The sequence below is a fragment of the Camarhynchus parvulus genome, chromosome 4 (genome assembly GCF_901933205.1).
Source record: "Camarhynchus parvulus chromosome 4, STF_HiC, whole genome shotgun sequence".
In the NCBI taxonomy this organism is placed as follows: domain Eukaryota; kingdom Metazoa; phylum Chordata; class Aves; order Passeriformes; family Thraupidae; genus Camarhynchus; species Camarhynchus parvulus.
In genome coordinates, this window is record NC_044574.1 from 32136186 (window position 1) to 32202108 (window position 65923).

General features: G+C 39.5%; 2 protein-coding genes across 2 annotated transcripts; one reads left to right on the forward strand and one right to left on the reverse strand.

Moving 5' to 3' along the window:
- The first annotated feature begins 238 nt into the window (after nucleotides 1–238).
- Nucleotides 239–29178, forward strand: CFAP97 (cilia and flagella associated protein 97). Its single transcript, XM_030948033.1, has 6 exons — nucleotides 239–351; nucleotides 8571–9443; nucleotides 9533–9604; nucleotides 18123–18385; nucleotides 26436–26586; nucleotides 27273–29178. Exons 2-6 carry the CDS (start codon nucleotides 8591–8593, stop codon nucleotides 27398–27400), a joined length of 1467 nt encoding a protein of 488 aa, XP_030803893.1. The 5' UTR covers nucleotides 239–351; nucleotides 8571–8590; the 3' UTR covers nucleotides 27401–29178.
- Nucleotides 29179–31324: 2146 nt separating this feature from the next.
- SLC25A4 (solute carrier family 25 member 4) lies at nucleotides 31325–33860 on the reverse strand. The gene is made up of 4 exons (XM_030947316.1): nucleotides 33659–33860; nucleotides 32927–33413; nucleotides 32494–32634; nucleotides 31325–32156 (listed from the first exon to the last, which is right to left on the reverse strand). Exons 1-4 carry the CDS (start codon nucleotides 33767–33769, stop codon nucleotides 31999–32001), a joined length of 897 nt encoding a protein of 298 aa, XP_030803176.1. The 5' UTR covers nucleotides 33770–33860; the 3' UTR covers nucleotides 31325–31998.
- Nucleotides 33861–65923: the final 32063 nt, after the last annotated feature.

Consider the following 65923-nt stretch of genomic DNA (forward strand, 5'->3'; position numbering starts at 1 on the left):
GGTGGTGGACCCACGGTCCCTGGAGGTGTTTCAGGAAAGACTGGACGTGTCACTTAGTGCCGTGGTCTGGTTGACACGGTGGTGGTCGGGCAGAGGTTGCAGGTTCACAGATCACCTCCATCCCGCTGGTTTCTGGGATTCTGTGCAGAGCCCGCGGCTGAGGGGCCCCTCCCCCGGGAGGTCCCGGCGCCCGGCTCCCTTCCCGCCCCGCTGAGGCGCCGCCTCTCCCCGCCCGGCGGCGCGCGGGGCCGGCCGGCGCTGCGCAGGAGCGGGGCGGCAGCGAGGGAGCGGCCTCGGCGCTGCGCAGCTCCCGCCTCCCCGGCTCTCTCGTCGCTCTGTCCTCCCGTGCCTGTGAGTATCTGCCCGGCTGCCTGCGCGGTTACCACAACAAAGCCGGGAGAAAGGGGCCAAGGGGGATACGGCAGCGGCCGCTGCTTCCTCCCGGGGGTGCCGGCCGGGTGGTGGGGCCTGCGGTGCCTCCTCGCCACGGAAGGTGCCGGGAGGGCGGTTGGGGGCGGTTGGGCACGACCGGCATGTTCTTTCCACGTCTGCGGTAATTTTTTTCCCCAAACAAGGTGGGAGACATGTTTTGTTCGTGTGCACATATGCGTTATTTTTAACCATTATATAATTTCAAAAATAATTTTGTTTTAATTAGCTGTCTTCCTGCTAGCGCCCCTGCCTGAGCGAGGCGCACGTAGGTGTCCCCCGAGCGCGTCGTGCGCGGTGCCTGTGCGGGGCTGGGGCTGGCGTTGAGCTGCCGGAGTTTGGCCGTGCCGCCCTCAGACGTGCGCTCCGCCCCACCAGTGCCGTGCCTGCCCGCTGTGCTCCTCGGGGAGATCGGAAAAGAGGTGGGAGACTCCGTTCTGAGACACCGGCCCTCGTTCTCGCCTCAGTTGCCGGCTTTGGGAGAGAGTTACGGTGTCTGTGCGCTACCCTTAAAGTTACCGGACTTTGAGAGACATGTTGCAGTGATGCCCAGATAGAGTTGAGAGGCGTGTTTTGGTTGGGCTTAATTGGTGGGAATTAAGTCATTTGGAATGATTATTGCAAACAGCTTGCCTTGAGCGTGTTAATCATCACCAGAGTCACGTTTCCACATTTTCCTCAGAACTCACGTGTAACTCTCCCTGCCCAGCACAGGGCTGTGTTCTGCACTAGTGGCTCCCAAAATGGGGCTGGCGTTTGGAAAAATAACTAGCCACCAAATCTCTTGGCCCCTCTGGATTAGGTTGGAAATCACAAATAAGGTAGTTATGAAACCTGGGCTCCTGCAGCAGAGTGAAGTATTGAATTAATTTGAAAGAGACTCAGTGAGATGTTACAACAAAATGCAATGTATGTTGTCTTTGTCAAACCTTGGGGTTTTTTTCTGGAGTTTTCATGGCATTTTAAAATGTAGCTCAGCAAGGCATATGGCACAACTTAATTTTAAGTCATATAATCTTTATGCCTGGTGGAAGTTTTTCCTTTCCAAACAGTTTTTTGAAAACTGGTTTAACTATAGTATGCAAATACCTGCACTTTTATATTCTTACTATATAATAGAAATAAAAAGAAATCTAGTGTTTGCATTTGGATGTGTACATATTTTTAAATTGCGTGGTTAAAATTTCTATGCAGCATTCATAAAAACACCAGGACAAAAATGTGGGATGGAATGAATATAATAGAAATAGCAGTGCTAAATTTCTTTTGTGTCCCTGCTTTTGTCTGCAGTGAGGTGCTCAATATAGTGAATAGAATGCATTGTACACAATTTTGCTTCTTTGAAAAAGTAGTTAATCTCTCTTTTTTTGGATAGAAAATTGCTGGAATTGTCAATTGAGAGAAAACAAAGTTCCACAAAGTTAAATTCTTCAGTGGAGTTAATTGAAGACTAAAATGAAGTTGTTGCTAAAAAACAAGCAAGCTTAAGAATGGGTTTGTGAAATAATTGGCATTAAAAAATATAGATGTCAGAGCTTTGGACTCTGCTTCTGGAATGCTTCAAGCTCTTCCAACACTTCTTCCTGCTTTGTTTTTTTCTGTAGTGCATATGTTGTTCTTTTGGTTTTCTAAACCTAGATAATAATCTAATGGTTTAGGATAGCAGCCAGAGAAAAGGACAAGTAATTTGGGGACATTCTATTCCTTTTTTTGGAACTTAAAGCTGTTACGACCTACTGGAATTTTTGTTCTGTTTTGTGCTTGCCTGTTTTTAGAAGGGCATTCAGAAGGTCCTGTGTTTGTTCGTAAGACTTAGATGGGCTCAGGACTGCTAAGCCATTGAGACTTGGAATGCAATTGGCTAATTGGGAGGCTCAACCTAAAAGTGCAAATTTTGTAGGATGGGTAGCATGTGGTCATCTGTGGCATGGGTGGCAGGATCATCTACAAGCTTTTTAAGGTCTGTCCTTTCAGATGACACAGTATTACACCTGAAGCTTAGATGTAAGAATCTGAAAGCAAGCTGGATCCTAGGTGAGCCTAGGTACTCCCTAAATTCATGGGAGATAGTCAGACTGTTACCTTACTGCTTCCACCAGAGCTGTTTCTTAAAGCTGTTTCATTCTTTGCTTCCTGATGAAAGACATGTTTGTCTTTAGACCTGTTTGACCAAGACATGGTCTAAAACATGATCTGTGTTCCTTGGCTGAGTTATTTTCCATCCTACAATTTCAACTGATGTTTTAGCCACAATTCAGTAATGAGTATTTGTGATTTTGATGTGTTTCATTGTAATAATAAACACTGGAATTCCAGGAAACCCATATTATGTTGAATTTAATAGAACCCTCTGTTTCAACATCTTACCTGCTTTTCCATGCTTAATATTTTCTCATCTGAAGAAAGGAACAAGTCACAAAAATATAATGCAAGAGATTATCTCAAGAGGCTTTTACCTCATTTGCCTCTTACACACATTCTGAGGAAACAAGTATATTTAGACTCTTCCGAAGTGATATTTTTTGAAGCTGCTCTTTCTATACTGATTTAGTGACTGAATTTCTATGTTTTCTCCTGCTCATCTGTACCAGGCGGTGCTTGTTCCTCTTATATAGAAATATAGTCACTGAAAATTAAAAATTGCATCTTGTTTTCAGTGGTTGTGGAGAATGTAATTGTTACATCTGTAAAACTGTATGTGTGTGTTTTAAACTGTGATAAACGGTGTTTTAATCTTGTGATGGAGGGCCTTAGGAAGGAAATTCTTCCAGAAACTCTGTTCTATTTGATGTGTGTTGAAGCACAACAGTTAAAGGAAATGGTAATGACACACCTATATGTCTAGTCAGGTCACTAAGCACACTAAATTTATAATGTTAGAAGCATGAAGAACACTTGTAGTTCAATGGGCATTTCTGTTGTGGGAGACAGTTCACGTGTTGTGCCACTTGGTAGAGGTGGCCTGATATTCAGAAATATGCTGTGATTTATTTGCTGTGATTTACCTCCATCAGTAGTTTGTGGTGTACTTGATTCCTTTATGGTCCTGCCATCTGTTTCAGGACTGGCAAATGTAACTCCAGCCTTTACATGGCAGATATGCTGAAGCTTTGCTTTAATAAGAGCTGTTGTTTTCCTTTTTCTTGCATGCAGTTTTGAACTGCTGTGCCAGACTCTTCCGCTTCAGTCGTGGATAGCCTGGTTGAATACATGTTGCCCCCAAATTTAATTCTTGATATCAGACAGAAATAGATAGCTTTGTTTTCCCACTCCTTCTATACTGGTACATATCTTCATAGATATGTACCAGTATAGAAGGAGTGGGAAACAAAGCTGGACCCTTGCTTTGCTCTTCACCATTGATATCTGGCAGTAGAGTCTGTCCTTTTCTGGGCTTTTTGTACCTGTTCTATATTATCAATTATCTATATTATCAATTATCTATATTATCTATATTATGGGTCACTTTTGGGAAAGATCAATACCAATGACCAGTTTTCCCCTAGCAGCTTGCTGCCTTCTAGTCTTTGAGGTAGCTGGAGTTGGGACTCTTCCAGGTAGTGAGAAACTGTACAGCAGCAGCCCCATGAGACTTCAGTGTGGGTGGTGTCACTTGTGCTTGTAGAAGTGGAAGACCTTCCAGAAGCTGTTGCTACTTTTATCAACCAATATATGATTTGTTGTCTTTATTTTTTATTGTAATTGTAAGCTACTTCTTTTCTGCCTGGGTTTAGAGGGTTTGCAAGTAATTTTCTTGGGATTCTCTGCAATGAGTGAGTAGCCATGGTCTGTTTAGACAGACCTGATGGCCATCATCACTCCCATCATTTAACTTCAGTGTTGTCTGACCCAGCCTTTCTGCTCAAGACGTCACAGGGTGACCTTTGCTGAAGAGCCTGAAGAACAAATATTTAGTTTGTTTCTATGAGTGAAGTCTGGAGCTACAGATACACACCTCTCTGCATTATTGCAGCTTCTCACAGGAGGGGAATGGCTTATTTTTGGCTCAAGAGGAAATATTTTTTCTTTTCTTCCCCCCCTCCCCCATTTCTGCCTGTTCTCTCTCCTCCTTGCCTTGTACATTAACTTGAAAGCCTTTGGCCAGCAGCTGTCTGGGGATCTTTGGCGGTCATATGCTTATGTGCTTTCATTTGCTCTAACCATGGTGGAAATTGACTGTGGAAGATTAGTGGATAACTTTAAGGTTTAACTAAGTTTAAAATACCTCAAATCTTTCACTAGGTACTTAATGCACTTTGTAAGTGTTAGTTTCTGGCGTTGAAAAATGTTTTCAAAAGGCAGGATATGTTGAAACACAAACCTACATCTAAGTCTGTATCCTCAATTCATGACTTTTCATGTACCATCCCACCTTTGTAGAAGAGATTTCAAATTGCAGTCATGCCTAATGGCCTGCTCTTAGACATTGCCTACAAAAATATTTCAGGTGGTGCTGTAGTTGGCAGGTTTCCAGCTGGAGCGGAAAAATTACTCAATATGCTTAGTGTGATTAGGGTCTTGATCTGTTTTTTGAGATGGAGGAGGATGTCAAAATGCTGCTTGTTCTTTGGGTGGTGCAGCAGCAGAAGCAATATTACAATAAAAAAAGATCTGGCAAATAATTAATGGCCAGCCTGCTCTTTGGAATTGATCATGCTTGTGTTAGAGGGTTTCTTGGCAGAAAGCCACAAAAAGCATGTGCTTTTTTTGTAAATAAACACAGCGGTCACTAAAATTAGCAGTTAATGGTAAGTATTTGACTGTAGTGGCAGCTTTTTTGGGATTCCAGAGTATCACTTGTTGACTCTGTGTTTTAAAAACAGGCAACCTAGCAGAACTCTGTATTTCTCACTGAAGTAAAATTACACTCTGTTTTATATATAAATGTGAAATTGTAAACAGATCCAAGTTATTGATTTAGGCATGCTTTATCATCAAAGTTACCTCTTCTGTATTGCATCACCTTGGCAAATTCCAGCTCTGTTGCAGACACTCTCGATGCAGAAGTGGAATAGGATCTAATACCATCTCTTTGTTTATTTCATCATGTTTGTGAATGATTGACAGTGAGAGACATGGCGTGTTGGTTTCCCATTAAGATGAAGGCTAAAGTTGTTAGGGACTTGTACCAGAGGAGTGGAATATGCATTTGTCAGTGGAATGACTGCTGCTCCTCGGGTAGAGCCAGACTGCTAAATGATCTCTCCTGTACTGGGGGTCACTGTCTGCAAAGCAGTTATGTCTCAGTCTTCCTAGGAAACAGCCCACTGGCAGGTGCGCTATTCCTGAATCATGTAGAGTGGGAAGATGTGTGCTCCCTGGCTGGCATTAATGGAAAGGAATGTACAAGCTGGTTGCTATCTTTTATCACCTTTTGCCAGCTCTACACTGCCCTTTTGTCTTGAGTTAAATCCCATCCTCACATCAGAGACTGTGCTCAGAAGAGTCATCTGAGAAGTGGTGTGACTAGGCATTATAGCTGATGAGATACTGTTAGTTCAGTCTCCTTTGCAGGCATAGCATTACATGAACTAAAAATACATGGATGTGATTGCACCTCAACAAAATGTTATATTTTAGGCTATACTAAAGTTTTCAGCTACATTAAGTTATCCTAGTTTGTCTGCACCCACCTGCAATCCTTTTTGCCTTAGCCCCTTATGCTCTTATGTATACAACAGTACTAACATTATTTCAAATCTGTGTTTGAGACACGCGAAATACACCACATGCCTGCTTTTACCAATCAGTCATAATATTTCTAGTTATGAGCTGGAGAGATGCTAGTTCCTTAAGTAATAAAAGCCTTTCATAATGGAAAAGAAAGGGTTTTATTTTTAAACTCTGCTTCCTAATTTTCTTCATAGAATTGGCTTTGTTCAAGTTGTACTTGCTAAATAAATAATTCATGGTCTATACTTAACAGGTTGTGTTCCCTTCTGGTTTTGATTACATGAGGTAGAAAATTAAATTTAAATATGTTAATCTTCTGATCGTTTTTTATTTATTCTATTGTGCATGTTTTTATATATTAAAATGTATTATCCTTTTAGGAAGCTGCTTGAAAAAAGCTTTCAGGGATTCATGAGATAGTTGCACGTTGCAGGCTGTACAAGCTGCCTGAAGCCAGGTATCACAAGAAGTGACACAAAGGGTGGAACCAACAGCTCAGCTGTAGTGCACCTGCACCAATGCACACAGGATGGGTAAAAGGCAGGAGGAGCCAGAAGCTGTGATGCTGTGAGAAAACCATGATGCAGTGATCATCAGGAAACGTGGTGGGGTGATTGTCATGGCTGGAGTGGTGCAATGGATGCTTGTAAGCTCCTCAGAAGGGACATGCCAGGAAGGAGAGGTGGTGGGGTGACCCTCTGTGTTAGGGGGTCTGTCAGCTGTGTAGAGCTCAAGGATAGTGATGATAAGGCTGAGTGCTTGTTAGTGAGAACCAGGACATGGCCAGTAAGGCAGTCGGTCCTGAGGGGTGTTTCTAATGGAGCACCCTGCCAGGATGAAGAGGCAGACGAAGTATTCTGTAAGCAGCAGGGTGGTGTTTCATGGTGGCTAGTGCCTGTTCTTGTGTGAGACTTTAACTTGGGGGATATCTGCATTCCCAAAAGTGTTTTACTCCTTTGTTTTGTTGCTCTTTGAAGAGCTAGGTCCTTTAGAGAGTTATCTTTGCGGTCCTGAAAATTGATCTCTGCTTCTGTTGCCTAATAGTGTTCTCAGCTTTATACAACATCTAACTATAATAAGTCTCTTTTCAGTTATTTGGCTTCGTGATTCTTAAAACCACAGGAGATTCCAGACTTTTTTGGTTTTATGTTGTGATTTGAGGAGCATATTTTCAATTCCTCTAAACCAGTATTATTTGAGAAGTGGCAAAATATCTGAGTGACCTTTAAAAATTCTGTATTTTGAAGTAATTTTAGCTAGAACCTTTCCTGGAAATTCCCTTTTTCCACCTTTGTTTGCCATGGCAACAAACTATGTGTGGTTTAAGGGAGACCATCCATCTTGTAAAATATTCTGGTTCTCTGACCTTGCATGGTTGCTTCCACTGTCTTCATGTTTGATTTTCTTGGGTCTAAAGAATGTTACATATTTATTGATTGTAGCTTACTAAATTATTTCAACAGTGAAATCTGTTGTAAAGAGTAGGAGAAAAGTGCCTCTGGCTAGATGGGGCTGGTAGTCTTTGATACTGGCTGATTTTGTTTGGTTGTGGGATGTTGAGATTTTTTTATTTTAACTATATGTATGCTACTAATGAGTGGAAACTTCTGTATCCTCCTGCCACAAGCATAAGATCACACACTATAAAATTCTGTAAGAACTAGGACATAATAGCAGATTTGTAGAACATAATGGTTAACACTGAGGTCCTGATGTCTGCAATATTATGTATTTGGACTAACCATGATCTGGTCCCATGGACTGAATGGTAACTTGTGTTTTAAATGCACTGGTTTCATGCCTGGATCACACTTTTTAAAGTCTAGGTTCATCTGAAAGAATTAAGTTTCCCTACTCTACTGTGGAGTGTGAGTTACAGAAAAGCAAGCTCCTTGTCCAAACTAAAACATGAACACTGACACACCCACATCTGTCACAATTTAACCTTGGAGCCATGGATCTTTCAATGTAAAATGAAATTTCTCTAATTTTAAGTACTGAAAGTCAAAGTGTGTATGGCTGTGTCAGCCAAGATGGTGACCACTGTATACAAACAAGGTTTACAATATAAAATTCCAACTAATGATAGCTCATAAGTGGGTCTAGCTTCAAATGGCTCTACCTTAAAGGGAAAAAATAAGACACGTTAATTGCTTGTTTGTAATAGTTAAGATTTTTTAGCCACTAAGGGTGTTTGACAAATTTGCTTAGAAGTAATAGTTTGGAAATTGTGGTGGGTTGGCTTAAAGTAAAGCTGTCTGGTCTAACATATGACCTGCGTGCAATAAGGTGGCACTAAATTTTTTTTACTGAGCTCCCTATGAAATTGTCTCTAGCAACTTCATGTAATTAATTGCAGAATTATATATTAGTAGAGCTAAAAGAGTGAAGAGCAAAACTATTGTACTGAAAGTGTATTTGGATCTGTTTTTGCACAAATATTTGGAAATGTTTTTTGATGCTTGCAGGTGACTCTTCATATTTTGTTATGGACCGTTTTGAAGACATATCAGACGGTGAAGTGGATCATGCCTTCTTTGACAGCGACTTTGAGGAAGAGAAAAAGAAAGCTGAAGAAAATGGTGAACATATAGAGAAAGGAAGTACAAAGGCAGCTCTTGCAGACACTGATTTGGTTTCTAATTCAAAGGATGAAGAGTGTTGTGAGGAGGAAAGTGAAGAAAAGCAGATAGATTTGCAAAGGGATCAGTCCCTAGAAAATAGCAAAGGTCCTAGTGAAGATGCTCCCTCTTTGACAGTTTCTCCAGTTGAAGAGAAGGCAGGTACATCTGGAGCAACCCCTGCAGCAAATAGAGAAACAGAGGAGATTGTTCCTCTTGGAATTCCTAAAATAGTTAAAGAAGGTGAAGAAGATTACTATACAGATGAAGAAGACAGTAGTGATGATGGCAAAAAACAAGTTAGACCAAAGTCAGCTAAGCAACCAAACATAAAAAAGGCTAGCAAAAAATATAGTATCAGCTCTTCCTCTTCTTCCTCCTCCTCCTCGTCCTCGTCATCATCATCTTCAAGCTCAGATACAGATGGTTCTGACACAGATTCTGATAGCTGTTTATCAGATTTATCTCATTCTTCCCCAAAAAGGAATGCTTGTAGAAATGCTCTTCTGTCTCCAAAACAAAAATTCAAGTCAGCAATGAAATTAGCAGAAGGAAAACCAAAACTTGGTGATGACCTGGAGGAGTCTGAAGACACAGTGACTGACGTAACACCTCTGTCAACTCCAGACATCAGTCCTATCCAGTCATTTGAATTTGTAGCATCAAATGATAAGAAACTAAAAGTAAAGAGACAGGAAAATGTGAACCAAGAATTATATGGTAATTTGGAGAATTTAAGTACAACACTAAATGTGCAACACCTATGGGGCTGGGAAATTCAATCTTATGTCTGTATTTTTTTTCATTAGATTCCGAGTTTGATTGCAGATATAGTCGAAAAGTATTGCATGATGCCATGGACCTGAATCAGCTTCTGAAAGGTGATTTTTAAATTTTCTTTTTACAAAATACAGCATCTACCACTTATTGAGAACAGTTGTGTTCTAATACACAGAGAGAATGGGATTTTCATACAACATGTGTATTTTTAAAACTGGTTGCTGTTTAAGTGGTATTGATCTAATTCTTGGAATTCTTCTCTGTGTAATAGTACTGATTCTGCAGTAGAGAAAAGAAGCATGCATTGGTTTGCATATACCTAGAAGTAAGATACACAGACAGGGTGCATCTGAAAAAGGTCTGATATATTAATAAATTAGGCAATAAAACTGCACATGGATCTTAAGGTGTACTGAACTATGGCACAATTTAATATCTAAATTAAAGCATCAGCCTTTCTGTTGAAAGGCTGGATTATCAACCTCCAAGACTGAAAGACAATCCAAAATTTCATTGCATTATAAATGGTATTCATATACTTAAACTTCTAGTACCTTTTTGATAATTAAACAGAAGTATTTGAAGTTCTTTACTGAGCTAGGTGTCTGACTTCTAAAATACCATAGGTTGAGTAAAGGCATTTTAGAAAGAAAAATAACAGATAATCTTTACTAAAACTCTAGTGGTTGCTTCTGGGTAATGGACTTTAAAAATCTTAATAATGAAGCCTAAGAAAATTTGCAATCTCTTTCCCTGCATTCATTGCACACCTTCATTATAAGGGGTAAGAATGCCCTGGATGATCTCATGCACATATTTTAAGGTCTACATGGTGCTTTTGCATTTGTTTTCATGCCCCAGAGTTTTCAGTACTAAAATCTGTGGATTAAAAAAGGCTTGAATCAAGAAATCTGCTGATCTCGAGTGAGGAAAGCCTCTTGCAGTTTAGGTCTGGTACATTCCAAGCCAGGTTTGCTGTGTTGAAGTAAGCCTGGCACAACTAAAACTGCATGTGTTGTGTTTCATCACTTTGCACCTTGCCAGACTGAGCTTCTAGTGAAGAAGAATTTAGAATTTATTGTACGCATAGTTTATCTTGCCTGTAAGTAAAAACTGAGGATCTTACTTGTATGGAAATTATTCTGATGTTAAGAAAAGCAATGCTAGCAAGCAAGAAAGGTAGAGCTTTTTCTCATCCCTGACAGTCCTTGTGCTTCAGTCATTCTTTCATACTAGAAACAGTTCCAACCAGTTGTCAAAACATGATATCAGAAGAATTGTTGCTAGGCAATTGAAATTATGATGTCCTATGTCCTTATTTGTTCCCCATTAGCAAGAAGCTATTTAATAACCAGTGACTACCAATGGATTCATCTCATCCCTAAAACAAATGGGTATTATTGCTCAGAGTAAGTATTCTCAGAGATGAGTCTCTGTTGGGGAGAGGAGCTTTTTTCTCAAAACTGAAAACCAGTTCTAAATAACAATAATAAAGATAGATTCATGAGGAGTAGAATTCATGTGGTCTAGCAGCTAATGTTCCTGATTAATGTGTATATTACTCCCAAGTGCCTCTCTAAGTCAGGAAGCACAACATAGCTTAATTAGTTTGGGCATTTTGAAGTTTAAATGGAGCAGAATTATTAATGGTGGAAAGTAACTAGTCTGGGAAAACAGGAGCTAATCTTATTCTGAGTTATTGCTTGCAGATTTTTTTGTACACATTAGGGGAAAAAAAAGTGCAAATAATTTTCCCCCACCCACCAGTCTCCATTAAATGTTCATCAGAACTGCATAGGCATAAATGTTGCTTCAAGTGAGAACGCTGCAAGCCCGGACCTGAGTGCATGAAAAAAAGTTTAAATGATCATAATTTGTTTTTAATATATATAAGCATAATATTCTTCCAGTACTTTATACTGATGAAGCATTTTATTTAATTTTTTTTCCAAATGTTCTGTTGCAGTTATATTTAAAAGTAATTGAAAAAGTTTTTGCTTTATATGTCCTTTACCTACTTGTGTTCATATTGAAAACTATTCATTTGTAAGCATTTTAAAAATGTTATTAGACAAAAATTTATCATGTCTTTACAACTCCTAAAGCTATGCTTGTTCTTGATAAAAGCCAAATTTTCTATTACACATTTCTTAATAAGGTAAAATCTCACAAATAACACAGTTCTAATTGGAAATCTCATAGTTTCCCTGCTCTATATTGCACTTGGATTGTTTTTAGATAGGTAGTCCTGATAGCAGGTGTGATTATAAATTTTCAGGTAGAAATACAGTTTTTCTGTTGTTTCATGATGTTATATAGATCTTTGTATGCAATTGTTTTGTGATTCCATGATGTTTCCATTTTGCTATAAACCTTACAGATATTTCAGAAAATTAATAACTGAAAGCAATATTCTAAACTTGTACTAATAAAAATGTCAGAGCTGTTTCCTCTGCTGTACTCTTGAGTAATGTGAACACAAAAACGGAATTAAGTATGACAATGCAAAGGAATAGATTGTAAAAGATTGGTTTTGAAGGCAATTTCATAAATCGCCATGTTAGAGAGCTGGGAATAAAACAAATTGGAAAATTTTCTGATGCTATTTTGCCTGATCCTATATCTTGATTATTATGCAGATAAAGAGGTGGGTTAAGTATATGAGTGTGAACTAAGCACTCATCTATCTCAACCCATTATGCTACAGATTTGCTCTGTCTTTAGACAGATCTCATGATTTCTGTAGTCCAGAACAGGGTTGTCTGCTAAAATTGCTCTGTATCTCTTTATCTAAATTTTTTTGGTATCAATACAATGAGAGAGCATGAGGTATATACAGTGCTAAAGAACTTAGTACTTTGTGTTTTCTTCTCTGTAAAATGGGGTTGATACCTTCTTATTTTACAGAAGTGTCTGTGAGAATTAGTCTGTAAATCCATGGTATTAGCTATTATTAACTTGAGGAGGCGGTGTGGTGGGGTAAGTAGGGCAATTGGCCACAGACTGAAGTTCTATCCTTGAAGCTCTCACTGACCTCTGTGCTGATAAATCTTTTTGCCTCTTCTATGCCTTAGATTTTTAAAATAGATGTTCCTCTGTGAAAAGCTCTATAATATAAATATCATGATTATAAAAGTAAAAAGCTCTGTGTTTCTGAATAAAATCTATTGTAGAAAATTAAATAGCAGCTTCAACTCAACATGAAGCAATCACTTCAACTTTTTTTTTCATATAATTTGTCACTCAGGAAATAGAACAAGGTTTGATAACTGAAACTTTTTTCTCTTTATGGATATGTTATCTGTGTGCTCATTCATTTTGAACTAGTGTATTTGTAGAAAAGCTGCTAAGCAGTATCTAAATGTAGACTCCGCAATATACACATACCCAAACTGTAGAGTTGAACTAAGCATATATAGCTTTTATATGGAATTCTCTTCAGTGTGTATGTTCAGAGGTTGAACTAATTTTCTATTTGTGTGTGTATTCATATGCTTGGTTTTCACAGGCCTAGAAACTGATTTTGAGGCAGAAGAGCAATTGCTAGCTTGTTCATATATTTAGAGTTGAAAAGAGATTGAAAATCTGTGAGATTATGGAGGCTTCCCCAACATTCATGAGAAACTTTGTAATTATGGGGGAAAAAGTCCCAACACCTGTAAGATATCTTTCTCATGATATCAAGAAATAAATAGCAGTCCTATTTAAGCATTTTAAATAGGGAAATTTTTACCTGAAAAGGACATTCTTCTTTTCTTAAAAAAAAAAAAACAACACCAAAGCTTGAATTCTTCAAAATCCCTGTTAAAGAGCTCTGTGGCCTACAATAATGGATGTTATAGGAAGTATTTGTTTAGAGATACCTCAGGGAAATAGTTTCACTCTTAAACTATTAGATATTGATGAAGAACTGTGATTTATTTAATCCTTTTGCACATGTGGTAGTTTAGCAATATAAAATAAAGTATCAGTCAAGTGTAAGCATTGAAGCAATTTATATTGGGATTGCAAAAGATACACTGAAACATGCATGATTTTGATTTTAGCCTTAGTACTGTTAGGATGGCTGTATCATCCTGTCCTAATGCATTTGACTTGCTAATTATATTTTATATAAGGTTTGGCCTTTTTCATTCTGCAAGGTTATTTCAATGCTTAGAAGTTGAAAGCAATAAACCGCTTGTTTATGGCTTAAAAAAAAGTCAGGTATCTCTCCATGGAAACCAGCTTTCATAGAAATCCTGTGAATACCAGGGAATTTTCTTTTCCTGCTTGCCAGCAAATGAGAAGTAGGCTGCACACTGCAAGTTGTTATGCAAATGCTGCTGCTTATTTATCATTTACCCCAAATTACATGTAAGGTCTGACTGACAATGAAAGTGACTGGTGCTTTAGTTAGATTACTAATTACCCACTGATAGAATACATATATGATAGGTAAGTCATATTTCATTGTTCCAAGACTTACAAACTCCTTAGAAACTTAAATCATAACCTTAAAACTGTAGTGTTATCTCATGTTGTCAGTGGCCACTGCAAAAATAGTCAGGTATACCTGACTCTTCAAACACTTAGGCTTTGTGATTAAAGAGTAGTGTGGGTGCATTGATGCATAAATCATTGAAATAACTATGAAACTCAAACACCTGAGTTATATAACATGAACTGTGCTCCCAGTATTTAATAGCATTTGGAATCTTACCTTTTTTATTTGCTTATTGATGGTGAATTGTCTCTGGTTTTGTGGGCATGTGCTGACCTCACTTAGACACCTACTGTCTGCCATGAAAGCAATGTTGCCAGTGAGTGGTAATATTCATTCAGTGCATATTGGGCATACATTCCTATTGTGAATTACCTAATCTTCTGTCATAGCAAGTGTGTGGAGAATAGGAATATGATGCTGTATAAATGGTGCTTTGCAGAGGCATGTTGGACAGATTTTCAGTCAGGTGACTGGAAGCAGTGGTAACTATTAGTGCTGATTTGAAATTCAGGAGTCAGAAGTGTCTTTCTGGACCTTGGAAAGAATCACCCCTGCTTCAGGGAGACCTACAGAAGTTTTTTCCTGCTGCTTTCTATATTGCTTCTGTGACTTATTTGAACATCATTTAGGGAGTGGTGATTTCTTCTGCCCATTTTGTTAGGAATATGCATGCTGTAGTATTAGTGGTGCCCTTTCAGAAAAATGACACAGTATACATTGTGTTGTCTTGTTTTTCTACTAAACTTTAGACTCTCCTGTGACACGGTTCCTATGCAGATCAGTGTTGCATATGTGTGGCTTAAAAAAGACAATTTATGGATAGGGTCCAGTAAGTTATGGTTTGCTTTGCTGTGGTGTTTGCAGATTAAATTCTTCCTGAGCATAGATCTTAACCAAGTAAAACATAACTCCGGTTAATTAACAGTTTGAAGAACAACAAACCAGGTACTTTTATTGTGTTACCTGATCTAATGCTTTGGTGTATTGCAGTAGTGTTGCAGCAAAAAGCTGGTTGTGAAGTTTCAAATGGGTTCTTGGGCCATACAGAAGGATAATAATAAAAAGATCATTTAAGGAACTGGAGAGTTTTAGATTGATATTTTCATTCCATCCCCTTGAAAAAACACTTGCTACTGCATGTGTTGCATTGGGTCTGAACTTCTGATGCAAAATTAATGAGTCTTCTGTAATTTAGCTGTCTGTCAATAGATCATTTACTGGGTTTTGGCAATTGTCTGCTAAGGCTTCACTGAATAACTTCACAACAGAACCTTTGGGATGTTCTTAATTCTTTCACTGTATTAATATATTTCTCTTGAGTTGTGATAAATTCAATATTATGACTGTTAGCAAGCTCTCAACCTCCAAAGTTGCCAGAAAGCTGTTGGCAGTAGTAAAGTCAGTTTCTACGTTAAGAATAAATAAATAATAATGAGGCTAAGAATGAACAACATATGGAAGAAAGTGGGATGGAGTCTCTTTCTGCTGATACAGGTGGGAAAGGCTATCTTTGTGGTGAGGTGGTAAAAGGTGTGGATGAAGCACTCTAGAAGTGATATATATTCAAAGTAAAAAGGCTAAGAAAAAGAAGAAGGAAGAAGAGATGAATGAAAAAAGGAAAAGTCTGTGTGTTGAGGGGGGATGTGCTGAAGAAACTGGAAGATGAGAGTAAAGTTAGTAACATTGTCCTTGTGTATATAAGTAGTATCCAGTAGAGTGATGCATGGATATGTACATAGATATATATTCACTCTAGTTGCCTGAGTGCTTCTGATAAGGTAGGGGGTGTTTAATGCTAAGGAAGTTACATACCACCATCCCCAGGAGATCTCAGTGACAAAGTAAAGCGGTGCTTCTTGAGCCCTGTGTGTAGCAATTGCTTCAGGGTTCCTTGAATCATTGTTTCTAGTAGCATTTACTGACCAGCTTTGGGGTGAAAGGGAAAGGCCTTTGTTCCATGTCATTGCTCTTGTTTTATTTTTTCATCACACCTGACGGCAGTTTACCAGAAAAGTGAACAAGTCAGAAAATAGGTAGTAAGTAATTACTTTGAAGCATTTTTAATCTCTTTACTGGCTATAGTTCATAGTTACATCAAAAGGGTATACAGTCTCTGCCAAAGTATAACCTGTTATCTAATAGTGAATTAAAAGTCACTGACCAGTGAAGGCATGAAACATGTATTTGTACCTGAAAAAGTCTTTATCGAGAATGCAGTTGCTTTAAATTGATTTTGACTAGTCGCCACCTTCCACAGAGGGAAAATAATTGTTGGAAATTTGTGCTGACAGTCATTCAGAAATTTAAATTTCTCCTGTAATAGACTTCATCATCAATAGCATTGATGCCACAAGGCTAGGTCAAGACTTGAGTTTAACAACTGTTCTTTGTCTCAACTGGATTTCCACTTTTGCATATGACATGCAGTCCTCTTTAACCCATGAGGTGCTGCGGATATAAGGCAAAAGCTCCATAATAATACAATTATCAATTATGTAACATGATATCTTCTTCAGATAGTTGTTCCATTTACTGTCATCTGGCCGTGTTCTGCAGTGCTGATTTTGCGTGTTCCAGTAAAGGCATTCTATAATAGTTTCTACTGAGATGTATGCTGCAGCTTGATGTGAATTGTGGCTCTAGTTATTTTCTTTGTATTTCTCTTTGTCCCTTGTAGGCTTATCTAGATGAGTCTCATTCCAGGTTTGTCTCCTCCAATGGTGTTGATGGCTGTACTAGTTTTACCTTGACAATAACTTACTAAACTGTAGAGATGTTTCTCAAGACATTTATATTGTATTAACCTGTTGGTTGGCACACTTGATCTGCGCTAGTTTGCGTTGTGTCTTGGTTTTGAGGTGATTTGCATCTTCTCTTGACAAACAAAAGCAGAATTTGCTACTGTGGGCAACCTCACAGTTAGAACTGCCTAGGGACAGTTCTTGCCTATATTGGCTAGCATGCTGATACTGCAAGTTTACTAATTTCCAGATGAATGTTGAAATTCATTAAATGTTTGGGGTTTACATTTTGAATAATGTTCTTAAATTTCTCAAAGAAAGTAGCAATATTTACTTGCAGCAATTCTGAAATAAAATCAGTTGAGATACTGCAAGAAAGATTTCATTTCATTTTGAAGTAAGAAAATACTCTTCATTCTTTAAGTTTTCTTCACTGTTAGGCTGCCTCAGACATCTCTTGCAAACAGATTGCTAATGCAGAAGTGTTTGCTGAGGAAATACTACTGCCTGCCTGGGTTTGTTTCTTTTTTTTCCTTTCTGCTTTGAATGCTTGTTTTGCCTGTGTGGGACTTCTAGGGGTAAGAGTGAGGGATGTCTTCTGAAGGCACTGTGATATTGGAGGAGTGTGGGGAATGGCACTTTTTTTGTCTGTGTCTCAGCTCCAAGAATCTGTCTAATCTAACCAGGGACTGCCATTCCTGTACCACAGCTAATGCGGTGGTTTGATGGGGTAACACCATGACAGCAAAACTCCTACACAGCAGTTGCCTGAAGACCTGCTGCAGAGCTTTAGAAAGCAAAGGCTTAGAAATAGGTCAACAGCAAAGCTCCAGTGGAACTGTAATAAATATAACTGGCTCTGGCTGCAAGTGAACCTTTCCAGTTATCTTGCAATTGTGCACATCAAGTTGCTGTGTATTTTTAAGTGTGCATTCTTTGTCTTGATACCTGATTATCATGATTTGATTGTTGTTTGCTTACTGTTTTGAATTTCCATGCCCCAGTAATTTTTCTTTTCCTATATGTGCTCACTCATCTCTCTCCATCCATTCAATTTACTTCTCATCATTCCCTTTGCATTTCCTCCACCAACACGATGTAGAATTGCTTAAGGCGTTAAGTATCAACAAAATCACTTCAGGAAGTGCACTTTGTTCCTCTGTGTCAGGCTTCCCCAGTGTAAGTTTTCTGTCTGAAACATTGTATCTATTCTGCCTCTTAACTGAGATGGATACCTTAGATAAACTTGGGAGCAAAGTTTAAGACTTTTTTATGGCAAACATCTAAATACTAATTTATGTTTTAATTCTTGGTTCTAGCTTGTTTACTCCTGGATTCCTGAAGCTGTGTTTTCTAATCTGCTTGTTTATTTCACCTTTTGCTATTTTAAAGCTTTCTTACAGTTGGATAAAAAAGAGCAAAAACTAACCATCGATCAGCCATCTAAAGGAATAAGGAAAAATTACTCTTTCACAAATGAAGAAGTAAGACAGATTGATCGGGAAAACCAGAGGTTGCTGAAAGAGCTGTCCAGACAGTCTGCAAGGCCAAGGAGAAGCAGCACGCTGAAGAAGGTGTCTGTAACACCACCTAGATTGTACCACAGTGCCCTCAACAGGCAAAAAGAGCAGCAGAGGATTGAAAGAGAAAACCTGGTAAGTTTTCAGTGTGGATGTGGATCAGTAAATTGAGAAGGACTATCTCTTGTCAGATGAGCTGTTGCTAAATACTTAGAACATTGATGAGGCAGCCCATGGACATTTACTGCAATAAGTCTTCAATAAATTTCCCTTACTGTGGTGTTGGAACAATTGTTCATATGGGTGAGTTTCTTGGATTTTTGGGAGAAAGGTGGGAGTAATGATGGGTTTTTTTCAGATGGAAGTAGATTTCAGTTTTTATGCATTTGCTCTGCTTTGGTATCGTTTAATTTTAGAGGAACAACTGTTACTCTTAACCACTCAAAACACTGGAGAGCGGTCTGACTGTTCATTCTGCTTCATCATGACTACTAGTTTCTCAAAAACAGGCTTGCATAAAATAAAACAATCAATATGACAGCATCAAACTCATTATATTTGAAATACAGAGGATACAAAGTCAATGTCACTTCTGGTTTTTGACTCATAGCTATCTCTGTCTTTGAATATTTGTTGCACTCTGATTGCCACAGTGTTATGGCAATTACAATAGCTTACTTTACTGGAAAACAAAAATTCAGACACATTTGTAGGGATATTGCCAGAGTTCTCAAATAATAGAAGTAAAACTGGTTTGAATAAGTATATTACAATTCAATTAGTAATTGAATTGTAATACATACATGTAATAGCATTTTCTTACCTCTTATGTATTTATCAGTGTGTTTGAAAAAAACCATACAATTATTGTTAAAATAATCGGAAAATGTATACTGGAAGTTATTTATTACTTTTTACCTTCTGTGTAAGTATAGGTTGCAATTTCCTTTTCTATACACAGAAAGATACAGATTCAACATGGAAAAAGTGTGATTACCATATTTGGGAAAATCTGTTGGGTTTTCATTCTTCCAGCTTTCATACATCTGGGTTGTTAAAACTTTGCAAATTAGGAAACTTTCTTCCCAGCTCCACTAGACTGCAGTTCACATTATACATTAAAGTCTGAAAGAATTTAGCACAAGATTTTGTTATAGATGTGTGATACTTGTCATTGGCTGGGAAAGAAATGTGTTTGGGTCAGTAGGAGGGTGTTGATGGTGTTTATTTCAAATGTTGAAAACAGGTATTGCTCTACCACATGAGCCTTGTTAATATGTTCTTAGGTGTTGGGGAGGAAGTGCTGTGCCACAGTGTCTTGGGATATAACAGTTATATGCTGTACTGCATAACAATTGATGATTACAGTAAATGAACGTATAGGATATTTTTTAAAATACACTTCTTTTTACTCAAAGCCACAACCCCTTTCTCTTATGATATATTGCAATGTTGGTTCAAGACTGTCTTGCCTTTGCAACTTTTGGATCAAAAATGCAGTAGACTTAAACACATAGTCATTTCACATATTGCTGCTTTGGTACATGTTAGAGATGAATGGTGGTTGCATGAAGTCTAAGAAATAGTGTTGTTCATTTACTTGCTCATTTCTGGTTTAGTTGTTGTCAGCAATGTGAGTGGACATGTTTGATATGAGAATTAATGTTAGGACATTGTGTTAGTTTAGACTATAAAAGCATTTGGTTTATTCTTTTCCCCAAACTCAGGATGATATATTCTGTACTTCTTCCTGGATCAGTGATTCATCAGTGCAGCTCTTCCATTTTGTTTAACTTTGCTATCTTTTTTTAGATTTTTTTAAATGTTTTTATTATGTTTGAAGTATATGTACCCCTAGAGCATCACAGTTTTAACATACTGATTTTTGTAGCACAACCTTTTGAGATTAGAGGTGTGACATACTTTTCTCTGAGACTGTAAATGAATGGGCAGCCCTACCCTGCTCATTGATTTTGGGTTTTTTTCTTTATATTGATAAAAGTATGTGCTTTATGAACCTGTTTTCTTCTGGTCAGCAGCTTTCCTCACCTTCATAAATTTAAAGAGGTGGAATTCTGTGGAACTTTCTTATCAATCTTTTTTCTCTTACTTCTTGGGAATCTTTTTTTTTTCATACAAGGCCTGAGGGTACTGCTTAGGGGATATGGTGTTTGATACACCTTTGTGAAATGTTTGTTGGAGAAGGATGCAGAGTTTTGTAAATAATTCAGAAATAGAAATCTACAACAGTAGTCTTTGCAGGGGATTAAAGAGTTTTGATGCAGAGATACTTTTTTTTGCTGGTGTTGGCTCAGCTTTTATAATTTCTTGTCGTGAGGTTAACAACTTGGCTATGGAAAATGTTCATTTGGTCCACCAGAACATTCTTGGAGTAATGCCTGTAGTTACAGTTATCAGAAAGATTGATTTCTCTTGCAGGCATTTAGTATCAGAGATGATGCAGGAAAGTAAGTAAAATTTTAGGGAATTAGAGAGGAATCCGAGTGCTTTTGTGCTCCCTAGTTTTGTGAAAGGGTGCCAAGAGGTGCAGGAAATACATGTTGTTCCCAAAGACTGTGTTAGAAGGAGCAATGGCGGAGTAGAAAGATGCATTGCTCCGATGAAAAGTAGTTTTAAAGTACTGATTAGCAATTTATGGAAAAAGCACAATTAAAAAAAGCAAAACAGATGACTGCTAAAATTAATGCCAGAATTTTGTAATTGCTGCTTTTGACTGTGCTTTCATAAATGGAACCTACTTTTGGTTGCTTTTCAGAGCTAGCAAGATCAGAGTGTGTCTTTTGCCAATAGAGGATGCTGTTGATTCAGAAAACATTCTACTCTTGTGTTTGAAAATAATTTCAATCCCTCTTCAGTGGAAAGGAACTTAACTGTGACTGATGCATTACTTTGTTCCCATGTCTGCATATATGTGTGTCTATTTGTATTGATACAGTAATCATTTTCACCAGTGTAAATAAAATAATGAACTCAATAGACTATATGCCATTGAAACTTTTAGTGGTTTTTATTGGTTTATTACTAGTGTAGTGCCTGGAATATACAGGTAAGTGTTTGGGGTCCTTGAAATACTGATTTGCAGTAATCACATCATTCTTCAGTCACTTCATCAGAACTTATTCATATCTCTGTGTTTTCTGGTGGGTTTTTCATAATTTTTATTAATTCTGACTAGGATTTAGCTGTTGGATGATCTCAGTGAGCTAAGCTGCTATGTTCAGTCAAGTTCCTAGGGAATGGTGACCTTTTGAGTTCACATTGGAATTTTGTTGGAAGATCTCAGCAGCTCTGGTAGGGGCAGTTCTCAAACCTTAGCTCAGGAGGGATAAGGGTGTTCCTTTTTTGTGGATATTTGATCTTTCCACACATTTCTTCACATTCTTCCTATACCTCATGCTGTTATGGCTCACTGCACATGAGACTCCATGTTCTTCATTCCCTCACATCTTATTCCCACAAAATGTACCCTCAGTCCTAATAGATCCAGCTCTGATTCCAGTTCCAGTATAATGACCCTTCCACACAAATTTAAACAAAAATCACTTATTGTGTTTCTCTGCAAGGGCTTTCTCTTTTCACTTACTGGGTGTCCTGATCCTCTATGCTGCAGATTTATTATTGCTTCTGGCCACCGCTTGTTGCAGTCAGTGGCCTCTACCAGCAGAAGGATTCTTCAGGGAGACTTTCCCTTCTCATGCAGTCAGAGCTGGCTTTGTCCTGCTGGAAATTCTGAATCTCCTTCAGAAATATATTTATTGTACTGCCACAAATGAGTATGTATTTATTTGTGTCCATTTGATTTAATGGTGCAGATGTGCTGTCGTGGTTGGGTGGGGAGTAAAGGGCCAGGGAGAGACAGTGCTTTTGGCCATCCCCCTACCTGGCTGACACCATGTACAGAGAATATTCCTTTGATTCTGTGCTGCACCATGCCTGCCCTGCCAACTGTGTCGTGCTGCAACAAGGGAAATAATTTCTCAGCATGGAAAGAAGTAGGAGAAGGGCCACTGGTTCATCAAGGTTGCACCTGAGCACATTGTACTTTCCTCCCTAGAAGTATTCCATACTGCTTTTTCTCTGCCTTCCCTTTTTCCTGTCCCCAGGGACTATCCCCAGAGTTAGAAAGCATCACCAGGCCTTGGACCCTGCTCAATATACATGGTTGTGGAAAGAATACCAAGTTTGTTCAGTCTCACTGATCTCAGTCAGGAGGAGAAAACTGTGCAGAATGCAGTTGTGAAAGACAGTGTTGCCTCATGTGTGGTCTTAGGAACTCAGAAATAATCATGTTGTATTGATGACTCCTCAGAAACTCAAGCACACAGAATTTTATATGATATTTTCACTTACGGAGTTCAAAGATGCCGTATGCCAAGCCAAAAGACAAAATGTTGGTCGTTCCTGAGATTAAAAAATGCAATGCCAAAAGGTTTCCATGGCCTTGTCATAGCAGGAAGCCGTCAGGCTGTGGGATCGGCACACAGATGTGCATGGCTAAAATATTCTAGAGTACAGTACAAATATAGTATAATTCTGTGATGATAGTATTTAGGCTATATGCTCTTTGTGGTCAGATTTTTATGGTCTTCATATTCCTGACCCAGACTAGCACTGCCATGGTAATTATAATAAAGACTGACTAAGTGGCATGTTCAAGGAAAATTCTGAACACTTTGCAGAGTGCTTAATTTTGTGGGATTTTCTTTTCTGTACTCTTAACCTACTTTCCTTGTGGTGTTGCCAGCCACACGTAAACTTGATAGCTGTTCAGTTAAAAAGACTTTTCTGTAAATTGAGCACCTTTAAGAGTTGTCTGACTGTTAAGAGTTTGTCAGGTTAGAGCTAGTTAATACAACTGGCAATTAAAGAACATTGCAAATACTTTTATTGATAAGAACAGAAAACTGTCCTTGAATGCAGTTATCTGTTTCCCCCTAGACTCTGCAAAGGGACAGTGTGATCACTAACATCAGTGACATTAGAGGAGGTGTAATATAAATAAATTTGAACAGCTGTCAAGGCACTCTGGTCAGCTGATTAGGATTCACAGGAGGTGAAACTGAAGCCTTCACACTTTTAAAAAGAAAAGTAAACTAAGGAAAAGTAAAATTTTTAACCTTCTCTCTGAACTCAGTTAAGAGTGTTACATTTTCAGTGCTTTTTGCCTTCCTTTTTCAACATAGCTGCAGAAGAGTCTGTAATAATTATGCTTGGGGTTTTGTTTTTATTTTAGACAGAACTTTAGAATTACCTTCAGTACTCTCCTGATGTGTCCATAATTGAATTAGCAGATTTTCCTTTGACTCACTGTATAGCAGCAGTTTTTCAATTGTGTTGGGTTTCTTTGTTCCCAAATTGTTGGCATTTCTGACATTTCCATCACTGACAATATGTATTTTAGTATCTTTGTAGATACTAATCTGTGTCCAGATGCCTAGATTTATAAAGGCTTATCCCATTCCTAGAAGGTAATCATACCTTCTATTAAATATTCTATATGATATATATATTATATAAAATTCTGTGACTTTTCTGTTTTTAATATTCTACTTTTACTGTAAACTCAGTATTAAAGTAAAAGAAGATGGAGGAAATATAAGCCAGGGAAGTCTTTTGACAAGATGAGAGGTCATCAGTGATGCAATACTATGTATGTTTTGAGCTTGGATCAAGAGCTCTGAGCATCTACAATGTAATTTAGAGCAACTAATAACATTCTTGCTGTTAGTGTCTGTTCCTCTTTTCTTTTTGTTCCATAAAATTTGATTTGGAACATATATTTGGTTCTAAACACCTGAGTTATGTTCTGTAATCTGATTCTTTGATTGTTGAGATCAATGATGAAATTCCTATTTACTTCAGTGATGCAGGATTAAGGCTCCAGAGATTTGGTACTTCAGGAGAACAAGGGAAGTGTCAGCTTTCTTCAATTTGTTTCTCAAAAGGAGAACATAAAGAATTACTAGCTTTGTATATATGGCTGAAAAACAACATTTGCTCAAGGTACTCCTCAGATAAGAACCTCAAGATTGTAGGGTTGGTATAAAACCATAAGAACCAGACAAGTTCCAGGTTACAGATTCAGTAGGTCAGGGCTGCCGTTTCAGTGTGCCGATGCATCCATTTCTGCCTGCAGCAGGCTGTTTTCCAAACAGCAAAATTCACAACTGAAAATAGCATGGACGTTAACGTGCCCTTGGTACAATTCACAGCAGAAGGCAAGGGAACCACAGGAGCTCTTTTCTCATTCTGTAGAAAAGCTTTCCTTCCGACACTGCTGCACCACAGAATCTGTAGCTGCTTTTTCTGTAGCTCATTTTTTTCCCCCTTTATTAATGGCAACTCAATACTTTTCAAAATACAGGCATAAAAGCAAAAGCAGACAATTTTATTTAAACTAGAATTAAGTAGGCATATATATATATATATATATATATATATGTATATATAAAAACCAGTGTATTCAGAATCAAGCTTGAAATTACTGCTGTGTTAAGGTATGCAAATTCTGTGAGGCTGTTACAATTGAGTGCAGACTTGAAACATGCTCGTCTCTCACAGGAAAGTCACTTCTACAGTTTACCTGATCTATTTGTGATGGAACTGATTGTATTGAGAGCTTCCATTTTTAATACTGAAGGTAAAATAAGTGATCTCTGCAAGTCTAAACATATATAGCTGTATGAGGAGATGTGGATGAAGTTGTGAGAAAAATGCTGGCTATAACTTTTAGAGACAAGTCTACCATTTCATGTTCTGTAACTGGCTTTAGTGAAGAGCTATTTCTAGCTGAAGTCCTTCCTTTGACTTTTGCTTACTTAGGTATTCCTGCTTACCATGAACTGGCTGGCACTTGATGCTAGCACTTGTGACATGTTACATCTGAGCCAAAGTCACTTGTCCTTTCTCTCTTGTGCACTCTGTGCAGTTTCCAGTGCCCATGCATAAACTACCAAGAGTTTGTAGATTCCTATTATAGTTGGACAATGACAACTGGCATCCTGTTGAATACTATCCTATTTCCTAAGTCACTTCTTGTAAATTTTTTTCTTATTAAAAAGAAAAAAAATCAGTACATGATTAAGTGTGCAGTTTAATGGTGATAGTTTCTTGACCATACAAGTATATATCTAGACAATGCATCTTATAAAGAGAGTTACCTTTAGTACTTTGGAGACTTTGTGTCAGCACTGTTTGCATTCTCTTGTTGATAGGATGCATGTCACAACCCAGACCAGCAAAGGCTGTGTCATTGCCTAATGTTTGCAAGCCATCAAATGAATTGAAATTACTTAAAAGAGGAAATAAATAGATCTATGTGAGACAATCACTAAAGGTGCAATATATTAAAAATGTGAAGTTGTTAATTGGAAGTTGCATGTAGCTGGGTATTTCCCAATTTGTCCTCTTATCAGGTCCTTTCTTTAGATTATTGGAATGTCTTAAACAATAAGTTCTGTTTCAAGTAGAAATAATTATGCAGAATAGGAAATTGTATCTTTCAAATACTGTGTGAGTAGTTACTCCAATACATCACTTGCCACATGATTTCCAGGGCTAATTTCAACAAGAGGAAATTATGTCTGTATAAATAATTTCAAATAGAATCTCTTAAAATTAGATTATGGATAAAATGAAGTCTTGTAGATGTTTGTGCTTTCCTTTTGAAATTAGTTTCACACAACTGGGGTCAGTAATCCTGTCTGGGCTTCATATAAAGCAATGTAAAATGGTCTGTTTGCAAAGCAAAGATTTAAAAAGAAATCCAAACTTCTCATTCTTCTAGAAATTTAGAAGGGAGGAATAACCAAAGGCAGGATTAGAATAGTGGAGCCCATTTCTTCACTACCTTTGGTGATAGTCACCAAATAGACTTATTGTTTCATATCACCATGGAGCACAGAGAGCTGTGAGGTACTAAAGATGTACTCAGAGTAGGACTGATGATGTGCAAGGGATAGTTACAATTTGTGTCATAACACTGAGAAAAGAACTGAATACCTGAGTAGCCTATGTTGGTCACCAGTGGAGGAGCTCCTGTTGTGTACTGCTAAAAATTTTGGGGCTTTTTGCTGTTCAAATAAAAGTCAATTTGTGACTGTTTGTTTTACAGCATCTTGTTCATTCTTTCTCTTTATTGATGACATTTTTCTCCAATATTAAGGCTTTCCTAAAAAGACTGGAAGCAGTGAAACCAACAGCTGGTATGAAGCGTTCTGAACAACTGAGGGACTATCACCGCCAGATGAGCTACCTGAGTTCTTCACCTTCTCTAAGAAGGGCTAGATCTCCTTTCAGCCAGCTTAGTCCTCCAAGTAAGTACTTTGAAGTTGCAGATTATTGCATTTCTTTGCAATATCTTTTTGTAATTCAGAATTGTGAAATACTTACTTGTTAAGAATAGCAAATATGATCTTTGTCATCTTTAGATTGATTGATTGTTTATCAAATGGAAGTCATCAAAATTATTTTTCTAGTCATCAAGTGATTACTATATGCATTGCTTTGTTGCCATCCTAAATTTCTAATAAATTATCTCGTCAATACTCTTTTCAAGAAGAAAAGAATACCTGTAGTAAAGTGTTGCTCATTTTGCCAGTACCCTTTATTGAAAGAAGAAGGAGGGAAAAACAAACCCAACCAAAAACCCCAAAATAACATCAATGAATGTTCAAATTCTCATTCAGAAAATTTAGATCTACTGATAGTAGCCTTGTTTTTCTCAGAAATCCAGTGTGTGAGATGGGAAGTAGACAGTGTGTCTCAGTAGAACCATATGTTTCAGGTTTAAGAACCAAAGGCTTGAATTTTTTTCCTGATCATTTGTAAACAACTCATCATCAACTCTTTTGCAGTTGTATTCAATTTCCTGTGATTGGGTTTGGTTTATTTGGTTTATTCTGAGAGCTAGGGTAATGAGTGTTGCAGTACTAACATAGCATGAAGTTTTCTGTTGTGTTGAGCATTAGCATTCTCCCTTTGTGTGTTTGTGTGTTAACAGGAGGAACTTCAAGATCATCCACTGTACAAAGTGCACTGAGCCAGAGGAATGAAAAGCCCACGTCTGATTCAGCCAGTGGGGCATTACAGAGACCTAAATCTACTAATGTTTGTACTGCTTGGTTATAATTGTGTTCTTTGCCTTGTGTACTGAGATGATACTCAAACTTCTATTTTTAGTGCTTTTGTAAATTCTATGTGCAAAAATATTTTCTGCATTGTTCAGTGAATAAACTGCATTGCATTTAGAGTAATTGCTTGTAAAATGGTCTTAAAATGGTATAAAACACTTCTGTCAGTGTTTTCCGTGACAGGAAGAACTTACGAAAGAGAAGGAGGTATTTAAATGGACACATTAAATAGAAATGTAACTGTTGGTCTCAGATCATAAGTGGAATTTGTATCCATAACATGGAAGGACAAAATTGCTGCACTAGAGGTGCAAAATGTAAATAAAATTTTTAAAATATTAATAATACTTTAAAATAATGCATTACACTTATAAGCATATGCTTAATTCCTGGATTGTCCTTGCTTTACATCCTGGCTTTATGTAAGAGCCTTCTGAATTTTGTGGGTCATGTTCTTGTGACTGAAAGAATCTTTAACAGCAGTATGAAGAGGTAAAAAGCAGATTGTGTATTCCTCTGTAGTGAGCTAGAATACTGAGGTGCAGAAGATGATGTTTTGCCACTGTTAAATGTTCAGCACCTGGAGTGTGTTTGGTATGCAAGGCTGTGTCTCTTCCAGATCCAAAGGATTTTGGAAGTTGTACTGGACTTTGGAAGACATACTGGGATCTTTAAGTAGGAAAGAAACATCTGATATTATCTGAACAATGGTAAAGACTGAAGTAAAAAGCAGTTTCAGATTTAGTGTAAACAAGTAAGTTCTGGTTACTTCTCAAACTAGAGAATACTGTTAAGTAAGGGAAATAGTTCATGGCCCTGCTTTGCAGATGTGTGCTCTTCTCAGAGCAGAGATGTAAACTTGAGCTGCAGGAAATGTCTTGAACATTGATTTTGAGTGACTACTAACCAGGATTTAGGGGGAAAAAAGACAATAGAAAACAAAGTGTTGTTACTTTTCTTGACCTGTTTTAAATGTCATGTTCATATCTAATATTTGTAGTAATGTCAGATAAGCTCCAATAGCAACATCCATTTACGAGAGGAGTAAAATTTAATGGTATTGGTAATCACAATAGTAGGTGGTGTGGTTATTTCTATACATAAAGGCAGACTTTCAGTGAGCTTGTTTTGTACGACTGTAGCCTTATAAAGAGTACAAATTGTGATGCCACTATCTGTGGATATTGCTGAAACTTCGCTTGCTTCCCCAGCTCCTTCCCAGGAAGGAAATTGCTGTATTATGGATAACGAAAAAAAGCTGTATTTGGTAATGCTGGGTCTTTGACATGAAAAGTGCATTATTCTTTGCTAGTACTTGCATGAGGGCTTAGGCTTTCAGGTATTCTGCATTGTAACACACTTTTTAGTTGGTTCTTGTGATAGTTGGGCAGAGCTTCACTTGGTGACCCGCAGATCAAATTTAGCTGTTTGACAATACTTGGAACTTTTAACTTTAAGCAGCATTGTGGCAAACAGATTTGTATTGCAATTACTATTCATGGTTAAGAACTGTTAACAATTTCTTTGTATAGTGCTGCTGTATTTATTTCTATTATTGTGCTAATGAAAATTATTCTCTATTTAAAGATTTTTGTCCTTCAATGTGAATATCGGAGAAACCGTTTAAATACTTCTGAATGTTCATATTATAATTTTTTTCTGTGAAGAAACTCACACAATGGATTACTTTTAATTGCTTCATCTTATTTAACTTTGGTATGAAAGTGTCAATTTTGTATGTCATTTGTAAATCATAAGAAATAAAATATTTAACATGAATTGTCTTTGCAGTGGCTTCTTGTTGATGTTTATAATTGGTATTAAGGTGCAAAAAAGGCTGAATAGCTTAGTAAGTAGAAAAAACAGAACAATGCAGGTAGTCCATTGTTCAAGTGTTAGATATAAGGGAATAATGGTTTTGTCATTGGCTTTAGTTTGCCTGTGAGCAGCTCTTGCAAAGGTACAAAAGAAGTATTATCAATTGACTGTGACAATGGGAGTTCAAGTAGAAATTGCAGACCATCTGCAAAGTCTTCTAATTTCCAACCTCTCAGAGCTGATGGCTGCATTTTAGGTTACAATTTCAGCAACTGTTGTGCTGAGTGACACTGACTCAGGGCAGAGCTGCTTTCAGAAGAATGATTAATTCTCTGACAGTTTTGAATTCTGACCACAGGTATCTTTATGGAGAATACTGCCTGCAATCTCCCACACTGTGCGTTGGCTTTTAAGCAGAAACAAGTCATTTACCTGTGTTTCCCATATGCTTTATTTCATGTACTTTCTCTTACCCCCACGGCATTTTCCAGCATTGATACTCCTTACTCTCTTTTTAAATAGTCCTTAGTCTCTCTATTTGCCTTTTTCTCTGGGATGTAACTTCTTTCACTTACACTTATTTGAAGTTTCTTTGCTTCCTCTTAATAATCTTATTCAGATATACGTTTCCCCCAAATTTTTATATGTCTGCCTAGTACAGTGTTTCTTTGTAGCTGAGATCTTCCCTAGCACATCCAAATGGCACTTGCAGCCTTATCAGTGAGCCAAGTGAGAACTGGATAGCTGGATTGTGTTAGCAAGCTTCTTATAAGGAGCCATGAGGCAAGTGCAGAGGAAAGGGAAAAACAAGAGAAGGAGCAGAAACTGGGAGAGTTTTTAAGGAAAACTAATGTGCTTTGAAAACCAGCGCATTAGTTGTCTTCTTCATAAACTTATGGTTTGATAGATTGCAACCTTGGTTATTTACTATGGGAAAGAAAAGAGACCACGTATCTAGAAAAGCAAGTATTTAAAGAGAGCAGCCATGAAAAAGGGAGATGAAACTATCACGCCAGGTTTTGTCCTGGGACAAAAAAAAAAAAAAAAATCTGTATTTGGTTAATTTAAAAACAGTCTGTTGTTTTTTGGACCAGTGACCAGTATTTCCCAAATGCTTTTTTTTTTCAAGTGGATAGATATTGCTTCCAGACACTGGTTAGTGGCTGGTACCTGTCTTCAGGGAGAAGAGAGCTGCTGCTCTGAATCTGTGGCAGACAACCAGAGCCTCTCATGCCCAGTGACAGTGAGCTAGGACTCACCTGTATCTGACAAATGTTTCAAATATAGGAAAAGGATAACTGTAAGCCATATATATGAAGGAGAAAAAGATGAAGGTGAGATAAAAGTTTATTTGATTATTACTTGCTTAGTCTTACCACATTGGCCAGAGAGGTTGTGGACACCCAAATGATGGAAGTGTCCAAGGCCAGGAACTGAGCCTAGCAGACAGTGTCCCTGCCCATGACAAGGGGTTTAGATATAGATGGACTCTAAGGTCTCTTCCAACATAAACTATGCTCTGATTCTGTGGTTTTTGTCCTAGGTGGATACATAGCAAACGCTTGTCTATATGTAGTCTAACTGAACAACTGCAATGGCCACACCTCATTTTCCCTCCTTTGCCCAATGAGAGCCTGTTCTTCCATGCATTCACAACCCTGCAGCATCTAAAGTTTAAGAAGTGTATTAAGTATGTTCTGATCTCACTGGTAATTAATAGTGCAACGTGCTCATAATGGTTCAATGTGTAGTTATTAAAATAACTTTTGAATATTCAATTCTAAAATAATTTTTCAAGTAAATTAAGCAGTAATGACTTCACTATTCATTGAGATGCTTCAAAGTTAAGGGTAATATGAACATATTATACAAGCAGCTAAAACTAGGTGGAAGCTTATCTCTAAGATCTCTGGTTGCAGTACCTTTAAACTGAATCGACTTGGTTTTGCAGTTGCAGAATTATCAATAACCTCAATAACTTCACCTACTAAAGTTGTGTTGAAAAAACTTTCAAGAGACAGCCACTAACAGTGTCCTGATTAGCACATCACCTTGGAGGACATGCTTGTAATGTGTTCAGTGTACTGAAAACAACAGGAAAAAGTTCATTAATATATTAATTTATTTCATTTCAGTTTTAGTTCAATTGAACATCAGAGCAGACAACTTTTTCCTTTGTGACAATACAGGGAATTTCTGAAATGCTGTATTTCCATATTTTACAAAGTATGTCTGAAAAATCAGATTACAGTTTCAAGCATATTACTGTATAGTTTGTCAGGGAAGAGGCTACAGTTAAGAACTCAGCCTAGTGCTTTAGTATAGTTTGTGATTTCAGACATACTTTTCACTCAATAATATATTAAAAAATAGAGCTTTAGAAGAAAACATGATTTAAAGTCATGTTTTCACAGTGTTGGGTAGCTAGAGACATTAATTAGTATAATAAATATTTATGACAATCTATTAAGAATTCACAATATTAGATTTTAGACTAGGTATAGATCACTTATATTTTGTCTTTAGACAAAATCTATTACCTGCATTTTGAATATATACACAGGTTCCAATACAAATGGTGGAGGAATTCTCATAGAAAATGTAACTGTGATGTTGTGAACAATTTTTAAATTAATGTGTCCTTATCTCTGCCACATACATTACTCAAATTTTATTCTGTTTCCCTAGGAAATATTTTGTTGTCCATTACATCACAAGTTCATATTTTTAAAAAAGTTGATTGAGAACAATTGAACTACTGCATTATGATGTTATGTCTTAGACATACTTCTTGATTTCATCATAAAGTACTAATACAAAAGCTCCGCCCATGCCTCTCAACACATTCGACCAGGCACCCTTGAAGAACGCTTTGGATCCTTCGTCTTTAGCTATCTTCCTCCAGCAGTCAATTGTGCCCTTATACATAATATCAGCTGTGGAAACAAACATAAAGGTTACAAGGCTTGAAGTTATACGGCAAGTATGTTTCAACTGTTGTATCTCTAAAACAAGGAATAAGCAAAGTACAGCGAGGATTTAAAATTTAGTAATCAATTAAGGAAAATTAATTCTCCATAGGAAATGAAGTAATTTCTCAGTCCTTGGGATCAACATGATAGAAATAACCATCAATATGTTCCCCATAGATTTTTTTAAAGACTCCAATGAGAAGGTTGTTAATTTTCCATAAGACAAAAAAATACCCAGTATCTCTTATCCTGATGAAGAGAAACTTTCTGCAGCCAGAACCAGAGAAGCACTTATTCTTACCTCCCTTTCGGCCAGACTGCATCATCATCCTACGTCGAACAGTATCAAAAGGATAAGAAACCAGCCCTGCCACTGCAGTGACACTCTGGGCAATCATCCAGCTCACTATAATGTGCACATTCTTTGGATCAGGCAACATACCTGTCATCAAGAACAAATGAACAGAATCAGTACAGAGGGAAAGGGCGGTGGGAAACATGGCTGTGGAAGTAATAATCACCCACCAACCCCGGAGTCAATCCAAACCCAAGGCATTTCAGAGCAGCAAGCAGAAGGAGGCAGCAATGCATGTCAGAAACACCTGTGCACATTTCTAGCACCGCACTCAACTGGTGCTGAGCCAAGCCCTCCTTGTCCTTGTATTGCTAAGTGCCCTAGAGTGCCTTTACTGAATGGATCTTCCCTTGCAGTGACTCCTCCATGCACTTCTTACCCTTGGCCGTATCGTATACCCCAAAATAGGCTGCTCTGTAGATGATGATGCCCTGGACAGACACACTAAATCCTTGGTACAAGCCCTTCAAGCCATCAGACTTAAAGATCTTGACAATGCAGTCGCCCAGGCCAGAGAACTCCCTCTCAGTGGCTCCTTTGCCCACATCAGCCGCCAGCCGGGTCCTGGCAAAATCCAGCGGGTAGACGAAGCAGAGGGAGGTGGCTCCCGCGGCACCCCCGGACGCAAGGTTTCCCGCGAAGTAGCGCCAGAACTGCTTGTGCTTGTCCACTCCGCCCAGGAAGATCTGCTTGTACTTGTCCTTGAAGGCGAAGTTAAGGGCCTGGGTGGGGAAGTACCGGATGACATTGGCCAAGTTGCCTCTCCAGAAGGAGGCGATGCCCTGCTCCTTGGGGATGCGGACTATGCAGTCCACGATGCCCTTGTACTGCTTATCGGCCGTGATCTGTTTGCTGGCATGCTGGACCTGCGGAGAGGAAGGAGGAGGACGGCACGGTGAGAGACGGGCACCGCAGGGTGACCCCGCACGCTGAAGGGCACGGACGGGGCCGGCCCTGCTCCCGGCGCCGCCAGGCGGTGCTGAATGTCCCGGGCAGCTCCCGCGTAACCGGAGCCGGCCGAGCTCCTTCCCATATTTAGTCACGCCGGGCAGCGCCCGCCGAGCCGGCACCACCTGCGGCGCGGCACCGCCGTCCCCCGTCGCCCCCTCACCTGCAGCAGCAACTTCACTCTCTCGATGGGGGCGACAGCCGTCTTGGAGACCGCGGCGGCGATCCCGCCGGCCAGAAAGTCCTTGACGAAGCTGAGTGCTTGGTCACCCATGCCGCGAGCCGGTCCGACAGCCCCGCCCGGAGAGAGGCAACGAGCGGACACTTCCCCACCCCGCCGGACAAATGTCCCCGCCGCCCGCGCCACCCCGCTTATAGCCCGCGGCCTCTCGCGATAGGAGGAGGCGCCCCCCCGGGCGGCGGCCATTGGCTGCGGCCCGCCGGGCCCGCCCCGCCATGCTCCCCCGAGCGGCGGCCGCGAGGGACGCGGGGCCCGGGACGTTTAAAGGGCAAATTAAAGTTATCTGGTGCCTGCTCGGGAACGCGGTGTCAGAGCATGTGCCCGCTGTATTTATAGCTCCCGGGAGGCACCGGAGGAGAGATGGGGAGCTGGCAGGAGCGCTTCAGGCCGTGTTAACCGTTCCGTGCAGGCGAGAGGCAGCGCTGAGGGCTGAAAGCCTGCCCGGAGCGGTCTGAGAGTGCTTTAAGCCTTGCCCTCATGGGCCTGGATTCCCTCAGAGAAGGGCGCCATGGGTGTCGTACCCAACAGCAAAGCGCCCAAGGATGCACTGCCAGCCTGGAAGGCGGTGCTGTGTTCATAGGCATCAGTGACCAGGACTGGGCTGCACCTCTCTTGAGTCGAGGCCAGAGAGCCGCTTCGTGCTGTACGCCCTGTGTGGAACTTGCAGGCAGCGAGGTCTTTAAATACCCCAGCATGCTCTGGGCCTCGGCTTTCCCGAGGAGGAGACCGCGTGCCTTTGTGCATTACACCCTCTTTTCACCCCTGCAAGGTCAGACCCTCGCAAGACCCACGGTTAATCCCCTCTTCAGAGAGAGAGGGAGAGGGAGGGAAGGGAGGAGACTGGGAAGCACATGCCCAGGCAGGCTGAAGTTGCTTGACTGGCACCAAGTGTGAAAGAAGAGTAAAGGGTGTAGTGAAGCTCTGCCTTTATGCAGCATCTGGTCCTTAGAAAAATGTTTGGGTCTCAACTGAAGATGAAATTACTCCCCCATTAGTTTCTCATCCTTATCTGTTTCTCATCTGTTCTTTCTGGCTGACTCCCATAAGAAAACAGGAGCTTATGATTAATTGTTGAGTGACTTAGTTGTGTGGAATAGTTATGTAAAAGGCAATGCAGGAAAGTATAGATGCATACCAAGGAGTTTGCCCTACAGAACTAATCAAATAGAAAAATGTTATACCAAGGAACTTCTAAGGGTCTTCTTTGATTTGGTAATATGGTATCAGTAATGAAAATAGAATTCATCTTAATGTAGATGCTAAAATCTTGGCTGTTCCACAAAAAGACATTCTTTACAGGGCAGTGCATCTCTTCTCACCAATGGGTTTGTTAGCATGAGTCAATGGGATGGTTCATTTGCTCCTCCATCTCTCTTGCTCTCTGGTGCTCTTAGGTCTGCTGACGTCTCTTCTGATGAGCCTCAAGTGTGAGAATTGGATGCCAGCTGTGATTTCCAGAGGCACCCTTTGTACCTTGGCCTCCTGAGATTCTTTCCTCAGAATCTAAGAAAGGGGAAGAGAGCCCTCCCCACCCCTCCCAAGAGATATTTCCCCAAGCAAGGACCAAGCAGGTGCATAGGGGAAGCATAGAGGATCCCTAGAATTAGGCTGAGTTGTAGGGAGTTTTATTTTGCACATGTGGCTGCCTGCTACCTTTGACCTTTCTTTTTTTTTCCTCCATACTTCACTCACCAGGTCTGGTGTCTCCTCTTTTCACAGGAAAGCAAACACCCCTTTAACATTTCGAGGCTTCTGCTGCTGGTTGCACACAGACCCCTGAGACAGTGATGCTCACAGCTGCTGCCTGACTACCCAGACTGATAAGGTCTCCTCAGGGTGTGCACTCAGGTGTCAACCCTGCTGACTGGGGTATGGTGAGTGGGGGATGGGAGAGTGGTGGTGGGATGCTGCTGGGGAGGAAAGGCAGTGGGGGGTCTGAAGCAAGCCTGGAGTGGGAGTCTAGCCTGAAAGGATTGTTTGCCAGCCCCTTCCTCACCATCTTTGATTTAGATTGGTGGGGGGTTTTAATAATTTTTTAGGTTATTTAAATTGTTGGGGCTTTTAAAATGACATTTTAATAAAGTCATTATCACAAGAATTCTAGTTAGTTTTTGAAATTATTCTTGGGTATCATCATCACATCCACAGAGATTGTTTCATCTGATATTTCTGTAGCAGTAATATTGTTTACCCATAACTGCCAGTATTTAAAGAAAGGACTGCATAGCAAGTGAGTTGCTACTTTTTCTGCTTCTGCTCTCCCTTCTCTGAGCCCACATATCTATTTCCAGGCAAGACTTTGCTTCCAAATAGTTTTAACAAAAGCAGGGCTGGACCAGGACATGTGTTGGCTACTTTGAGAGTTATTCTTAATTTGTTTGATTTTTGGTCTAAATGCCTGATTTGGATCTTTCCTATATATGATGATGAGGGGCAGTTTGCTACTTAGTATAGAAGTTCAAACATATCCTGTAAGGAATTTACTGCTAACTCTACCTTCAGCATAAGCATTTCCAGAACTAGCTGGAAATGTCATTGAAAAAAGCTAAAGAACCTTTGGTTTTCATACAGTTAGTTGGTGTTATTCAGTATTCTGATACCTTCCTAGAGAAGTGGTTAAAACAGTTCTGGAAATGCAATCTCTCTGAATTATTGAAAGCAGTCTTTCAAGCTTCATCTTCTTAGATCTTTGCAGCTCTGGATGGATTATTTTTTTTTCTAGGCTGAGCTTGTGGGTGCTCTGCAATGCTGACATAGCATAAAGACACTGCATTTTGTTCTTAACAATTCTGAGCTAAAAATAACCTAGATCTACATTTTTGAGAGAGATTAGTGACTGACTGCATTGTGCTTTGGTGTGTGAATAGTCAGCTTGAAATATTACAGGAGATCAACTTATCCAAAGTAGTGCATACTCTTGTTTACTTACATATCCAAGACACTGGAAACCTTGGCACTGAGGCTAGGCCAGACACAAAATAAAAAGCTTTTCATCAAAAGTCAGCAGTCCAAGCTTGATGGCAGACACAAGGGGGAGCACAAGGAATCACTCAGAGTGTCCTGACCCCCAGCCTAGACAGAGGTGAGTAGACAGTGTATTGGGAAAATGCCAAGAAGAAATGTGTTGGTTTTTTCAGGAATGATTTGTAGAGTTGTGGTAAGTTCTCATTTTTAGGATTGATGCGTATTTGAAGTCAGAAAGAGGAGAGTAAGAGAGCCAGAACAGAGCTAATTGAGGATTAGAGTTGAAGAGAAATGATGAGGTTGCTGATGACAAAGATGATCAAGAAGGACAAAGTAGTGTGAGCTTTGAGTTTGTTTTGGGCAGGTATTAGTAAGAGTTATTTTATCTCGGTGTTGTTGTTACCTGTCTTAGGAGTTATGTTGAGCTGGAGAGAGGGAAAATTGGACAGTAAGTGTAAGCAGCACATTGAGAAGTGTTAGTACTGGAAATAGCAGTAAGAGTCAACATAAGGTGTGTTTGTTTATTAGAGCATGTCTGTAATGTGAGGATGAGGAGTTGGAGGAGGGTCAACATTTCGGAAGAAAACCGAGGAAGTGAATAAAAATTAATATGAAATGGACCAGGAGTACTGTTGTAACAGGACAAGCATGGGACATAGAAGTAGGAGGGAAAAAATACCCAACCTGTGACACAAGGAATAAACTTGTAGGAAGTGAGCATATTAATATTTCCTTTGGCAAGGATTTGTGCAGTAGATATTCAGAAAGAGAGCACTTGAAAAGTGCTTAATTTAACTTGGAAAAGTAGGAAGAAAATTTATGGGGATGGTACAACTGGAAGGGGAGACAATTAAATGGTTGTGGATGAAGTAAACCTGATCACAGATCAGCCAGGAATTTGAAGCTGGGCAGACTGAGTTATGTGTTTGGCAATCATATTTCATAATTCACGAGATAGGAGTGAAGAGTAAGAAACAGCAAATCTACAATCAATTTATGCTAGATAAGAAAGATAAAGAAGGAGAAAGTGGGCTGAGATTGGATGGGATATTCTGAATCTGATGAGATGACAACAATGGCAAGAGCAAGTGAGAGGATATGAGGAAGGACGTGGCAGCCAAGGGAAAAGAACAGAGAGGAAGCATGGGATAACAGAGGTCAGGGGAAAAGCAATTCTTGCTGCAGACCATGTCAAAAGAATGGCTCTTTCAGGGAGCAGAACACTGAGTGAGAGGTGCAGGGGAAATGAGTGGGCCAAGGCAAGGAGACGTACAGGTGACTGCTACAGAGTGCCACCAAGGACATCAGCATGACCCTTGGAAGCTTCCTGAGGATGAGTGTGAGAAATTGTGAAGAAGGGAAGAAAGTCAGTTGAAATCACAGAAGGCTGATCAGGAGGAGCTGGCTGACTGGCTGCCAGTTCTTCAGAGGGGAAAGGAGCTGAGATATTGCTCAAAAGCAGACAAAATGTGATGGGGATGGTGAGGGTGGCTTCACTGTGAGAGTAAGGGGTGGGATGGGATGGAGAGAATGGAGGTCTCTGTGAAAGATTGGATCTGCAGAGAGTCAGGCAAGGGCAGCCAGAATGTGTGGATGCTGGGATTTAACAAGTGTGTGGGAAGTATTTAACGTGGATCTCCCTGCTGCAGCAAGTGAGGAGAAGAAAGGGGAGTGGAGCAGGCAGAAGGATAAATAGGAATACAAGAAGGGCCAATTGAGCAATGGTAAAGTCTTGAGAGTGGGAATAGAGAGGTGTAGGTGTGGAAAATAGCACCAAGGAGGCAGAGTAAGGGGTAGGGCTCATTGCCTCAGGTAGATTGTTTAAGAAACAAGAAGCAGCAGCTGAAGGAATAAAAAGGGAGAGAGGAAACCAGGCTAGGTGGGGAGGGAAAACTAGAGGAGTACAGAAGTAAGTTGCAGCAAGAGAGCACATGAGAGATGTGGAGAAATAGCCCACAAGCAAGGTTAAGCAAGATACACAGAGTCTCCCTAGTCTGCAGTGACTGGTTTCCTCTTGTGCGTGTGTGTGGCCAGGCATGTTACACTTTTGACATTCTCTCCTGACTGAACTAATAATGGAAGTGTGTGTGTTAACTGAATGTCTTCTACCACATCAAAAATTGCCCTGGAGAAGGCAACTTACCTAAGATTATTATATTTTTTCAATTTTCAGTGCTTCATTGGCTTCACTAGTGGCCACTCTGAGGTGCTGGAGAGGGCAAGGATCACTGTAAAGAGTGGGGTGTGAGGAACCAGGGAGAAGGGAAACAAATCAAGCACCAATACTGCAGGATTTGGTTCCTCATCAGAGATTTGTTTATTTCACACAGGTTTCAGATCCTTAGAACAACAGAACTAAACCAGAAACTATCTAGTACTCAAACCAGACAAGCACTAATTTCTGCTACTCCAGTTGTTTGAAGAATTGCAATCACAGTCTTTACACTGAAATTAATTTCACTTTTCTATAGGACTGTGTCACAGAATCACAGAATTTCTAGGTTGGAAGAGACCTTTAAGATCATCGAGTCCAACCCATCTTCTAACACCTCAGCTAGATCATGGCACCAAGTGCCAGATCCAGTCTTTTTTTAAACACATCGAGGGATGGTGGCTCCACCACCTCCCTGGGTAGATGATTCCAGTATTTGATCACTCTTTCTGTGAAAAACTTCCTCCTTAATTCTAGTCTGTATCTCCCTTGGCGCAGTTTGAGACTGTGTCCTCTTGTTCTGTCTGTTGCTGCCTGGAGAAAGAGACCAACCTCCAGCTCACCACAGCCACCCTTGAGGAAGTTGAAGAGAGTGATAAGGTCACCTCTGAGTCTCCTTTTCTCCAGGCTGAACAACCCCAGCTCCCTCAGTCGTTCTTCATACAGCTTGTGTTCCAAGCCCCTCACCAGCCTCATTGCTCTTCTTTGGACACGCTCAAGCATCTCAACGTCCTTCCTAAACTGAGGGGCCCAGAATTGGACGCAATACTCAAGGTGTGGCCTCACCAGTGCCGAGTACAGGGGAAGAATGACCTCCCTGCTCCTGCTGGCCACACCATTCCTGATACTGGCCAGGATGCCATTGGCCTTCTTGGCCACCTGGGCACACTGCTGGCTCATGTTCAGCCGGCTGTCAACCAGCACCCCCAGGTCCCTTTCCACCTGAGCACTGTCCAGCCACACCATCCCCAGTCTGTAACGTTGCAAGGGGTTATTGTGGCCAAAGTGCAGGACTCGGCACTTGGACTTATTGAACTTCATCCCATTAGATTCTGCCCGTCCATCCAACCGTTCCAAGTCCCTCTGCAAAGCCCTCTGTCCCCCTAATAGATCGACACATGCTCCCAGCTTGGTGTCATCTGCAAATTTGCTAATGAAAGACTCTAAACCCTCATCCATGTCATCAATAAAAATATTAAACAGAACTGGCCCCAGCACAGAACCCTGAGGGGCACCACTGGTGACTGGCCGCCAGCTGGATGCAGCACCATTCACCACCACTCTCTGGGCCCGGCCATGCAGCCAGTTCCTAATCCAGCAAAGAGTGCTCCTGTCCAAGCCATGGGCTGCCAGCTTGTCTAGGAGTATGCTGTGGGAGACAGTGTCAAAGGCCTTGCTGGAATCCAAATAAACAACATCTACAGCCTTTCCTGCATCCACTAGGCGGGTTACCTGGTCATAAAAGGTGACCAGGTTGGTTAAACATGACCTACCTGTAAACACTGTACAGTAAACACTTGGTATGCTGCAGACACAATAACAGTTTTGCTAAGATTCAGAACTCCGGTGGATTTTCCTTATAGGTCTCAACATACCTTGAGAACAAAAATAATCTTTTATTTCATGGATGTGCATTTCAGTGGATAATTAATGGTTATACATGCAGCCATAACCATTTACAGTACTCTAGAATATCTGTTAATTGATTATTAATGCAGTCATGACATAAACATAACAGTACACATTACAGATTTTGGTAAACTCATAAAATAGAGGTATTGTGGACAGTTTGCAAGCCATGTATATGAGCAAATTAATGACTTGTTAGACTCCATAATAGTTAATTTACTATTTACTTCCTCTTCTTTGGGAAATATATTTTGATATAAAGCATAACTCATTATGCTCAGACTCCATTTTGGAAGAAAAGACAAAGAACATTGAAGTGACTTTCTCAAGGTCATTTTGTCAGTGTGAGCTAGAGCAAGGCATGAATAGAACTTTCAAGTTTTGCCAGATCTCTTTTGCACATGCCATTATATTAAAAGTCAAGATTATATTTGTTCCAATAATACCATTAAAACTTACTCAAAACAAGCATAAAGCAAAATTTTAAAGCTTACTTTGCAGCTGAAAGGAATGTTGTACTTTTATTTTGATGTAGATCTCTGCAGAAAAGAATTTCTTTAGTAATTTCCAAACATGTTTCTTTACATGGTGTAATGTATATCCCTTCTTGGATTCAGTGATTTTCAGGTTTAGTGCTTCCAGGAAAAAAATGCATGCTGAGAAGATCTCTGATATTTATATATTCATTATTTTTTAAAATTCTAGTTTAAGTAATTTTGCATGGAAGAAATGAGATCTGGAGAGTGTTGTGTTCCGTGCAAAAACTGTGACCTTCAGGGCAAGGCTTGCATCTCAAGAAAAGTGTATACTTCTAGGGTCTTAATTTTGATAGATTTAAGGGTCTTATGTTTGACAGATACTTGAATCTTCATTTTCCTTCTTGCTACCTTGAAATATTCTATTTGCCATCATTTTTTGTCTTATTTTCCTGAGATAGGAGTTGTGCTAAGAGATAAGTAGCATTGTGCTTTGCTTTTCTGCACATTCCAGTTCATTGCCAGGGATATGCTTGTCATGGTGTTCACCAGATCTGTTGGAAGGTGTGACAGCTGCCAACAGTATCAGCAGTACCTGGGCAGGTGTGTGATCACAGCAAAGCCAAGCTATGGCTGAAGCCCTCTGTATTTTCCGTAGGACACAATTTTCTCTTGCTGCTAGTGAGTAACACATCTTAGCAGTGACATTTCAAATGTGTTTTATGTCCTGATCAGGAAATAAAGTTCTTCACCAAGTTCTCCTACTTACCTAGTGGGGTTTTTTAAAATGTTTGTTTCCACACTGGAGAAATGCTGGGTTGTGTGAATGTAGACTTCAGATGCACCTGCTTAAGTTCCACGACCTAGAAATGGGTCTGATTAGTTTTCAGAGATTGGCAAAATGAAGCCATTAAAAAGTGAAAGTATGAATATAGACTTTTCTGACCTGAAGTTTACAACATGCTCTTCTTCAGAAAACCTCCTGGGTTGGAAAAATGTCTAGTGTGACACCCAGCCCTCTTTGTGTAGTGCAACATTCTTTACACCATTCATGCAATCCCCTGTGTGATGACTCTTGTGTTCAGCTTTCCATAGTTCTAGTGACTCTTGCGTGGTTTTCAATTGCCTGCCTCTTCTTAGAGTTGCAGGGACTTGGTCTTTCTTCTTAGATCCACATAAACCAGTAATTAGCATTTTAAATCATTCATACAACATTGGTGCAAGTCAGATTATATGAGGAAATCTCATGTAGCATTTTAAGTAGAGTTTTATTTTCTATTTTGTTCAAGCTTATTCTTCTAAATATTGTCTTAGTATAAATCTTAATGGCATAATGCAAGTCTTTGCTCTATTCAATTCAATTTGGTCTTTGCTCTTTGCAATACATCTTTTTATCATCCTTCATGTTGCAGTTTTTTTGGAGTATCTAAAATTATTGAAGTTGATCTTATGTTTGTTTTGTTAATCTTCTGTTTTCTCTTTTCTAAGTTGTTTCTGTGTGTGATTTTACTGTTCTAGGTATTTTTAAAAGCATTGTTTCAGGCAGACAGATTTGAATTGTTAAATTATTTAAGTGATTTGTTTTCCATCTGCTATTTCTGACAATACATCTGGTTATAATAAAATAATTTTGTTTTTAATAAAAGTGTCAATATTGTTAGCCCTTGTTCAATCGTTACCTCTTCATTTTCACATATTTTGTAAAGTTTCTCATGCTGTGATTTTACTCTAGACTAGTCTTTCTTCTGTGAAATTGTTCATAATAGTTTATAATTTTCACAGTAATATTATTTTCATATGTTGTAGGAAAAACTGAAATGATTTCTGGCAGCAGCATGTATTTAATGGAATCACAGCTTTTCACAAGATCTGATAATTGCACTGCAATAGAAAAACAAGGTAATAATATTTTTATAGTATAGAAAAAACATGCATTAAATGTAGATGTAATTCTTACACATACTTGCAATAGCTATTAGCACAATAGTTTTAATAGAATTTCAAGCTTATTTTCAAGTAAGTGAGAAATAAATAAATTGTATTACTTAGCAAATGAATCATCAAGTTTTTGGTTGACTAGACCGCAATTACTTTGGTGTTATAATTGAAATTGTATTGATTACAATGCCAGACATGTTTTTTAATAAATTGAAATATTAATCTTTCTATATTTTGCAAGAAAATGGCAAATAATTAAGGTCAGTTCCATGCCACACATTATTAAAATGCAGGAAGAAAAAAAAAGGTGTGCTGAAAAGCCAGAATCCCAGCAAGTGGGATGCTGATATTGAAGATGACAACTGCCCTGCTAAAGAGTGAGAAAACTGAGTGAGAAAGTCTTTAGATGCCAGAGTTTATGGTTTTTGTGGCATAAAAACTCATGTCCCTTCATGGGATATTCCAATGCTTCAGAACTCGCTGTGGAAAAAATCTACCTTGAGTCCCATGTCCAAAACTTCCTTTGAATTTGAATTTTTCCACTTGAGCTGATATACAGGATATGAAAGGGAACAAATTATGGGGACAAAAGCAGAAGTCAGGAAACAATTAGATTATGTGGTATATTACCTCAGCTTGATTAAAAAAAAACTATCTGTATTTCATTCTTTCCTGGAGAATGACTGCCAGTTTCTGATTCACTGGGAATTCAGTTTACTACTTCCTTATAAATCTTAAGGAATGAGTGAAGATACTGTATTACGATACATTCTTAAATGTTGCTGTATTATTTCAAATTGGTATATATGTATGTACAGTTATAGGTAGGTATGAATGAATATATGCTGTGAAATTGGCTTGCAGTTTAACACTGTAAAAGGAATTGTCCTATTGCTCCATTTAATTTCTTTTCCTTTGTAGTAATATACAGTAATGGAAAAAGTTGAGATTGAGCTAGTTTCTATTTCCCAGACTGGTATAAAGGGATAGAAGACAGGGGGTGTTCTGAATATATATATAGTGAAGAAAACTGAGAAGTTAGGAACAATGGTGCAGACATGAAACAGTCTTGAAATAGCCAGGGATAAATTATCTGGACCTTATCAGTTACTTCCAGGATCATAGGGGTGGGGGATCACCCAGAAGCTGTGTAAGTCTGCTGCTTGTTTGTGATTTGCCTTTCAGATGTTAGAGTGTTGTAGGTTGGCACCCTTTGTTTCTGCATAGAACTAGACCAATGACTCGGGTCAGAAGAAACAGTTGAAATAAAATAGATCTTTATGCAATTTAAAATATCTATCTGGCTTCCATACATTTTCATCAGTGCCATGCTTCATTTTTTGAGGTGTTCTTGAAATTGCAGGCTTTCTTGTTCACTGCTAATAATCCACAGACAGAAACAGCTAACACTAAATGAGTGAAAAATTGTGAGACAGCAGTGTTGCAGGAGCCCAGCAGCTTATTCTATACTTTTGTACCTCCTGTTCTGCCCCTCACCTCTGCAAAATAAGATTAAAAAACCCAAACCACCATAAGCAGAGCACTTCTCTTCCCCGTAATCCTCCACTTCTGAAACATCCTCAGTTTGAGAGAAGAAGAGAGCCCATTGATGTAGTTTTGGGAAAGCTATCCTAAAGCCGTGCACTTTCTCCTACTGGGCACAGCCTGGCAGGGGAGGCTGTTCTCAGTTTTGAGCAGCAGTGATGTGGATGGGAGGAGGTTGATTACAGCAAGGGATGAGAAGCATGCATTTACATAGTCTCCTTTTCCCTGCCACCTCTCCACTCTCCAGCAAGCATGGGTTTATTTTAGCATTGGCATTCTGAGGCAGGATTAATTTTCCCCTGAATAGGTCAGGCTGGAGCAGAGCCAGGAAACATGGCCTTTCATAGCTGGGGTGACTCAGGAAGGCAGAGATACCTACTAAGTAGACAAGGGCCTATAACTGCTGGGCCAATGCCCAGTGCAGGAGAAGTATCCTGGAATAACCTTTCTGATAAACAGCAGAAAAGTCCTGGAGCCTTTTTCCAGGAGCTGATGCCAGGCTGAACCAGGCTGTAGTGCTGCCCTCTGCTGTTTGCAATCGGGGAGAAAAGGAAGTCAGTGATGGAGCCCCGCAAATCCGAAACAAGGCATAACTGGGGAAGCAGTAGCAGGTGAACGAGCGCTCGCATTGCAGGCAGTGCTTCAGGCGGCTGAAATGTGCCCTTGCATCTTCACTGGCAGTTCCGTTCAGAGTAACGAACATGGCTAATTGTTTTCTTACCAGTTTTATTTCTGGTAGGGCCCTTGTGGCCCTGCAAAGCAACTTGTGACAGAAATCATGCTTTTTGACATGCTTGTTTGTGTTTCAGTGTGCAGGGGAGATGCAGAGTAAGAAACTTCTATCAGTAATTCAGATTTTAAAAACTTTGCTATACTTATTATTCTGTAGAATTATTAAACTCCCTGCTTACACATATTTGATACAAAGTTGTGTAGAAAGCTACAGCCATCTTGTCTAACTACATGACACCTGGAGGTGTCTAGGACCTTTCTACCATAGCTAATCCATCAGGCAGCATGGAAGCAAAATGGAAGTAATCACATATGTCATCAGAACTAGAGGAAATTGCCATTAAGGGGTATTTCCTGGCCCTGATGCAGTACACTCCTGATAGACTTGGAGCCTATGTAGCCCTGAACACTTGCACATCTGCAGATGTCCCAGCAGCTGTAAAGGCTGTGTTTAGGGTTCTGCTCTGGAACATAACAGCTGGGATGATTTCATGGCCCTAATGAAGTAAATGAGCTTGTGGTGTATGATTCCAGAAACTCACTACTTTGCTTCACAAAGGAGGTGTTAATGTTAAGCTTTGATCCCATCTTAATGTTTGTATCTTTAAATGTAATATGCATGTTTCACTTCTTGATACTGATTTTAAAACACTTACCTTCAATTTCTTTGTCACAAATATCCCATCCCGACTGTGTGGGATTTTGACTTAGTTATCAATGTGCCTATGGCTCCCTTTAAAAGGAAAGAAACTTCTCATTTTACAACTAATAAAAAAATCTATAAAATTGAAAAAAATGCAGAACTGATCAGAACCTTGTGACTCAGCTAGTGTTGTACAGTGATAAATAAAAGCAACTGTAGTCATTTATCCTGTCGGCAACTCAATAAATTGTTATACAATGTGCAGAGGCTTGTGGTGACTTGTTTATGCAGGCAGTTAATGAATAATAAAATAAATAAAAGCTTCTTTCAAAATAGGTGAGCTAATTAATGATTTTTAGAGGTACGATTTCACTTTGGGAAGTGACTGTAACAGTAGAGCTGTGAGGGTGTTTATTGGCGTTCCCTGCCTTCAGCAGTGAATACTTTTAATTCTGTTAGAGTAACCATTTTCTAACATTCAAGGCTGCAACCTCAAACTGAACTTTAAGGGTGAGGACTTTTCTGCTTGTGTTGTAAACCATATTCAGGCCATAACTCTGGGCCTGTCTGGGGGAAGACAGAGAACCAGTATAACCAGGATGTTTAACCTTCCCCTTGGTTTACTCTTCATTTTTGCAATCATTTGGCTTCATTTCCTAGGCTCCCAATAGCAGAAGAGCAAGACTGTACCATTGTTTGCCTGGGATGCTCGTTTGTGCAAGCAATATTCACAGCTCAGCCAAGCTGGCAGGAGGACCTTGTTGAGTCAGTGATCATATTGCTTTCTACAGAGCCCGGGTGTTTGGTTGGTTGGTTGGTTGGTTGGTGTTTGATTCCATCACATTAGCATTTACAGCAGAAAACAATTCTAATGGAAGATAAAAAACAGATCAGTTTTACTTGTAGTCTCAGAACTTGAGGATATGGCTTGAAAAAAGTGGGAACAGGTAAAATCTGATTGTGTCTTTTCTTTCATAGATTTCACAAGGAAATGGGAGATGGGACAATCAGTCCACCATCTGGTGTGACTGCAGTTGAAGCAAAGTTGGCAAATTTGGTTCAGCCTGATTTTATTTCACTCTTGTCCACATTTATTTCATTTAATTTGTGACCCCTTTGTGGGTGTAAACTGCTGAAATTGCAGAAGTCAAAGAAGTCTTTGAAATTTGAAACACAGAAAAATTACCTGTGATAGAAGAGAGGGATCCACAATTCGATGCTACCATATGAGCACCTTCTGAGATGTGTCAAGAAATCAAGCATTAAACATGTGTGTGTCCTTCATTTTATAGTTAGTGAGTTGACATGTAGATAAAGGCTCTGTGAATATCTGCACTGGAGCAGGTGAATTCCAGCCTGCACCAGTCCTGCAGTGAAAGATTGGCTGAGAATTTGTGGGCTCCATTGCTTGGAAAGTGGCAGCGTCACTAAGTTCGTTTCAGGAAGGACAATTGCAGAGACTTGCAAAGACCATCATCCTTCTTTTATTAGGTAGCTTTTATAGTTCCCAGGTATTTGGATACCAAGGTGAATTGATCTCTTTTTTTGTTTGTTTCTTGTTACTTTCAGTAGCTGTGCAGAGCCTCTTCCAGCAGAGTGCTCTCAGTCCCTTACAGAGGCAGACTAACCACAAGCAGTGACAAACGGAGAAATCCTCAGTCTTTACTCAGGTGTTTTTTGTTTGGTTTTTTTTTTTTTGTTTTTGTTTTGTTTTGTTTTTTGGTTTTTTTTTTTTTTTTTTTGTTTTTTGTTTGTTTGTTTGTTTTTAATGCTTCTCACCTGGACTTTGTGTTTCTCAGTGCTTTGTTCTGGAGGAGTACTGGTCACAGAGGACCAGTTCAGAAATAATTTTTTCATTTTATATATGCCAGCAAAGTGTCCTAAATAATTCACTACTGTGCTCAGTTGGTTGTTTGAGATCTCTGATATGTTGTTTATATAATGCAGTATTTTTGTAAACTCCATTAAGTCCTATGCTGTTCCTGAACAGTGTAGGCTGAACTTGTATGCCAGGAGGGGGAAGGGAGAAAATTTTCACTTACCATGTGGGGTGAGTAACTTTCTTGTAATGGAATTGGACCCTTTCTCCAAGTGGAAGGTGGACTCTGGTTAAAGTAGTTAAATCTTTTCACTAACCTAGGCCTCATTTGTTTTCAATGTGTATGAATGTATGCTTTCTTAGTATTGTTTTGTCTTATTTAAATTTTTCTCAGGAATAACTGACAAAGAGAAAGGTGAATCATGAGCAGAAGTTTCAGAAAGCACTTGAATACTGGTAAAAAAGATTTTCTTTATCCAAAATCATCTCTCTGTGGGGAGATAGAATTTTAACTTCCTAGGAATGTTTCCTTCAGCACCCTTTTTCATAGTGCCTACTGCTGAATGCATTCAGGGCATTTATGTTTCTGTATAAGGCAAACTATGCTAAGTAACCGGATTATTTAAGGGGCAGGGAAATAATGGTTTTTTCCAGTCAAATTTTTGTTTTCAAGCCACAAATGAACAATTCTCTGCTACCTTGCCATCTTCAGTGTGCCCAACACACTGATGACCTGAAGACTAAAAGTCTGAAAATCTTTTCATTATTCTTAGTTCAGTCATGCTGGAGGTGTCCTTTGTTCAGGATGGTGCCATAGCTGTAACTTCAAATATCCTGTATCTTTAAGGGGAATATTGCATTACCACGTTTTATTTGTGCTTCATTCTGAGTTCAGAGAGCAGTTTCTGCCATCTGTCTCTAAGAGGGAGCTCTCAACACTGCAGGAATAAGTTTGACAGCTCCTCATTATGCTTTGATTGCAGTCTGTCTGAACGTGTGGAGGCATCAGCTTCATGATGGTTATTAGTCACCAGCTGATATTGCTTCAGCACAAATTTTCTTCTTTTTCAGCCGACTTTCCTGGCAGTTGCATTTATTTCAGATATGGAAGGTGTTATTGCTGTCAGTGTTTTCACAGCAACAGATAGCTTTACATCAGGATCCTCTTAATCCTTTCAGCTGGAAGTCCAGCTGCACCCATGTTCCGGTTTTTGTAGCCAAGGTATGCCTGCAGATGGCTCACACTAAGTGTCTGAAATTCTTTAGGCATTTCACCCATTTTACTAGTGGACACTTCTGGGTGTTGTCCTGAGCAGAGGGGAGTCACTTTGAGTTGAAAGTAACAGATGATGATTGGAAGAGATGTACTTCCTGCTACCACAGATATAACTGAAGTCCCTTCAAGACCGAGGGATGTGAAGCTGTCCTGTCAAGCAGCTTAGAAACTGGTGTTCACAGAGAGCTTTCTTCTGGGTTCACCTCTGGAAATAGATTTCTTTTTTTGCATTGCTTATTCCAGGCTGGGAACAGGAGGCTCTGCTGCACCTCCTACAGTCCACTTTCAACAAGGAAATAACAGCTGTCTTGGTTGTCATTGGTAGCTATAATTCTTCATTGCTTCCTTCTACCTCACTTTTCCTTTGGATGTATTTAAAGATCTGCTTGTCTTGGAGGTGTCTTTTCAGTACATTGGTGCATTATCAGTGGAGCAGAAGAGTGGCATTGGACTGTCTGTCCTGAAATGTCTGTCTGGTATCTGCTATGATAAACTGCTTGGATGGATGTGATGGGCTAGCCCTGACCAGCATCTAAATATCCACACAGCCACTCAGTCATTCCCAGGCAGGACAGGTGAAAGAACAGGAAGAGCAAAAGTTATAAGACATTTGGATTCGAGCAAGGATTTTATTAAGTGAAAGAAAAAATGCAAAGGAGTGCAAAACTGGTCATTCACCGCCTTCCACAGGCTGTCTCTGAGCAACAGCTACAATGGCTGTACCTTGGGAGAAAGCCCCACACCCAATTTTTAACACAGCATGACATGGTATGGAATAATCCTTTGGCCAATTTGAGTCAGCTGTTCTGGCACTGTTCCATCTTCTTGAGAGAACAAGATATAATAGCTTTAAATTGAAAAAGGGCAGGTTTACATTAGATATTGGGAAGAAATTCATTACTATGAGGGTGGTGAGGCGCTGGCAGAGGTTGTCCAGAGAAGTTGTGGATTCCCCATCCCTAAGACTGTTCAAGGCCAAGTTGGAGGGGGCTTTAAGCAATCTAGTATTGAGGCAGGTGTCCCTGCCCATGCCAGGGAGGTTGGAACTGGAGGATCTTTAAGCCTCTTCCAACCCAAACTATTCTATGATTCTTGTGCCTGCCCTCCCCAGCCTATTCACTGGAGGGGGTCAGCATGAGATAAAGCCTGGATGCTGTGCTGTGCAGGCGCTGTTTAGCAATAGCCAAAAGACTGGTGTGTTATCAACAGCACTGTTTTAGTCACAAATCCAAAGCACATATGGGCTTTCATGAAGTTAACTCAATTCCAGCCAGACATGGTAGAACACAGCTTCTTTACACTAATTCATTGTAGATCAGGAGAGTTTCATGGATGGCGTAAGGATCCTGATGACTCAATGACAGCTCAACTCTTTCTCTCTTCCTATCATATGTTCCCCATCTCCTCTCACGTCTGCACTAGCAATTGTGCAGTCTTAAAAAAACTGAATTTTCAGCACATCCTCGATAGTGAGTCAAAGCTGTTTCGTAGGCAGGGAGCTGGGAAAAGTGACCTTTCTGAATAGATGTGTCAGTTTGTGACATAGCTGTGTGATTGTTATACAGTGGTTGTACTTCTTCATTCTTATATCCCCCCTAACTAATCTCCCCCACCTCTAAATGCCTGCTTTCACTATGAGGTCTGTATCTCCTACTTCAGCTTCAGAGCATTTAGCTAGAGAAAACTCTATATGCAAAAAAGGATCCAATTACTTGGTTCTCTGAAGCTATGATGCATGTATCTCCCATTAGCAGTTAACTAGAAAAAGAAACATAATATTTAATGTATGGTATAGAACTAGAGATAAAATTCACTCATATACATTATGTATGTCAGTGAGAGATAGAGGAGATTAATTTTTAATTTCATGTGTTTTTTCTTAGGGGATCTCTACACAGATCATTAGAATAGATATGGAGTATTACCACGTTTTTAACTTTTTTTTTCTTTAAATCTGGAATATGTGCAACATATGTGGGAGGGTTTCCATACAAAGTCCCTCTGCTGAAAAAGCAGAGTGGTATTTTTGGAATGTCCTGGCCACTAGATGGCAGGGTGCTCTTTGGATAAAGGAAGCACTAGGCTCTGTTGGACACTAATTTGCTCTCAGTGTCCAAACCTCTTATTGAGATTATCAAGAGTTTTGCTGGAGTGAGGAGTGCCTACAGCTCTGGAGAGATCTCCAGTTATGTTGTGGCCCTTTGACAGTACTAACGTGCATTTTTAAATTTTCCCCAGTAAAATAGAGACCTGATTGAATTCCACCAAGCTTGACACAATAAAATAATAAAGAAAAGCTGTGATTTAACCACAATTAAACCATATGTTAGTGAATATATTGGAGAAGCCTCTGCCTCTTGTGCACGTGCTGTTTTTACTGTGCCAAGTTCTGAAGTACTCAGTCCTTGAAGTGAATTCAAAAGAGGAGACTAGCCCAAGTTGTGACCTTGGAATCTGGCTTTAAATAGTTCCGACTGACAGTTTGCTGCAGGTGGAGGATCCAGTTAGCATTTAGAAAAGTTAAGGGCTTTAATTTTCACTCTTTCACACCAATATCATCTTGGATTAGATCTTCATCTAATAAATTCACCTGAATGAAACTTGTGTAATGGTGCTAAGAAACCATAGGCATATTTATGTTTAGAGTAGAATTATTACAGTATTCAGAACATTAAGATGAGGAATTTGTGCACATTTACTATCCCAAATATAAATCTGTAACTGGGGAAGTTGTGTGTAACACCCCTCTATTCTGAACCTTGCTAAATTGAAATGACCACACTAAGATCAGGTCCACATCACTGAGTCTGTGAGCTAATGAGGGGTGAGGGTAAAAGATTCACCAAACTGCGTGCTTTGTCATGGTTTTTGTGGCATTACATTTCTTTACTAACACATCTAGAAAACTTGTAGGGAGATTTTCAAAATTTTCAATTTTTATCTTTTTGGTAGATAAATAGCAATTTTTAAATTAGCGGACTCATTTAATAAGTGTAATGACAAGTTAACATTGACTTTGTCAGGGTAGATGATCCTTTTAACAAAGTTCCTCAAAACTAAATGGACTATTTAACAAAAATGACAGCATTTTCAAGTTTATATTTTGTGGTGTTTGAAATGGATTGATCTTTCTTTTTCTGGAATACTTCTTTACACTTTATTTTTTTTAAGTGAAAAATATTTTAAATTAGTTAAATTATAAATGGAATATGGTTTACAAAATGAAAAGTATAAGTTCAAGGAAACAAATATTTTGTGAAAAGCTGTTTCAGACAGGACACTTGTGCAAAGTCCTTCAACTTGCGCAAAATATATTTTCAAGTGGTGTATGGTGTGACATATTGTGCAGTATTTTAATCACAGTTTCAGAAGTTACTTACTTGTAGTACTTGCCACTGGCTAAGCTTTGTTACAAATGACACTTTTTAATCCTGTTGAATCATGACTTAGATCCTTTAGCTGTAATGAAATGCAGTAAAATTTTTTGCCAAGTTTTGCCCACATTCAGTTTGGGAACAATGTACATTTGTTTTCACAGGAAAAAAGGTATTTCTAGTCTGTTACACAAGAGTATCTTTCTTTTGAGGCTGCCTGCATTGCACATATACTATTCCTACACTACTATGCTTGCACTTAGCCTTTTTATCTGTCTTATCTGCATGCAAGGGCAGATTCAGAGCAGGGTGACCTAACTGGTGGACTTCTAATCACATCTGAACTAGAGCTGAACATGTGTTTTTCCAGGGTATCAGACATGAGGTATCTCTTGTGCTCCAGTAGGAGATACTATATTTTTAGCATCCTTGTGGGCATGTAGGAGCAGCTGCAGTGTGCAGATTCCAGCTGTGAGGAGAGCAGGCTGTGCTGGCAAAGCTGCAGCTGGTACTCTGCTTCTTGCTGAGAGGTGCCTGGTGGAATTGCCCAGGCAACCTCAGTTAAAATGAATGGAGTAGCAACTGCTTTATTCCATATAATGTAAGACTTCTGGCTTGCTGTAGCAAAAATGCCTCCAAGTTATTTTTAAAGCCCTTTTTGAGAGAAAACATCCTGTGTGGGTAAAAAGCTCTTCTTCTTTTAAATATAAGGGCTTTTTTGTTTGTTTTGGTTTGGTTTTTAAATAATAAAAATTCCCTTTTGCCACCTGCACTGTCTGAGTGGCTTCCTTTTGCTGTGTCTACATTTCACTTCAGAAATCTGCTGTAACATCTCCATCTGTTTGAACTTCAGAGCTGGCAACTTTTGTACCCCCCAGGTACCAAACACTGCAGTTCTTGGATCTGGAATCTGCTTCTGAAAGAAGCCTGTTTCAGTGAGAAATAATCCTTTATTTTGTCTGGTAGCCTGTTCCTCAGCCTGGATTTTTTACCTATGCTTTACAGTCCTGAATGGTGTCCCTGCTTTATGACACCATCTCTGAGCTTAGCACCTAAAGAAAGATAACTCTGATAATGCTTGATCAGATGTTCTGGCAAAATCTCCATGAGGCCTCTCAAGATATTTTTCCACTTTTTACCTGCTGTTGAAGCAATGGTAAGGAGATACAAAGGTCTTGTGTTTCCCATAACTGATAAGAAATGCTTGCAGCATTAGCAGATCCTTACAATGCTGTTATGGGTGTCTGTTTTACTATGGAAAGGTATTTAGTAGTCTAGCACAATTACTTTTTTCCATTTCAATTTTCTCCCACCTCCTGTTATTTCTACTACTAACTCAGCAGCAAGGGAGATGCTGCTGTGGCACATTTAGTATCAATAGGCGGTGACAGCTTGCAGCCTTTTAACCACTACTTAGCTTAAGCGTCCTCTAAGTGTGAGTTTTACAGGAACACAAAAAACATATGATATAATTGAAATAGCTGTGCCTGAGGGGAAGACACATGGAGCTGGGATCTGGGGGATTCCTTTGGTAAGGGTAGAAAGGTGTTGTATTAAGGCGTGGTTTAAGAGGCATAGCATGAAAGTTCATGACACCTGGTTTTATTTCCTACCATTGTGTGGCACTGGACAATGCATCCCTTGCCCCGTCTGTGGCAGGCAGATGTCAGTAACTATAAAATCCATCAGTTTGTGAAGGGCACAGGTGTTGGGGATGACAGAACTCATCCAGGCATGCTGAGCAACCTGGTTAATGCATATAAGGCGAAGAATCCAAGATACAGGAGGGAAAGACATAAAACACACTGGACAATACAACAAAATACTCATGCCACATGCTGCATTGCTACCTCTTAATAATAGGCAATTTGGCATGGTATGGACTTGCTTACAGTTTCTCACAATGTATATGGGGATTATAACAGGGGGACTATCTTCTCCTTGCTTCTTGGTTATTACATTAGCAACATGAGAGCCTTTTCCTTGAGGTGTTATTTACAGGGTGGATAAGAGAGTTGCAGTGATAGCGAGACTCAAGGGATCTTGGCTTGCCAGTGATCCAGAGCCTGAAACATCGTGGTCTGTGTTAACCCCCTTGCCAAACTCTGTCCCCTCCCATCAGTACCCTGGTGCTGTTGTGCACTTACTGAAATGTTTGACCTCTTTGGTTTTTATAGAGAAACAAAAGGGAGACAGGCACTCCTAGTGCTACCTTTCCTTTTCACACTGCTCTCATGGAACAAATTTTTGTTGCTTTGATTGTATTTAAGTAACAAGAGACTTTCAGGCCAAATTTGGGAAGACATTTAACTAACTCGCTCAAGTTAGGAGATCTGGCTCTGTCTGCATAGCCTGTGACATGATCCAACAACCCTGGCAGATTGTTACCTGCTGGCTGGGTCTGAATGGCAGGATAAAATGTGGCTGTAGGAGCATCATGTTGTCTGGAGCACTAGGTTAAGCCCTGCTTTGCTGCTGAAGTGTGCATCATCCTGGCTGATGCTTTGATGGAGAGATTGTGATTAAATGGGAGAACATTTGTGTTGTACTGCTGCTTGCCTAAGTGGCTAAAGGATCTGGCTTTTGAATTAAACATGCTCTGAAACAGTGTTCCAGTATGTAAATATAAATGCCAAGAATGGAGATGCCTGCTTAATGTTAAATGTTGGAGATTAGTTGGAAAAATGTCCTACAAGAAAGATATTGTTGCAATATCAGGAACTAATGATGACTTGGAGTTGAATTGCAGTAGCTGGTTATTAGAAGCATTACAAACCAGAGGGGCAACAGCATATAAGCAAAGAATAAATAACAAACTGGTTAATTTTCCTTTCCCTGCCTCTAAATCTTGCAGGTCAATTTTCCCAGCCAGTTTTCCCACTGAGATTGCAGTGGTTCAGCTTTTCAAGCCTGGTTTTTATATATTAGGTGTCTCCCCGTCAAGAAAGTTGCTTGATAGGTAAAGACTAGTGAGTTACATTTGGTGTTTTCCTTGAGATCTATGGGAGGATTGAAGTGACAAATAGACATCCAACACCACAGATAAGGACGCACCAATACTTTCAGTGTTTATGTCATGAGAGGTGGGAAAAGGAAGGTTTTCTGGAGGGAAGTGGAACTGGTGATTTATGCCAATACAATATAATTCCAGTTTTTTTAAAGTCCATTGTTAAAATCACTTTTCATAAATGTTTAAGTACTTGCCCAAATAGTTGTTGCTGATTCCTTAAAAATTGCCAGATGAGAGAGATTGCTTCTGGTTCCTTTGTGACACTGACTTGTTAATGTTGCTTTCACAGGTGAAATACTAGGTGATCCCTTAGAAAATGCACAAGAGGTGCTGACAGAGGCCATGCTTTTTTAGGCAAATGCAGCATGCAGTTAATTCCTGCTCTGCCTGCCAGCAGGAACCATGGTTTCTGTGCGTGTGCTTGCACATGGGAGCTGTAGGGTTGTGCACCCCACAATTGCTGCGTTTTCTCAACAACTGCAAGTATCTCTGCTATGCCCTTGTTCCTGGGACAGATCTGAGGTCACACTGCTGGAATAAACCCTTAGCTTATCTTTCTGGGTATATCATGCCCTGTTTGAAAATTCCTCCCACTTACTTCTTCTTATAATCAGATTGGTATAAATGCCTCATTCCTGCTTCACATGCCCATCAGAATTTTAGACTGCTTATCCCTCTGACATGGTCTGCAATCTTATTTGCCTTGCCATCTCTGCTCCTGTAGCATGCTAGTCTTGACACCTATTAAGTTCTTCACCTCTGCTTTCTGTGCTTCCCAATTGCTTTCTTGTAGAGGACATGTTTTTGCATCTTGTCTTTTCCAATAATGATCTTTTAAAAACAAGCTGTTGCATAGGTATCCAGTAGTAGTGTCTTTATAGATAATAAAAAGACACTTCAGTAACTGACTGAAACAGTTTTGAATTTGCCAATGTACCTTAACTTACTCTGCCTCCTGGATGTAAGATATGAGAGGTAAGAACTACTACTTGGGGATATTGCCAATATTAAACATAGGATAAAATGGAAATAACAATTTCTTAGTTTGCATGTGCAAATGTAGGTATTGGTACAATAAACCACATGTGACTTTTTGCAGGTGTTCCCTTTGCCAGGGTTCTGGGCTTCTTGCCAAAGCATTTTCTCTCAACTTTGCTGTTAACCAGTCCCTTGTGTTTTGCATCAGCTTCTGTCTAAATAGGCTTAACCCTCCAGTTAATAGATATCTTTTTCTCAAGCCCTGCCTATTGCACCTGCTTTTGAAAATGTGCCCCGGAGAACCCAGTGATTCATCTGTTGTGTGCTGTTGTTGTTTGATTAAATCATTGCTTAGTTTCAGGTGGCTGCATTTGAGTGCTGGAACACTTGATTCTCCTGTTTACTGCTTTTGTACATCATGGAAGTGTTTGTAAAGCTTGAGGGGAAGTTCAGAATGAGAGGTATAATATCAGTGTTTGGGATAACAAATGGTATAGGCCATACACTCTCTTCATTCAATGCTTTTTCAGTTTCCACACCAGTGAGCACGATGGATGTAATGTAGTCACAGCATGTTTCCAGAAATCCCGAGATCAGTAATGTAAAATAGGTCTTTGGAATTTTAATAATGGAGAAAATGTCAGTATGCAAAGTTGGTGCAGCCTTGTTCCTCCCTTCCCCCAGCTTCACTAACTTAGGCCAGCCTATGTATTTTCTGACCTGCAGACACAATATATGGCAGGGAGAGAAAACCCTCAAGGATTGATTCCTCTCCTGTATCAGTAGGACTGACCACCCTAAAAAGTAAATATATACAGACATGCTTTCAGATCACACCTTCAGGATCAGCTTCTGTCTCCTGGATGCATTTGGGAAGCTTGGGGACCTTCAACAAGGAAATTACTTCTGGCATCTTGTAAGGAGGAGTGTGGCACCCAGAAATCACTGAGTTCTTTCCAGGCTGCTGTTTTCCCCAGCCATGTTCAGGGATGGGTTGTGTGTCAGTAGCAATGCTTCAGTTATAACTATTTGAAGGCTGATGAACAGCAAAGTGTTGAAGAGAACATGATTCTGACCCACCCTCCTTAGAGAAGTGACATTATTTATTTAGCTTTTTTAATTATTCTGGTATTTTCCTCATAAAATCTATTCTACTGTGTCAAGTGCATGACTGGGGTTTCAGAGATCAGCTGTCCTGCTTGGGTATTACAGATCACAGTTATAGGCTAATGCTGGGAATGAGAAATTATTTACAGGAAAGAGGAAGTTAACTTCTCCACATGAGTATAAATTTATCCATATTGGCAGTTTACAGTTAATTAACTTCCTTGAGAATTAAACATAGATAAACCTTTTATTTTGTGGTCTGGTAATCTGGCGGGACATAGAGAGCAGCTTGACATTCTTCTTATGAAAGCAGTCTGATCAGAAGTCCTTGTTGTGATTGCTTCAGTGGCCTGTTTCATTCCATGTTAGAGACCTGCCTGTCTAGTTCAGGCTACCAGCTAGTAATGAATTATCATTATTATTTCCTTAAGTGAAATTAAATGAGCGGCTACTCAGAGCTATAGTGAACCTATAGACTATGAAATATTCTCAGTAACATATCACAGTCATATTGGGTCCAACACCAAGAAAATTCTTACTCGTTTGCCTGTTAAGGCACTTTGTTGTTTGGGGTTTTTTTCAGTTGGTTACCAGAAGTGAAGGTTTTTCTCTCATTTTGCATCAAGAATCTATTTTTCTCAAAAAAAAAAAAATTAAAAAAATTACAATTTCTGTCCTTTTTTTTTCATAGACTTATATTGGAATTTATATAAGAGGAGATATCTTTTGCTATGGAGAGGAAAAAATAGTATAAGCCAGAGACTGGAGACAACTGAATCTAATGACTGATTCAAAAATTATTTCTTTGCAACTAGAGGTGCTAAATCATCTGTGTGTGAATTTCTGTCTGCTTCTATGCTTTACAAAAATTGTTGGTCGAGGCAAATGACATTGTGAGAGAAGTAGGGCTTCCCTTTGGTAATTATTTAGTCTTACTCTAAGAGAGGACAAATTGAGTAATAAACATTAGGACAAACTTCAAATCTTATGAGCCTGTGTTCCTCTCCTTATTCCCATTTTTTAGATGACAGCAATTCTTTGTCTTTAAATCCAGAACACTGTTCAAAGAGCTTCATTTTGCCTTTTTGAACAGTTTGTGGCTTTGTTGCTCCCCTTCCTTTCATTGAAGGTACTAATGATGAATATGAAAAGGCATTTTCTTGAAATGTTGCAGTAAGTTCTATTCTTTTTCTTCCGTGGATCTCACGTGTTACTTTATGTAGAACCTTTTTAGCTTTCTTTGTGGCTATGGTTACACACAGAGAAGTAATACAATGAATAAACAATCTATCTGCTCTAGTTTCAGAGCTAGAAGTTGGCCAATTTACCTAACTTTTTGGTTTTCAACATAGATTCCTACTGTTTATGTCTTATTTACAACCTAAACTCCTTTCTGTTATGACACCCCTCGATGCAAGTGATGGAGGGAAGGATTAGGAGATAGCAACAATCTGAGATTTTGTTTAACTGATCATGTAAGCAAATAGATTTTGCCCATTGATCACATGTGCAAATAGCTAGTCTTCAAATGACCTGTGCAATGGTGTAACCCCAAAATAGCTATGGATTCTTGGAAAATTGTTGTCACTGACACTCCCTGACCAGATTAGGTTTTATGTTCTTCAACAGGTAAAAAATGCTGCAGGTGTGCATTATTTCTGTGTGGGTTTATATGTGTTGACTGAACTAAAGCTTCTCTAAATGCTTTGTCCAAATAATAAATGAGTCTGTAGATAAGTGAAGTTGAAAGCTACTAAAATAAGATACTGTCAGCTGAGGGCAAATGCAAAAGCAGTTGTATCTGCCCTCCTCAGCAGACTTCCTCAGAAATAAAGCAGAGTAAAGTATTCTACAGAATGAGCTGTTCTCCATGTGCCAATCCTCTGAATCAGAAATCCCCAAGGGGAGTTAAGGACAAATTACACTCTCACAGGAAGATTTCTTGAGTTACGTAAAATAGGAAAGCATGATGGTGAAACTAAAACAACAAATAAATACTTTATTTTGTATACATTTCAATTGCCTTGTCAAAAAGAAAATATATCCCTCCAAAAGTCAGCTGAATTTATCAGCTTTGCAAAATGATGAATGAGTGCCTTGTTCTTTATTATTGCTCAAGTCATTCCTGTTTATGCTAGTATTTCGAGGATTATGTTTTGATTGTTCTGAAGAGGTGAAAACACTTTCTTGCTGATGAATAAACACTGCCACTTTTAAATATTTGTATGCAAAATGTCTTTAAATCCATTATGATGCTTTCCAAAAGCACTAAGAAGCTGTTTCCCAAAAAGACAGTTTTTCTCTACATTTTCTTTCATGCTAACAGTCCAAATGAAAAGCTTTTCAGAGTTAACTAGTTAAAGCAATACCAGTGTTTTAGTGTAATGAATAACTTTTTATAGAAGACAATTGCACACAGTTCAATATGCTAGTATTTCTATTTTTGTGCCCCACCAATGCCGGGATTCTAGGGTAGAATTTCTTTCTTTGAGAAAGCTGAAGCGATCAAAACCCTGATTAACCTCTGATATTCACGTGGTGCTCTTGATCTTGAGGGCCCAAGCAGTAACAAAGAGTTAATGGCAGCCATATGCTCAGGATATTGTGGGTACTGTTGACCCAAATGTGAACTCCACAAGCAAGTGCTGCTAACTCCTGTTTGTTTCAGGTTTGGTGTGGAGATTACTGATGAAGAGTTTGAGCTGCTACTTGACAGAATCCCCCTTGATGAAGATTGAAATGTCAAATACCCGCAGTTCATGCTCAGGTTTGATTCCTGGTATGCATTTTATTTCTCATTTGTGAGTAGAATTATTTTTAATCAAAAAGGCTAACATAACATTTCCAGACTGAATCTCATTTCTTAGCTGCACACCTTTATGACATATTTCTTGCACAGAGTGTGCTGTTTACATTTAAAATTGGCTGATGTCGTGGATGTATGCTGTTTGTAATTTTGTTGCTCTTTACATGCTATTTACATATTTTAGAAGAAAGACTTCAATGTTATATAACAAACCTTTGTGTTTTCTGAGGGTTGGGAAATATGTCAGACTTCTAAATAAAAGCTAGTTATTTCCAGAAAATGGTAATAAATGTACTCAGTATATCTTTGAGAACTTGAAGCATTTACAGGCCCTATATATAGTCTGAAGTACATCTGAGATGCTGATATTGGTTAGTAGAAGATCTATGCCCCCTTCAAGGCCTAGCTGTGAATTAGTTTAATTAAAATAAAAAGCACTGGAGCAGATAAAGATATTCTGTTATTTCCCAAAAATTAAAACTCAATCCCCAAAACTATCATGCCAGTAACAGGACAGAAGCCAGTATAATTTCTGGGGTGTGTGAAAGAGTTGTGGAATCTGGGACTGGAGAAAGCCATTCTCCCCATGAAATCCAGAGAAGAAATTCCAGCACTTTCTCACACATTTGTATGTGCACATAAGGGTTAGACTGCTCAGTTATCTATCTTGAGTTATTTAGCAGATAAGGGTATATCTAGTTTGCACACACACAAGGGTAGTTAGAAGTCTGAGTTCACTGTACAGAATCCACGTGGGGTACCTTCTTGAATTTCAGGTGGCAAACCAGCTAAGTACTGCAGACCTGATGAGATTGCATCTTCCTTCCCATTCCATTAAATTATCTTCACTCTTTCTTTTCCTCTGTCCTTGTCTTCCTGCTTCAGGAAGCTTTGGGGCTGAATTCATCTGTCCACACATTTGCACATGAGGCAGTTGGATATGACATTTGCACATGAGGCAGTTGGATATGACATTGGATTAATGAGATATAAGTGACCTTCTGAATCTGCCTTCTCCAAGGCGGTCTCCAAACGTGTTCAAATAACCCTTGAATGTATTTGGGCAGGCTCTTGTTCCTCACTTACTTTTATGCCAATGCCTCCACTCCATTTCTTTACTTCTTTAGTATAGCCCTCTGACTGGGTAGCAGTTATTGTGGATTCAGTAGTGCATTATTTTTTGGGGCATGTCTTAACTCCAGGAGTATCCTCTGATTGTCCTATGGTAAGGGTGTAAAGAGGAGAGACAGAGGATAAAGGCCATCTGGCAAAGCTCATGAACCTTTGAGAAATTGAAAGAATAAAAAATAAAACACACAGAGATGCACAACGCTGGATCCTATCTCCTTCCTCTTGCTGTGCACTCAGCTGTGCTCTATCTTAATTGCAGGAAAAAGATCTGTTAGATCAGAAACTCAGAATAAGAGAGGAGGGGGTTTTAGGAACTAAAGTTATGGCCTGGCTTTTGTCGCAATAGAAAGAATAGAATCTGATCATTCAGTGGTGAAATGCTCTCTTTATAGCACTTTTTTTTTAAAATTGAAGTCAACCTTCAGAATTCAGTAAATTTTGCCATTTCAAAGACCGTTATCAAGTGTAAACCTGTTGTGTAGAAGTAGTTAATGTTTATACAGGAATCTTTTGACCTTCAGTGGCCTGTGCTTGAATGTGATCCAAACAAATAATTATATAGCACAATATCTATCAACTATTTTTTCCCAGGTGAAGTGGGAGAGAGTCCATAGGCCTCATAGCATAGCTTAGGTAACAGTCCTTCATTTGTCTTATTGTGAGAACCAGAGGCCAGATGCTTCTCTTGGATTACTTGTATATTAATATGGAGTAATTTTATTTACTCTAGTGCAAAACTAGAGTGTAACTGGGAATGCAATGTAGGACTGAGATATAATTTTCACTTTCATCAGCTGCTCCCCCGTCTTTTCTTCCATAAAACCAAATCTTGCTTGCAGGCATTGTCCCAGCTTCCCAGCTGTATGTAATGGGTTGGCCCCAGCCAGTAGCCAAACTCTCATCCAGTGGGATACCAGGAGAAAGTAGGAGGAATAGGAAAGAGAAAGCTCGTGGGTTGAACTAAACACAGGGAGATCAGTTTCACAGGGAAAATAACTCTCTCCCATACCTTTCCCAGGATCAACTTCACTCATCTAGTGCAGACTCCTCTCTTTGTAACCACCACCAGTTACACTCAGTTCCTTCAGCAAGGAAGCCACTGGAGCAGTGTGTAGTGGGGAGCAGACTATGATTAGGATGTAGTGTTTTCTCTCTGCTGTTCCTTCCCTCTTGCTGTTTTCTTCTGTTCTATCCTATGCTTTCCATTGGCTGCTGTCCCCTTCAGGATGGGCAGGGGCCTGTTCTGGAAGGCAGCAGGGTAGGAATGTGTCTGCAGTAGCTGAGTTGATTTGTCCTTGAAGCTCTGTTGCTTAATGGGCTGAGAGGACCTGACCAGAGACAGCCACCATGCACTTCTGCAGAGTTATGCTTGTGAGTGAGCCTGCCTAAACATGGAGAGAGGGCTCCTTCTCAACTTAGTTTTTGCATCTAGTTTACCTGGGGAGAAATCAAGAAACCTCCATTGGGATAAGTTGAAGCCACATCTAGATCACAGAGTTTGCAGGAGTTTCAGCATGCCCTGGAGTCACAGTTCCAGCTTCTCCATATCAAGTATGAGCCTGGGATATATTGTGGTTCCTTTCTGGTCTTCCTGCTGACAGTACAGTGTGCAGGAAGGAGATGCATTGATAGACTATTGACATATGATGTAACCTCAGTACGCAGCCAAGCCAGGAGTCTGGACCTGCACCTACGTGTTTCAGTTTAGACATAATTTCAGAGTGTATATAACTTTCCTGGACCTTTCTCACCCATTTTGTCTTAGGAAGGGAAAAATCTTCTGTCTTCTTTTTTTTTTTTTTCATACCGGTTAGTCTATAAATGATGTCTACAGAAATGGAAGTTAAAAGAAGCATTTAGGAAAACCTATGTTGTGTCATTAGAATGGCAATAAAGAAGTTTCATTTACTGAATTAACATTTTAATTGGGACTTCACAGAGCTATAAATTAAATATATTCTATGTCTTCAAATATGATGTTACTTTGGTTGGAAAGGAGTATTCTTGAAGGTCTAAACCTGGCTGAAACTGGCTCTGCATTGACTTGTGATGGTTTTCTCTTTTCCACGGTCATCTGTCTCCCTCATGCATTATCCAGCCAGGCAGGACTGAGACAGATCATAAAAGTGCAGGAGACTCAGCCTCATGTGTTCATTCCCAGTCCCATAAACACTAACCAGAGGATAACATAATGTCCTAGTTTCAGCTGGGATGGAGTTAATTTGTTTCCTAGTAGCTGGTGCAGCGCTGTGTTTTGGATTCAGAATGAGAATGATGTTCATAACACACTGATGTTTGGTTGTTGCCAAGCAGTGCTTACCTCAAGTCAGGGACTTTACAGTTTCCCTGACACCTTTCCAGGCTTACCTAAAAACAGAGGCCAGACAAAGGGAATAAAAGGTAGGTATATTTATTGAAGAGCCTTTAGGTACATTTTGAGCAGATGAAGCCTGCCCCCAGGGACTTCACCCAAAATGGAAAATGAGTCACGAGTTTTCACACTTCTATAAGTTTGGTCCATTTGCATACTGGGATTAATCTTCCAATTACAGCTTTAGGCAATGGAGTCATTTTACCCCAAGTTTGCTCCCCGCCTCAACTCACATTTGTTTACACTTCTTGAGGCCTGAGACAGTAAGGTGTCCTTGATACCCAGACCTAGAGAGGAATTGTTTTGTCTGACCAAAATGTAAAGACAGTAGCTAGCACTGTATATGCAGTTTAAAGCTATATACTAAAGAATTACAGGATTACAAATATATGAAAAATATACAAGTTAAAATCCTAAGGCATCACCCAGGCTCTGCCAGTGACGAAGTGCACAAGGAGCGGTAAGGGAGAATGGCCAGGACAGCTGGCTTGAACTGGCCAAAGGGATATTCCACACCATGGAATGTCATGCTCAGGACATAAACTGGGGGGAAGTTGGCAGGGAGCTTCTGATGGCTGGTCAGGGGCAGACTGGGCTTTGGTCAGCAAGTGGGGTTTATTCCTCTCTCTCTCTCTTTTTGTTATCTCCCTTTTCACTGCAATTATATTTTATTGTTATTAGATTAGTTTTATTTTATTTCAGTTATTAAACTGTTCTTATCTCAACTCTCAGGTTTTTTTTTTTCTCCTCCCCCTCCTAATGTGGTGTGGGCTGGTGTAGTACTTACTTGCTGGCTGGGCTTAAACTGGGATACTTAAAGAATTGTATTGACTAGAAGTAGGAGATAGTTTGTGAGCCTGAGGGAATATAAACAATAAGAATAACCTGGGAACTTTTGTCCCCCATCAAAGATAAACTATACAGAGGTTTAGTGTAGTGGGAATGGTAAAATCTAACTGGTTATTCTGTAATGGCATTTCATATTAGCAAGGATGGTAAGTGGATTAATAAAGAAAAAAGTTAATAAGAATCTGCCACAGGGATATTAGCCGTAAGTGAGACTACCTAAGTCTACCTAGGAAAAGGTAGACTTCTCTATATTATTTTTGAGGCAATAGAACAGATGTATGTGCTCAAAGCTGTTCTGTTATCTCTGGTTTTATCAGCTGACCTAATGAGAGATGTCCACAGACCGTATCATGGTTACCTTCATGCTGTATAGCATGTGTGCATCTGATATTAATCATGGATACTTCAGACTCTAATTAGCCATGTTATAGGGGCATTTATTGCTCATAGACTCCAAAAGGAGGAAAATACCCAGAAAGGGTAGTACATCAGTTCCTCAGTAACTTGGCTCCTACTGCAGTCTACAAATTTCTGACTATTGTGGTAGCACACTGTTTGCATACACTAAATAGAAAGGAGATGTTATGGCAGAATTAAGGCATTGGTTACAATGTTTCTGCCTGCAAACTCTTTCCTCTCACAGTATATTCACAGAAGGAAAAGTTTAGACCAGTTCAGTTTTCTTGATTTATTTCTAATTATGATACTTTTCATCCCTTGCCTCTTACAGTGGAATTTTGTTGTCACTCTTGCCTTGTGAGTAGCACAACTGGAACTGACTCTTTCAGTATTTGAAAGAATATTATGCTGTGCTCATTCCTTGTACAGTACTTGTAGGAATAAATTATGTATGCCAGTTGTGTAGGATGGGGTTTGAGAAGTCCTCAATAGATACCCTAATGTTAGTGAAATCTGTAGTTAAACCCTCTCCCAAACTTCATCTTTTCAAATTGAGTACTACATAAGAAATGTTTTTGAAAATCCTAAGTGACTTGCCTTGGCAAATTTATTTATTGCTGTTCTGTAAGAACAGGAAATTAGAGTGCTAAAATACTGTGTAAGCTATTGTCCCAGCTGACAGCTTCATTAGGGATCACTGATACCAAGTCACTTGGGTGAAAAGTGACAGCCATATGACTCTGCAGAAAAGTTATTTTGCCTTGCACACAACCTTTTTACAAGCTGCATGTTTTTGGTAATACTGATTGGGAAGTATAGGCTCACCTACAGAAAAGTGAGCTGGGCATGTTTCAAACCTACAAAGGTGTAATAGTCCGTACTACAGAGCAAATACATGTTAGCTATGCCCATTTTGTTTACTGTATCA

Bases quoted from the DNA above. Each gene is read 5' to 3' on its own strand.
- CFAP97 (XM_030948033.1), top strand. From the start codon at position 8,591: ATGGACCGTTTTGAAGACATATCAGACGGTGAAGTGGATCATGCCTTC. The intron at 9,444-9,532 runs GTAATTTGGAGA...TTTTTTCATTAG, and splicing joins TGTGAACCAAGAATTATATG to ATTCCGAGTTTGATTGCAGA. The intron at 9,605-18,122 runs GTGATTTTTAAA...GCTATTTTAAAG, and splicing joins CCTGAATCAGCTTCTGAAAG to CTTTCTTACAGTTGGATAAA.
- SLC25A4 (XM_030947316.1), bottom strand. From the start codon at position 33,769: ATGGGTGACCAAGCACTCAGCTTCGTCAAGGACTTTCTGGCCGGCGGG. The intron at 33,414-33,658 runs GTGAGGGGGCGA...TCCTCTCCGCAG, and splicing joins GAGTGAAGTTGCTGCTGCAG to GTCCAGCATGCCAGCAAACA. The intron at 32,157-32,493 runs GTAAGAATAAGT...TTGTTTCCACAG, and splicing joins GCAGTCTGGCCGAAAGGGAG to CTGATATTATGTATAAGGGC.